The following is a 72,089-nucleotide window of genomic DNA, read 5'->3' on the forward strand; positions in this document are numbered from 1 at the left end:
GAAAGAAAGAAAGAAAGAAAGAAAGAAAGGAAGGAAGGGCGGGCTATTGCAGCGTGAATAGAATTTCCCAGGCTTGAGTTGTTTTAGAACTAGCGGGAAAAAGACACAAACAGCAATGTAAACATGACTGTCAACAGTCCCATCCAAAATCGGTCCCATATGGCCAACGTGTGTCAACAAAGCAATCTCTGTTTAAGCAACACAACATAAAATGACAGAGAAATGCTGCCAAAATCTTGCAGAATGCAATTGGCCTCCACACGTTAGGAAAGAGGGAGACTGGGAGCCTCCCCTGAACACATGAGAGGAAGGATGGGAGCTCTGCCCTGGCGATCTGCCTGGGAGCCAGACCACACCTGAGACAACATGAAACTACTGGGTGGCACTGTATGCGTTTCAGAGGTGTGCCTCAGCCAGGAGGCAGAGACAAGAGTATCAGGAAAGACAGGTGACAAGAGTCATTACAGCAATAATGACCATATATGAGCAGATATTAATCATATTCTAGGCACTTTATAGGTAGCAATTCAGGCAAATAAATAGCATTATAAAATTAAAGGATCAGCAAACTAAGGCTAGAAATATTAACTAACATGCCCACGATCACTTGGATAGTAAATAACTAAGTTGAGATTCAACTCATAGCATCCCTTCTTTCAAACCAGTTACCACTTGTGAATGTTTATTATCCACCAACATGGTAGAAGGCATTTTGTATATATTCAACCACTTGCTGCTCACAATAGTAGATGTTATTATCATTGTTCTGCACAGACCAAGTGGAAGCTTGGAGAAGCGAAATGATGTTTGGCAAATGGCAGAACAAGGGTTTAAACCCAGGTCTACCAGGCAACAAAGCCCAGGTTTGTTCAGAAAGGTATGTTGTCTGCCATGCGGCTTATGATGCCCTTTATCTGAAGAAAATGGGAATTTGTTATCACGTAGGAAGCATGTCCACTCTTAAAATGGAAGATGAATGATAATCCAATCATCATCTGCATTGTACTATAAATTTATAGACAAATTTACTCTGAAAATGTGTGACTACATGATTTATGGCTACAAAGAAAGTAAAATGAGAGACAATTGTTGAGGAACTTCTCTAACCTGGGCTACAAACATCTGTTACCATGTATAAAAAAAGGAAGTAGATGTAATGATATTTCTCTAAGGAATTGTTCTTACACAACAGAAGACACTCTCCAATTATGAACACAGTTAAGAAAATAAAGTTTAGCTTTTCCTAAATAAAGGCTTTGAATTCAAAATCTTTGAGACTTTCAAAGGAAAAACAGGAGAAAGGGATTCTCATTAGTGGACACGATGATTATTCTTAAACCTGAGTACAGATTATTTTGCTAATGTGAAACTTCTATAAAAACAATAAACAATAACCACATTATGAAAGGCTGAACTGGATTCAGAAAATATTGTAATTATATGTAGAATTTCAGAGGCCCTTAACTAATAAGAAAAATAACTCTAGAAGTAGAATTTGAGGCTAATACTATAAACCCAAGTCCCTTAATGGCATTGCTTTCACCAAAATAAAATGTTAAATATACATACAACTTCCTTAATAATATCCACTCTGAAGTGGGCGATGGAAAGAACACAATTGGCTGTGCTAAGAATTTGCACTTGTACTGCATTTCTCTGTATATATTCAGAATCGCAGTCCTGAGCAGGGTCCATGCTCCCGTGTGATTTTCTACAAGCCACCTTAGCTCAAGTTATCAGAAACAGATGACAAATGGCTAAAAATATTCCTAAATAATGCTAAACTAGCAACAGCCCAGCAGAAGACCAGCTGACTCATCAAGTTTGGTCAATCCTGCCGAGAAATGCTAAAATAGTCTAACCTTTGAATCAACTGTCTTCTAATGCTGTTTCATCAGAAGCCAATTGTCCAAATAGGACAGAAAGACAACTCTTGGTACTGGAGAAGCTCAAGGACACAATGTTCACATGGACAGAGCTCAGTCTCTTTTCTGTCTCCCCAGCAGTGTAAAGGATGCTGGAATAACCATCTATGCATAAAAGATGCCTTTTTAGTTTAGAATCTTATTTTTTACACCGCTACTTGCTAAATTATTTTCAAGTCTTTTCATGAGAACTAAAGAAGAGAGGGGGAAAAAAAAGGTCACGGACTCATGTGTATCTCTTCTGAAACTTTTGGCCTTGTTATAAAAAGGAATGTCCCTGTCATGAGCTCATGCCATTACTCCATAGAACAGTGCTCTAATCGAAGATTAAAATAGGTTCTTTTTTCGTTGCTAATCAGGTACCGAAAGATGGGATGACAGAGCTGATCACAAATCAAAAAGGGACAGCAAGATTTCGGACCAGATTCATGGTTGAACCAACAAAAAGACTGTGTCCAAAGAAGCAAAGTGAAGGGATAAGGCCACTGAAAACTGGGAGAGGGGAAAGGGAAAGAAGGCAACTCCACTTCTTCAGAGTTTTCTCTAGCAACAGGATTCCATGCTATGTGCTAGCATTTTGTAGAATGAGGTCCCCACTTGCTGCTACTAATACTGATACCTGCAAAAAAGAAGCACAGAATCTCTCACCTTATCAAACCACAAATCTGAAACAGTCATAAAAAGTGCTAAGTTAATAATATTTATTCTGGGTATTTCCAACAGTAGTTGCTTATGAGTGTAGTTACAACTTTACAAGACAAGAACTGCTTGTATTAAATTTTTAAACCATCTGCAAATACTTGATTTTTAAAATAAGCTTTTAAACTTGTCTAAACAAATCTTTGGCCCTTCTGAGATCTGCACATTATTAATTTAATTTGGGTCACATCTAATGTTCTGTGAGAGATTCTCTTTCTGACCTTATGCAAAGGACAATATTGTTTTAATTTTTAATGATTAAATAATTCATTTTTATGTATCGATTTTACTCTTGATACTGTTTTCTTTGTAAAATTCATCAGATTTTACTTAGTCCCACACAGTTATTGCCAAATTTAAGTATGTTTTTTCCATTCTGCAACTAAAATATTCAATTTGAATTAAATTAGGTCTTGTGGATTCTCTCCATGTAAGACTGATCTCCCATGAGAACAGCGTTCCTCTATAAAACCTAACCTGAAAGATTCTTCTCATATCCAGATCACTCTGGTTCTATCAAGGCTTGAGCAATGATTTCCCTTTAGATGATAAACCCAAACTCATTTTTCTTTAAAAACAGAGATCCTTAAATTAAGAAATAGCAGTTACTCTTGATTCTGTCTTATGTTGCAGTGTACATTAAAGGCTATAGACTATAGGCTGAAACTTTTTTTAATCTTCACCCCAGGATATATTTTCCATTGACTTGAGAGGGAGAGAAGGAAACATCGATGTGAGAGAGAAACATCAACTGGTTGCCTCCTACACATGCCTGACCAGGGCCTGGGATCAAACCTGCAACCCAGGTACGTGCCTTTGACTGGGAATCAAACCCACAACCCTTCGGTGTGCATTCTGACCACTCAGACACACCAACCAGGGCAGGCTAAAATGTTTAGCATATTTGCCAATAAAAAGATTCTCCTGTTTTGAATGAGTTAGCAATTGGGAAACAAAATCACACATTTACGCATTTGAACATCTCAGGTTCAGTAGATACTTGAAAATAAGTAGAAAGTAATTTATAAAGCTGTATCAGTATTCTTCAATATTTCATTATCAGTTTCAATACCTAAGCGAGACTAAAGAAACAAAGCACCCTGGTGCTTGATCTGCACGACACAGGGTAGCAGCCCGGCAAGGTGGGCAGTATGGATGGGTCATGTGTCTACACTGAGAAATAATGTCCGAATCTTGGCTTTGCTATGTGGCCTTGGCTTCACTGTGAGCAAGCTACTTAATATCTCAAAGCACCAACTTCTTTACCTATAAACTGGGAGTAGTTATTCCCACTTTCTGAGTTTATTGTGAGGGACATGGAAGGCGCCTGGTAAATTTTCTTCCTCTTTTTCCCCACAAGAGCCTCATGTATTTACCATAAGCTAAAATGAAGTGAGCAGAAGGTAATCACCATGGACTGGAAACCTCACCTTCTGCCACTTCCCCTTTCCTCCCCCAGTCACTGTTCCTTCCCGGCTTCAGGCTGGCTCTTCCTTTCCCAGGAATGTCTCCCCCAGATATCCCACACACAGCATCTCCGACAGGCCTTGTCTAAAGCGCCATCATCTCAGGAACCTAAAATCATGTAAGATCGCAGCCCACACACTGATCCTCCCCTGCCACATGCTGGTGATCGCTATCACCTAACTCTCTCTCGCTCGCTCTTTTTTTTTCCATATCGCTCACCACATTCTAACTTTTCTTTTTTCTTGCTCTCTACTGTTGGAACACTAATCTAAGTGCTACCAGGGCATGGATACTGGTCTGTTTTGTTTACTGACCTATCTCATGTTCCTAAAACAGCACGTTGTAGATGTTCAATAAATAAATACTTCTTCCAGTTTTGTACTTTATATGATGACATAAAGCTATACAAAACAAGGTTAAAGCTAGATATCTCACTTTAACTGCTATACCTGTGAATATTTTTAATGTTTTCTTCAACTTTTTTAAGTTTCTGAAATAATTTTAGATTCACAAAAGAGTTACACAAATAATAGAGTTCCCGTATACCCTTCACTTGGCTTCCCCTAATGACAGTATCTTAAGTAACCATGGCACATCTGTCAAAACTAAGAAGCGATGTTTCTGTCGATAATTTTGTTAAATGGTTACAAAGCACCAATAATTTATGAAGTTGATGGCCTTGTGTTCATGTTATTAAGCCAGAATAGACAATAGTAAGAACAGAATGTCCTAAATTTATTTCACTTCCTCTCTATTTTCTTTCATGTTTTGTCACCTTGGAACACTTTTCTGTGTGATTAACATGTATATTTAAGGGCTTGGGTTAGTAGATTTGCAAAAGACTTTACCACCAGAAAAATCTAGAAGACCCCTGAAGATCTCTGGTAGGAAGGCCTTTAAAACTCTGGTAAAAATATCCTGTGACTCTCTACTAAATCAACAGCTGAAAAGAAAAGCTCCCTCATTTCTAAAATAGCAGAATAAAGCACAAGGAGAACTATAACATTATTCTTAATGAGAAGCTTGTTTTGTCTCTAACATGTAAATGTTTACTCAGTGCCCTGGGAAATGGTTCTAGAATGCCAAGGTGTTGACAAATTGCTAAGGACTGCGCTAAACATCCTCATTAGCTTAAGCTTAGATAAAATAACTCACAAGGCACTCCCCATGTTTCACAGTTTGTCGGCAGGGGATCTGTACACAGCAGCCATCACTTCTCCCAGTCCCCAGCAAAAGCAGCTGAGAGGAAGCAAATGCATGATGGCGCTTGATCTGTGACTAAATTAAACTTGATGGTACAGCTGGGGCTTCTGCAATTGCAAGAGATTCAGCATTTGCAGCTGCTGAGATTCCTCTTCTGAGCCTCTAAGAACGCTTCTAATGGTGCGTGCTTCTGGTCTACCACTGTCCCTCTTCCTAATCTCCATCTTATCTTGTATCGCTTCTAATCGTGTTTCAGTTTGGTTCATTTTGTTCACTAGTTCAACAAACATTTAGACACCATTTGCCAAACAGATTTACACGTTAGTCCACCTAATTCTTGCCATGACACTACAACACATTACAACTTCTTGACTAAATGAAAAAACTGAAGTTCAGAGACTGTGGGAAAGTTGCCCACATAAATAACCGCCAACGAGTGGCACAGTCAATCATTGAACTCGTGCAATTCCTAGATCATCACCCTTTCTTTCTGGGATGCTTTCCTGCATTTCAAGAGAAGCAAAAATTGTAAAGGAGTGTCTTTCTTTTAAAATGACTTTATAAAATCAAACAAATGTGATAAACTGATGTTTATTGGGCAAGGGTATCTTATCAGAGGTTAAGCCAAATTAATGGATTCTTGACATCATGAATTTGTCATTATGCCATAACAAGATGTGGAGGTGGGAAGGGGAAGAGCAAAAGAGAGACATTGGCATTTTCTCCAGTGGAAGATGGATTAAATGACATGAGAAATGAATTTTTAGGTCACAGAGATGTTCTCTGTAACCCAACTGAATAAGAAACCTCATGCCCCAAACCCACTCTGGGATCTCGCATCTCAAAGCATTTGTTCCCTCCTGTTGCATCCTCTCCACATCCTGGCCTTCGGCTTGTGCTTCTCTGCTCTATCAGACTGTATTCTTCCTGATGGCATCTACCATGATACCTGCATTTACTGTAAATGTTTAATTAAAAGAACAAGCTTCTAAATGTCCCAAGACAGATTACAAAAACAGTGGTTCCCATTTGTAAGTTATATAAATGTCTGACCACTACACTGTACTCCTGAAATGAATATAATATTAGGTGTCAACTATAATTGAAAAATAAAAATTAAAAAACAACAACAGTGGTACCCATTAGATGAAGCAGTGATGGTCAATGTGGGGTGGGGGAGGACAGGTTGGGAGAGAAGGCAGGGCTGTTTGAAAACAAAGAAACATGTACCTACTTTATTGAATTAATTATAGCAATTATTTATTCTGAATTTCAAATATCATAAAAGGAGGTCATGATATTTATACTTGCTTTATCTAACTGGGGCATGGAAATTACCTCTCTGAACCTAGCCTCAATTTTTTTATCTGTAAAGCAGAAAAAAATAATCTTACCTGTAAGACTGAATAAGTTCATCTATTAACACAGTTGGGACATTATCTAGCTCATAATGATCACTCAAAAGAAATAGTTATCATTGTTATTAATATTGTAATTATTGCTACTTTCTAAATTTTGACTACTCTGCGCATATTTCCAGGTAAGGAACAAGCATAAGCTTTAATATGCCTTACGGATATTAAATTCTAATTTTTTAAGCTCTCAATATCTATATATTTCAAATTAACCCAGCATTATATAAGAACCTCAGGCCCCTAAAATTATCTTCCACTACAGCTTATATATTTACATGATAATTTTCTGTGTATATTTCTATGTATGTGTGTGCAGTGCATAATAAAAAAATTTGAGCCAATTAAACTTATTTTTACAACATTATTAAGCAACAACAAACTTTGGAGTATTAAAATTATTTTTGTATGGTTTTAAACTGATGGTGCATTAGTTTAAGAGAAGTTAAAGTTGTTTCAGAGAAATTTAAGTAAGATGTGTTCTCACAAACATTTATTGCCTTTCTGAGATATTTTGAAGTCCTAAGTAAACAACACTAAATTTAACCCCAAATTCAATATGTTGATATGAAAAAGTAATTTTTGAAAACCCATCACTTTTCCCTTATTCTTAAAATAAAGTACTTTCAACTTATCTATTTTCAAATAATGCCTAAATAATAGTTTGCTTTGGATGATTGACTATAGAATTTTGCTTATACAATACCTCTGAAGCATGACACTTTAAATCACATCTTTCACTGGTGATGCTTAATGTGAATTTCACATCACTACACAATTTGTCATTTGGAGATGGAACAAGATATTTACATGGATTCCATCTGTATCTCCACAACTGAAAAAGTATGGCCAAGTCTTATTAAAACAATGCATGTTTGGTTATCACAGCTGAATAGCTATAGGAAGTAATGGCCTTAAATGTACATATTCAAGGGCAAATACATGGAAATCAAAGCCCAGTTACACAGGGCGACATAGAGCACTGACCCTCCTTCCATACGATTTTTCAGAGACCTCTGAGAACACACACTATGAACTCCCCACTGCAATATGGCACCACTTCCTCCTGCATCTATTTCCCTGTGCACCTGCCTTCTCAGTCACCTTTACTGGCCGCTTTTCCTCCAACTTCCTTAGAAATCTGTCAGTGATCCCCAAGATACAGTCATTGCCCTCTCTTAATTCTAAATATTCTTTGGGGCTTCTCAACTGATTGCCTGGCATCTACTCACAATTCTGCACGATGACTCCAAAACAGCAACTCTTGTCTACACATCTCTCATGAGCTTCAGATCTATACAGCCAATGACCTGCTAGACATCTCAACTTAGGTGGCCCAACACTGAGCCAAGGCAAGTTCAATATCTTTCCTTCAAAGTCTCGTATATGCCTCCTTCCCCAGTCCACACTGCAGCCACACTGGCCTTCTAACAGCTTCTCAGAACACCATGTTCTCTTCCATCAGTGATTTTGCACATGCTTTAGTATCTTCCAGAAGCACTATTTCCATTCCTTCCTTCACCTTTGTAACTACTCCTCCTTTGCTAGATAGATAGAAGCTCAATCATTATTTCTTTATGGAATCCTTCTCTGATATCCTAGAAAAAGTCAAATCTCCTAACATTCATTTAGCATAGCTTTGATTTTACCTGTGTGTTGTGAGTATTAATATCCATGGCCCTTACAGGCTATATAGGGTATCTGTTGTGGATATATCTCAGGTAGCTAGAAAGGGTAAAACAAACAAACAAACAAAAAGCAGAAAAGGGTAGAAAAACTTCCCCTTCCCCCCCAAAAAAATGGTGAATAAAAACACAAAAAATGGCAAAAAGCCCAAATATATTAATAAAAAATAAGTATAAAAGGGTTAAATTCAGCTATCTAAATACAAACTTTGTTTATTAGAGTTCCACAAAAATAAAATTACACAGATTTTATTTACACAGAAAATAACACCCAAAATTAAAGTCCAGGTTGACAAAATAGAAGTTAAGCTAAAAGCAATAAAAGGGACAAAGAGGGACAGTTTATGTTGAGAAAAGGAAAATCCACCAAAAATATATAACAACCATGAACTATGTTTTGTTTACAAGATACTTGAGTATATAATAATCCGGATGCTGAGATAGTACATATTGAATATTATATAATATGAAGAAAGAAACATTTAGAAGCAATTTTATACTTTTAAGTTTCCATATTAGAATAATGGAAAATAAATAGCCAAGCATTCAATTCAAAAAGTAGAAATTAACCATGAGCAAACTCAAAGAAACAAAGATTAAAGCAAAATTTTATTAAATAGAAAACACAAACATACACATATGTGCATACAAAACAGAGGCTATAAGCAACATAAGAAAAAATGGGATATTTAAAAACATAAAAGAAACAAACTACTGGCAAGACTAATTGTTTAAAAAATAATATTGGGGATGGAAAAAGAAGATAACGATAGACAAATTTAATATTTTTTTCAAAGTAGAAAACAGTGAATAACATGTCAGTAAATATGAAAACAATTAAACTTGGCAATTTCTTAGAAATTAAGAAAGTCAAAAAATAAAACCCCCAAATAACTAAATAAGCATTAAAGAAAAATCTCCCTACAAGAAAATCACCATTCCTAGGTGAGTTCAAAATGTACTTATATCTTAGAGTAACCCCAAATTCCTAACTATACAAAATATTTTAGAGAATAGAACAGAATAAAGGAATAGAAGGAAAAAGAATTTTGTGAATCCCATCCATCAATGTATCAAAATACAACAAAGTAGCATATATCCCAAGAATTCAAAAATAGCTTAACATCTGGTAATTTATTTCTGTTAATTGCCACTTTACCAAATTAAAAGAGAAAAAAAAAACCCAAAAATGTCATTCAATAAAGCTTAATATCCATTTGTGATTTAAAAAACAACAACTTTTAAGAAACAAGTTTTAGAAGGGAATTTCAAAAACCCAATAAAGAGGGTTCACCTTACATCTAGCATCATGCTTAATGGTAAAATTATAGAAGCCAAAACATTAAAGTCAGGAATAGGACCGAGATGCCCCCTAGCATTCCTAATATTCAACATTATACCATAGATACTAGCCATTTTAATAAGACAAGTTAAAAAATAGAAAATTTGAAAAAGAAAGACCAAACTGTCATTACTTGCATACAATATGTTTGCACAAAAACCTAAAGGAATCAATAGGCAACTCTTAAAACTAAGTTAAGAGTCTATTAAGAATGCAGGAAACATGCATAGATGCACAACCCAAGGACACAGACAATGGTGAGGAGAGAAACTGGAGAGGGGGATGGGACAGGGTGGAATGGGTCATTGGGGAGAAAAAGGGACATCTGTAATATTTTAAACAAAAATTAAAAATAAAGAAATAATAAAGAAAAAAGAAAGGAAAAAAATAAAATGGCATTTGTGGTTGGTAAAAAAAAAAAAAAAAGAATGCTAGACACAAGTCAATGTACAAAAGTTAATAACATTTTTATATGCCAGCTATATTCAAATAAAAATATAATTAAAATATATTATTTAAAATAGCAATAAAGTCTATAGAGCACCAAGGAAGACAGAAATTGTTTTTACATAATGATTAAAATCGTTGAAGTCAGATTGATTTGGTTTCAATTCGACTCCAACTAGTATTCTCAAGACACTGGTCAAATTACTCAACCTTCCTAGACTTTCTCTTATTTGAAAAATTGGAATAATAGTTGGCACTTTTGGCCCTGGCTGGGTGACTCAGTTGGTTGGAGCATCACTCTGTGCACCAAAAGGTTGCAGGTTCAGTTCCCAGTCACGGCAAACGCCTGGGTTGGGGAGTTCCATTCCCAGTTGGGGTACATATGGGAGGCAGGCAATCAATGTTTCTCTTTCACATCAATGTTTCTCTCTCTCTCTCTTTTTCTCTCTCTCAAAACCAATGAAAAACATATCCTCAGGTGAGGATTAAAAAAATAAACAATAATTGTCACTTTTCTCAGAGGGTTAATGAGATTATATGAAATAATATATGCAAATTACCTATAATTATAGCTGGTTCAATTTGTGTAATTGTAGTAGCATTTGTAATATACATATAGGCAAAACCTACATGGGAAAAATTATAAAATTGTATTCATGGACATAAAAGAATTGACTAAATACAAAAATATTTGGGTAGACAAGGCCATTATCTTGAAGATGTTGAATTTCCCCATTTTAGTCTACCAACTCAATTCATTTTCAATCAAAATGCCAATAAGATTTTATGAAACTTGAAGTACTAAATCTAAAATTTCTAAGAGAGAAAAAAGGCATGAAAATAACTAATATAATTTTGAAATATAACAAGAATAATCCTAGGAATTAAAATGTATTACAGAACTATGTTATTAACATACTGAGTACTACTTAAGGGAATGGACTATAAACATCAAATATATATGTGACTTGGAATATGATAGCATTAAATAAGTGGGGATTTATTCCTTCAATAAATGGGACAATGGATTTTCCTATGAAACATTACAAAGGTAGATTTTTATTTCACACCAATCACACTTAAAACCTCAAGAACAAATTAAAGATGTAAACATTCAAATAATTTAAATGAAAATATCTCTGTATATCATCAATGGTGAAGTTTAAAAATATTTTGAATGAACTGATCTATGGAAGATAAAATTTACAGAAAAAATTATGATTTTGGAAATGCACAAAAGTCAGTACTACTACTTTATTTATATATGTCTATATAAATATATTAAAATAAATACTAAGAGTACACATCAAACTCATAATTATGGGTTCCAAACAAAACATAGAGAGATACCAGTTAAAGGGAAATTTTGTTTTATATTTAATGTCATTTTTAAAAATAATACCATCAGAAAAGAATGATCATCAAAACATTTTAAATGCTCACAAAATTCAACAACAGAATCTCCAATGGTTACAATTTGCCAAACACACGTCAGATGGGAAGGGGCAGGCAGACCATGAAGCCCAGCTCTGTATTTTTCTTCTAAAGTTCACTTCAACCACCACCCTGCTAGGCTCAGTGGAGGAGGGGAGGATGTTATTTCTCCTTTACACTGGTCTCCATCAAGCTCACAATGTTATTTTCTTGACACCTGCATCATGACTAATTTTTTTAAATATTGGAGAAAACTTTGTCCTGGGAGCTAGCCAAGTCAAGTCTCAGATGTCCTCACATTCCCATCTACCAAACTGCTTACTCACTCTTTCTGCCTTCCCTCTGATACACTGGGAAAAGTGTCATTGTCACAAAACAACTCATCCACCCGTGTTTAAATCCTATCTCCTTTCTCTTTTTTGGGGACTTTCTTCTATAGAAGAGTTAACCTTACTGTGTGGTTTGCGGTAGGGGGGAAGTGGAGGAGTAGACTGCTCTGTCTCTCGTAAGAGGACAACACATTAACTCCCCCAACACGCACCACATATACACAAGTAAATCTGGGGAACTAGGACCAGACTTTGGTTGCTACTTCGCTTTCACTAAAAAATGGAGTGAAATCGTGTTTGTTTGTTTTTTAACTTACATGATGAAAATTATTTTTCAAATCATCCCCTTTAGTTAGGGTCATTCTAGAAAGTCTAGTTATTTCAAACTGATCTGTAAATACTGCTAACATGAACATATCCACTTGTTGGTAGTAACTGCATCTTCTTGTGGGCCAGATGCTGCAAATAAAACAGTATGGACAAGCAGCATGCCCATTCTGTCCTAGCAAAGCTCGTAGATGCTTTCATCAACAAATCACTGTACTTTAAAAAAAGCCTTTTTCTTTTTCTTCTGAAAGAAAAAACTGGTAGCATTTCTTCCAGTTAATTATCCTCTCTTTAATTGGAAAGAGGATTTCAAATGATTCATAACAAAAATTCAACCTCAGTAAAAACAGAAAGCTTGGGCAATTGTTAAGCAGTGTGGTTTTTTGAACAGTTAATACTATTTTCATCCTCATAAAATTCCAATTCTGTCAAACAAGGGAGGTGGCATAAGCCAAGAAATACATATCCTACCACTTTCGCTTTTATGATTTTGGAAACCATTAAATAACTGGGAAAAAAATTGAAATGCAGCCAAGTAGAAGAGAAAATGAAACTCTGTGTCTTTAAGCTAGGGCGAAAAATAAAACCCAATCATTCCAAATGTATTGCTTTAGTCATCTGGTTTCATTCTATTAATGACCTTTAACATCTGCAAAAATATTGTGAAAAGCTAATTTTGTTTGTACTGAGGTGGTGCAGAACAGTTTCTGGCTGTCACTCTAGGATGTGCTATAAAATAAAATTGTCTTTCTGGGAGTCTGACAAAAACCTACTGTACAGATCCAGTTTATTTACAACATCTAGGAATGAAAAGAAAATAGAATTTTACAACATGCCAACAAGCGAGAAATGAATAGTACTTACACATTTGTGCGTGTGTTAGCAATCCCACATACAGATATCTCCCAAGATTAAAAATTTTTTAATAATATTTTATGGCATCCAACAAAATCTCTCACCAGCAAAACTTTCTCGATAAATGTTATGCTGCTAAAATATGAGAAAGTGTTATTCAAAGTAGTATGTTTTGATTTACTGCAGGCTCTCTTTAGCAAGGTAAAATGGCCTTGTTTCCTCATTTTGACAAGCCTATGTTTCTGTTAATTAAATAAGAATCTTTGGAAAAGAAGTAGTATCATCGGGGTCAATGTATTGGCTTTTCATCCATAGAGGCCAAGGTTAAAAATATACCAAATAGCCGTCAAAAAGAATAACTCTAGTCATGCTGGCTTTGTCCTTATATTCACTCATTCTCAACTGCACTACCCAGTTTTGTGAATGATTTGTGAACCCAGCCATAGAAGTGCCCAGGCCTGAAGACTGTAGGCATTTCATGGTCCAGGAGTCTGGTGAGTACCAGAGGCCCAACTCAGAGACCATTAAACAGTGGATATCAAAGCTGGAAGAGACCTTGCACCCACACAGTCTAGGTTCCTATCTGAAACTTAGATCCTCCTGACAAGGTACTTGCCATGACACCAAATGCTGATGCTTGATAGCTTCTAATGGAAGAGAATTCACAATTAACCTAAGACAGCATGCTATTCTGAGAAAGCTTGGCTTCCAGAAAGTTTTCAAAATATTGAGATGAGACATTTCTTCTGAAAGGTGCCCCCGGGACCTCAGAGAATTCTCTTCTGCATCGTCATCTTTCATATGTTTGAAAACAGGTAAAATTTGTCTAGTGCCATTAATGCATGGCTTGTGGCATGACTTAAGATCTACTCATTATCAGGGGTTTTCAGTTATTTATATATAGACAGCAAAGATGAGGGTGGGCACATAGATAATGTGTAGATAGAGAGGTACATTTCTGCAAATATCCTGAAATATGACCACTGGATCGCAAAAGTTATTGCTTCTCTGGACTGGATATCAAGATTTTGGCAACAGGCAGTATAATTTGGCAGATACATTACAATGTTTACCCATGCTGAGCTCACCAGCTTAGCCAAAATTGCTAAGCCTTTCACAATAGTTCCTCCTACACTTATTTCCTGAATCTTCAATGAGGGTTTTAAAGACCCAGCTCAGAACTTTACATCACTTGTTTGAAGTTCGATATATTCAATTTGAACAATAACTCCAATATGTCATATCTTGGATAGACCTACAAGGAAAAATACCCAGTCTTTGTAGTCATTCAGTCATCTACTTCCTCCAGCCCACTGTCAAAACCACCCAAAAGATGGGTAAGAAAACCAGATCTTCCCATTTGTACTTACATAGGAGTTTCACCCTCTTGTCTTTAGCCAGTTTTATCTCGGCACTATAGTCATAATGGAAGAAATTTCAAACTTGCACTAAGTGATGCCAAATAAATATTTGATAGGATAGACCTCTGTGATGGGTGGAGAGAGACAGAGATCTCTCAGCAGTCTTCAAATCAGCTGACATGGTTTCAAGATGCATAAAATTTTATTTTAACCTTTCCTTTCCGGCTGCCTAGTCTCACCCCACTGAGTTATCCTATTCCAGTTCTTTTGCAAGAGCACAATGGATGGACTGGAGTGTGATGTATTTTCTTTTCATCTCCAAATATGTACAGTTTCATAATGGGCCATCTGTCATTTTGTGATTCCATGTAGACAACAATGCCCTAAAGTTTTGTTGTCATAGCAACCACGCCAGAGTCTCCAAAGCAAATTCTGTAGTCCTCTCAGATTCAATCCAGCATGGGCTGGAGGTGAAATCTACAATTCCAGAGAATTCAAGTTCCTAATAGTTGTCATCTGTTCACAATTAGCGCTTAACCTAGTCCGCCTCAAGTTTGAGTGAACTAGATTGTATTTATAATATTCTTTAAAAAAAAGGAAGAGCAATAAATGTCTCCTGTAAGCTGTGGTTTATTTTATTTTAGGTTAGTTTTGTTATAAGGAAGTTAAATCTTGGTTTAAATTCTGGAGAGGTACTCCAATGTAGCAATCAAACTTTCCTTTTCACTTTGCTGCAGACCAATTTTAGAAGAGGCCAGAAAAAAACCCCAGCTCATTGTTCATAGTCTTACCTCCTCTCTCGGTGTATTCCGGAGCATCATGCGGCATTGTAGCAGAATAAAGGAACCAAAAGTGTATTCTTTGAGAAGGGGGAAAAAAGCACAGTTTTATATCTTGATTGACTTTATTTCTTTTCTTCAGAAACTATCCTTCATTTATCTGTAGCTTCTTTCCTTTTCCATAGGCATAGAAATGATTCCTTTTCTCTCCCTTTTATTTGTAACATTTAAACGCTTTCACAGAGGTATGTAAGCATGGTCTCAGCAACATTGCTTGGCAGGGAAGCAAATCGAATCTCTTTGCTCTCCCTTCTAATGCCTAATGACTTTCGAGCATTTTACAAATTTTCCATGTTTTTATTTTCTAAAAGATTAAGAAACTGATGGTCAATTAGTTTGAGTTACGCAGGAAACAATGAACATTGCCTGAGAAGGAGGAGATGCCATAGCAAAAATCTGGACAGGGAGCAGAAAGAAGTAGGGGCAGTAAAAATGAAGAGAGAGATTGTTTGTAGAAAACGTCTGAGGGTAGTCATTCATTCACTCACTCATTCAACAAAATGATGGGCACTGTCCAGTTGGTATTGGAGAAGAAATGCCAAAAATGAGTAAAATATGATCTCTGCTCTGAGGGTGTGGGAAATGGGCTCTCTCAATGTATCTGGCAAGGAGAAAATAGATACAACTAGCAGTATATATTTTTGAAATATCAATAATTTTGTTTAACTTTCATTATACTTGTAATATATGCTCATTATTTGCAATATTAAAAAATTAAGAAAATATATTTTAAAAAATACTCAGTCTTACCGCTTGAAGATAATCATTCCTAAATGTTGGCATACATTCTTCTAGCTATTCTCATGCTTTTACACAGCTGTGTTACATATATAATATACATATATACTTAAATATATATTTTTATATATGTAAAAGTATATATATTTATGTGTATATATTAATAGATAATTATATATTTTATATTTTTATATAATTATCTATTAATATAGAATTTACTTATATATTTATATAAACCTTACATATATAAAACCAAAAATATGTGATACATTGTACTATATTTAATTCTGGATTGCCTCCCTCAATATGATGACATATAAACACTTTGTACATTAACACAAATACTGTACTATCATCATTTTTCAAGATTGTGTAATTGTTTATAAGGTGGTTAAACTTTCATTTTGCTACACATTAAAGAAATGGTATCTACCAACTTTTCCACTTTTGAATTATTTTCTTAAAATATATTCACCGAATAGAAATAATATTTCTAAAATATAAAAATTGTATCAAAAGCAGTAGGTGCCAATTGACTTTCCAAACAAGCTTTTTATGAGACTTCAGCATTCTTTGTTTTTGTTGTCCCATGGCTAATGTGATTTACTGAGTATTAGAACCACATGCCCAACTAAATCCTTCTGGGATCTCCTGGGGTCTGCACTTTCTTGTACCATTTGTCATCAGTCATATATACCTTAATATGGTTCTTTCCTAACAATTTTCTCAATCAGCTCACTGAAAGAATAAAATACTCCAAGTATTTCATCTTCTAGGGGCTTTGTACACTCTGTGAAAGTTCCTTCAAACTTGGCTGAATAAAGTGGCTTTTCTGGTAGACTGATGGAATTCTAATATGGTGGGTCCTCCATTATTTTAGGCCATTTTAATCTTCATACTTTCAATGTTCATCCCAATCTATTTGCCCTGATGGTGTGCTATAACAATCCAGTCTTTTGGATAAACATGCATCCCTTGCAGTGAACCTGTGCTTAATAAAATTAAAAAATGATGTTACAAACTGAATATGTCCCCCCAAATCCATATTTGAAGCCCTGACTCCAAGGTAATTATATTTGGAGATAGGGTCTTTAAAGAGGTAATTCAGGCTCAGGGGTTGAGCATCAACCTAGGATCTAGGGAATAGCGGTAGGATTTCCGGTGGGGGGCGTGCAGGAGGCAGCCGATCAATGACAACTCTCTCATTGTGATGTTTCTGTTTCTCTCTCTCTCTCCCTTCCTCTCTCTGAAATCAATGAAGATATGTTTAGAAAAAAAAAAGAAGTAATTCAGGTTAAGTGAGGTCTTAAAGGGGCCCTGATCCAATAGGATTGGTGTTCTTATAAGAAGAGGAAGACATAGCGGCAGTGCACACACATGGAGGAATGGCTCCTGAGGACACAGTAAGAAGGCAAACCAGGAATTCTATCTGTAAACCAGGTTCCGCCTTACTGTTCATAGAAAAATGCAAAAAGAGAAAAATACATTGAAGAAATTGTTAAATAAAAGAGAACCAAAACTTGAAGATTTGGAAACTTCTCAGCCTATCCAGATTGCAAAAAAATTGAGAAAGTGTGTTCTGGAGAAAATACCAAGGGTATAGCTGGACAATCACTCCATAAAGAGATTACCCATGGATTTAATCAGCCATGGAAGCAGGAAGCAGGAATAGAGATGGGATTATAGGAATAGAGACACTGCCAGTTTGGACTAAAGGGCATAGAAAGGCTTTTAGATTTGGGGGATTCTACAGGATGGAATAATAGAGCTATATAGCTGCAAATGTGACTTATCCTTCAAAAAAGGAATATGCCCTGGTCAATGTGGCTCAGTTGGCTGGAGCATCATCCTGCACACCAAAAGGAGGCAGGTTCCATTCTGGGTCAGGGCATATACCTAGGTTGCAGTTAGATCACCAGTCGGGACGTTGTTGGGGCACCTGTGGGAGGCAACCAATCTATGTTTCTCTCTCATGTCAGTGTTTCTCTCTCTCTCTTCCTCTCTCTAAAATCAATTTTTTTTTTAATGTTTTAAGGGAATAATGACCCCAAGGCTGATTTGTTGATCAGCAGGGCCGCCACTGCCATCACAAACCCAGAGGACACAAGCCTAGGGGGAAAATGCCATCTTCTTCTCAGTTTCAGAGGGTGGGGTCACTACCTCAGTTTCTGTGAGCAAGACTATGTACATTCAGAGCCTCAGGGGCACAGATGCCATCCATGGCCAATGGGACAAAGCCACCACCCCAGTGGGTCTGGAAGGCGAGGCGACCACCCTGGTAGGCCAGATCCAATGGAATTTGCCTTGCTAGAATTTGGACTTGCTTTAGACCCATCACCACTTTCTTCTTTCCAATTTCTGCCTTTTGGAATAGAAATGTCTATCCCATGCCTGTCCCACCATTGTATATTGGAAGCACATAACTTGTCTTATTTCACACGTTCCAGATGAAGAGAAATTTTGCCTCAGGATGAATATACCTCAAGTCTCATTCATACTCAATTTAGATGACTTTGAACTTGAAAGTCAATGCTGGAATGTATTAAGATTTTGGGGTTGTTGGGATAGGGTGAAAGCATTATTCATGTGAGAGAGACATGAATTAAGGTGGAATGCTATGAATTAAACTGTTACCTGCCAAATATATGTTGGAGCCCTAACTCCAATGTGTCTGTATTTGGAGGTATAGCCTTCAAGGAGGTGATTAAGATTAAACAAGGTCACAAGGGTGGAGTTCTAATCCAATAGGACTGCTGTCCTTATAAGAAGAGAGACAGCAGGAGTGCATGTGCACAGAGCAAAGGCCATGTGAGGACACAATGAGAAGGTGGTCACCTACAAGACAAGAAGAAAAGACTCACCAGAAACCCAACCCTACTAGCACCTTGATCTCAGACTTCCAGCCTCCAGAAATGTGAGAAAACAAATTTGTTTTTAAGCCATCCAACCTATCATATCCTCTAACAGCAGGCTGAGCTAACACAGGTGGGTAAGGCTCACCTCTCAAGGGATTTTACTACCTAGTTGTGAGGAAAATGTTTAATCTACTTTGTTTCGAGCCTCATAAACTCAGGCCATACAATAGCATCACAATAGCAATCCTTCCAGATAAATCTTCTTCTGCAGAACACGGCAATCCCATCCTACCTTATACTCATCCACCTAACTAGGGAAATCCTCAGGTTCTTCTATGGTATCCAAAATGTGCTGTAAAACCTAGTTCTTCTGGATGCTATGTGGAATGCTTTCTCATTAGTGCCCTATTGTGGCCATGTGAGTTCCCTTCAGTTCTCTAATGTTTCCTGCTTGCACAGCATAGGAAGTGTGGGCCAGCACAAAGGTCCCTGGGCCCCAGAGATGACTGTGGCCTTCCCTTCTTCTTACGGCTGACTATATGTCATGGCATAGTATATCACTCTCTGCTCTACTTCTGCCATGAATGTCTCAATAGTCACTTCATTAATATAGATGGGTTTGTAAACAGGAAGTTGAGACAATCATGTTTTAATGATCTTTCATGAAGGGGGTTTCCCCAAAGGATTAGAAACAACGAAAGTGTTAAAGTAACACATTACAGATTTCAAGCTTTCATAATGATGAAATAGAGTGTTGAAGTAACAGAATGTTCCACCAATGAAGATTACTGCATTGCCTTCCAAAGGCTTAAGGGGAACAAGCATTCTCTAATCCCTGTGGGACCCGGAAAAGTTCCTCAGGGTGGGCTTCTTCAAGCCCATTTTCATGAATGAAGTGCAAGTCTTTTGTTCATGTAGCCCACGCTTCCTCTTTAGAGGTGGAGATGTACAGCAGGAGAGCCTGTTTGAAGTTTCATGCACCTGCAGCCTCAAGTGATATAAATAATGTGTGTTTGTGTGTATATAAGTGTGTCTATATGTTTCATACCTTTGTATATATGTATTTCTGTATATGTGCATGTAATTGAAAAATCATAAATTACGCATTTACATTCTTTTACATTGATAGCATGGTTTCAAGATGATAAAAATTATGTAAGAGTTAATCAGTCATTGGAAAAAGTATCTCTTTCTTTGGAAATCTATGACTGAGTTAAGGAATGATGAGCATTATAAGATACCAGTTAACCTTTATACCTAGCCCTGCATTCTACAGGAGAAAAATAAAGGCTGCTGAACACATTCATCTGTCCTACTGCCTCAATTACTTGAAGTGGGTAATCAGCTTACCACTAAGAACTACGCTGAATACATGTTGATTTTTCTTCCATGTGGATTGCTGTGCTTTGGCATACTCTTCTCACTATTATGTACCAAGGAACCACCTGGCATCATTGTCTGTCTTAACTGCTCACACATCAGGTGAGCCTCAATTTTGCAGCTTTTTTTCCCATTGAATATAGTTGCCAATGCATGAGCTTAGAATTTAAAACATGGCCTATTAGTTTAAGTAACATAGTTTATATTTTAAAATACTGTTTGATGAAAACTACCGGTTTTAGACAGAAATCTCTGAAATTCAATGGCAGATTTTTCTAGGACACGTTTTCCTCAAGAAAGGTGCTGTTTTTTAATTTAGGTAACACTTCAGTTCCTTAATAGGTAAAGGTCCAAATGTAAGTTGTAAGTGCACCATGGCAGGCACACATTCTTGGCATAAATGTCCTTATGTGAAAACCAAAATATGTGCATATGCTTATTGAATAACATTGATAGTGACAATTATTATTGTCGGCTTCCACAAAGAAGCATATGTTTAAATAAGACACTGTTTCTGTGCACCCACCTGTCTACCTGGCAACAGGCAGGCAGTATGTGGCCCCCACATAATTGGCAAAGCTTGTTCCATGCAATTAGGGCACCTGAGGTTGAGGCATCCCTTTTGTACCTCTACCACCTGAATTGCTTATGAAGAGAGCTCTCTACAAACTTTTTAGTTATCCTTGTGAACAGCGCCCATCAAGTCAAAATCCTGCCAATAATCTGTCCCAACCAATTCCCTCCCTTCAATGTGTAAGAGTGAAAGCATGTCCACCTTCTGTGTTTCCATGTTTCACATTTTATAAAACGATCAAATTGTGTTGACTGCTCATGGCCTATTAGTCTGAAAAAGTCCAACAGTCCAACTCCATCCAGGGGCCTGAAGCTTATAAGGTATTTTCCTGAACTTGAGCCATTAAGAGCCAAGCCCCTCAGTCTCCTGAAAGCCCCTAACTCCAACCCATACTAAGTGTGAGGGTCTGGAGTTAGTCTGTGTCTCTTCACTTGCTATCTAACGGACACTCTGCTTCAGAACTGAGCTTCTGAAGACCACCAGGAGCACAAATCTTCCATCTCCCTCCCAACATAACCATGCTAAAGTGAAGTTCATGACTCTCCCAATCATTCATAATTTGCCATGTTGGCCCTCCCTGGGCAGCACTACTAACCTGCCCTGACTTAAAGCCAAGACCCCATGATGCCGCTGTGGCAAAGCTCCTATCCAACAAGCTAATGATGAGTCCCCAACTTGCCCAAGAGCACCAGTTCTTGCCTATGGCAGATGCTCTTACATGGACATTGTTCTTAAGATATTCCTCAAGCAGTAAAGGTGGCAATTTGCTTCTTCTCTGAGAAACCAGAGCCTGCCTTCTCTAGATGTAAACTGAACTTCAGGGCTGAAGGAACATCCAACTTAAAAAGAGAACCTGTAGAATGGAGTTACAGCTCTAGAAATAATGCTGTGCCTTCTAAACGAGGAGAAATAGACTAGTTGCTGATATATTTAATCTAAATGGAGATATTTAAGAAAGAAATCTCACTGATTGATGTATACTGAGTGTACTAATGCTTACTGTTTACACTCCCTTCCACCATGAGGTGGCCTGATGACTGCTCGAAAAGAATAAGTTGTCCATGCTAAGGGAAAAGTAATTTTAAAGAAAAATCTCACATTATACATCCCTTACCCCCAAACATACACAAACACAATTGTTTCAGTGCTCTTAGGAACTGGCCAGGACAAAAAGGTTAGAAATTTCAAGAAAACTAATACTATTACTTCACTGCTTTGTGTTTAAGACTCAGACAATCAATGAGCTAACTTTTATATCTATGTTTAAAAAATTGGCACCTTGGGTGTTTGTAGGCATGTATCATTTTTCTTTTCTCGGATAATACAGAAATTGATTTTTTAGTATCAGGCCTCTTGTTTTCCTCTACATATCTCGTAGGCTTCCAACTAATCCATAACTGCTGCACAGCAATGAGGAGGATGAATTTTCACAGAAGGCCCCATCTTGAACAACAGGACCAAGAAACACTCTGAACTGTTGGTGTGCAAGTGGTACTTGCAGTGAACCAAGAACTAGAAACGTGGTTGCAAGCTGCATTGCAAGAAAAAGCACAGAAGTTAGTGAAATGGATGTTGCAATGGGCTTTCTCTCCTTTGCCTTCTCTCCTCAAAGCATATCATCATTTTCTCTTTTACAGAGGTAGGCCTTTGGGTTTCCCTATAGCACTGACCTAAATTCTCTCTGGCCCTTTTTCATCAAATTACTAAGGCACCAGAGCAGGGATGCGCTGAGGTCAGCTTTGGGCTTTTGCCCACTGCGGGCAGTGTGTTATCACATCAGTGCACTTAGCTGCAGGGTAGGTGCCAGGGATACAGGAAGCCAGACCTTGATATTTTTTTCTGCTAGAATCTACCATCAGATATCAAGTCACCTATTATCTGGTTAATTTGCACTGTTCATGTAGTTAAAAACAAAAACATCTTTAGGTTTTATCATTGTGATCTTTTTCACCAACCTTGCTTCCACCCTCGAATCAGTATCACCAAACAGTTAAAACCCACTAGCCTCTCACACTTGGTCTAGTAGCATTGATTGATTTCCCCTTTGGCTCCCCACCCCTACATTTTCCTCAAACAGATTCACCGGCAAGTTAATTTCCTGGTTATGTCTCTTATTAGCTGTGTGAACCTGCACAAACCCCTATTCTCTCTGAGTTACAGTTTTCACATGAGAAAAAATGAAGGAAAGAGTGTTTGCTTCACAGAGGTGTTATGGGAATCAAATAAGATATTTCTATTCAAGGTATTTTAATGAAGAACCTAGCATGTGTATACACCTCCTACGTTTGGGGCCACTTCCTCAGATGTGTACATATTCTCCTTCCTGTCCTATTCTCAAAATACTCGTAATAAACCACATCTTTAATAGAATCCACAAGACCTATATTTGTTCCCCCAATAAATGAGTTGCCTATTAGTATGCACAATGGCAGCCGAGTAGCTATTTTTCCTATGTTTAGATTTTTTTTAGACTATCTACTTATTTTCATAAAGCACATCTCTCTCCCAGAATCAAAATTAACATATTCAAAAGCAGTAATTATGCTTTACACTTCGCTCCTGTCGTAAATGGAGATCTGGCTCCATCTTAACTAGCATAAGCCTTCACTTGGATTAGGAAGGATTCAGTCAGAAGATTTAAAAAATTAGAACCCAGGAATTTAAAGAGGAATCGTGTTCTTGTGCTGTAGAAAATGAAAGAATGCGTTTCGGAGAGTAAAGAGTCAAGCCCCTGCCCTGCCTGCGCTATCACGCCAGCCCATCGCTCCCTCTTGCTGCTATCGGACTCTCATAATGTAAAACATTTCTTCATTTCCAGCAGATAATACTTTCAGTGAAAAGGTAATTTTTGAAGTCTATTACTTGCATTCTTAGTGAGGAGCACAATGTAGCATTTTGTTCTAATATGCCATTGAAATTGTTTGAGTAGGTACACCATGGAATCAAATACAAAATGTCAAAATGGTTTCCATTAACTATGCACATTTGCACTGCTCCCCTTAATGGCCATGTTTTTGTTCTTTCCTTCATCTTTGCATCAATAAGATGAAATGATTCAGTTGATGTAACTGCAAAGTACATTTAAAAGGTAGGGAGCAAATGACAAAAGCATCGAGCCACAATTCCACCCACATGCTTTATTTTATAATGAAGTTTAATAATGATAGAAACTGTTGCTAGATTTAAACATCCGTCATTTCAGCAATTGTAGTTAATGTGAATATCTCATACCGAGTAATGTTTTATAAAAACATGGCAGGGATTGTGTATTATATCGAACTGAAATGTCATATTGAAATCTTAACTAGATGCTATTATTGTAATATATATCATGTTAAGAGAAATTTACTTCAGCTTGAAAAGCTAACATAAGTACTGTGTTTTTTCAACATCGTAAGTTCAGATAAAATCATTTTACTTGTAAGAAAGTTTGTTTTTTGTAGACTTAGCATGAGCACAAATTAATACCCACTACTTATTATAATAGGTGTTGTGCTGATGTATTTTGGTAAATATACAACAAAAATATAATTATTTTTCTTTGATTAAAAAATTAATTTGAAAGAAATTCATGGTTCTATACAGTAAACATTTACTAGTCCCTGTTAGATGGGCCAGGTACAGAAACTCAGGTATGGAGACTCACCAGGGCAACAAGCCCCAGATGCCAGCAAGGGGCAAAGCTGGGAAAACAAGAACCTTTTCCCCAGGGTAACCTATCCTCCCCCATGCGGTTTAGACCCTCTGAGCCTTCCTCCCTAAAGATAACATCTAGACATCTGTTGTATTTCAGCTCCAGGCCCAGATAGGCAGCGAAACCAGACAAGTGGCTGCCTCAGGACCAGCTACATTGACTAATGACCCTCTGCCCTGGCACTGGCCAATCAGTGGAGACCACGACCCTGAAAGAGCACCCCTGGAAAGCTAATGAATATTCTATTGAGACCCGCCCCTGAGACCTCCCTTAAGATTTCCGCCTGCGAGAAAGAGATAAATATGCTCAGGTCAAAGGACCCAGGACAAAGGACCCAACACATGCTCCCCACCAGGGTAGCATGCCAGCGCCATCTCCACCCCCCTTCTTCCCTCCAAGGGGACCCCACAAGACTTGCAACCAGGGGAGCAATGGGCAGTGGCAGCTCGTCCCGGGCTTACCTCCTGAACCTGCCTCCAAGGCCCCTTCTCTCTCTCTGACCTCTCAGGGAGCCAGAACAGCTCAGCCTAGGTTCTCCAGTTGTTTCTTCTATGCCCTTCGTGTTTCACTGTCCCAAGTATATTTTTGCTGCCATCACGGACCCAATACCCTTTGACTCAGTGCTGTGTAGCCCTTCCCTTTGCATAGCCCCATCCCCTTTTAATAAATTTATTTTTCCTTTATTCACCCATCTGAGACACCCATTTAGCCTGCCTGCACACCAGCCTCTGTTAACCTTTCAGTCCCCAAAGTATTTGAGTTACCACTTTAATCAATCATGAAAAGGAAAAGATATTTCCAATGGCAAAACCCTAGACCCAAACCTAAACAAACTCAATTACAAGAGGCAGATCCCGTGGCTGCGCGAGGAAGCGGGACCGGGTGCCGTGCTGCTGAGTCATTCGGAGCAGCCTTCTTCGCTTTGCTTCCCGATAGTGAGGTTCTGCTGATGACAGCAGAGCAGGCCTGGTGGTATCAAGCGAAATCAGCACCTGCCAAATCCCTCATTTTCCACTGCCTGCCCACTTCCCCCCACTCACAGCCGTCTCTGCCCACATCAAAAAGGGTTAGCAAATCTCTGAGAGCGCTGAGGAACATTTCACAACTTCACAGTCACGTGATGAAGGAAAAAGCGTGAAAGAAATTCTCGTGTCTGAGTATCATGTCTTCTCCTCCTCAGCCTAGTAGATATGATGAGAAGGCAGCTGACTTTCCATAGCCCGGGTTTCCCTTGAGTCCAGAGCCGTTCAAGATTGATTAGGAAGCTAACAGCAGCGAGCCACAGCATTCTTGCTCTGTGCATGCATTTGGGGGAGTTTCATCACTTCTACCTCACAAAATATTTTTCCTCATTAGTTTTGGTTCCCTGGAGTTCTCTGTAGTTTGGGTTCCCTCGAGTTCCTTGTGCTCCTGTGTGCCTTTTCATATTTTAACAGTTTCACAAAAACTACTGCATAGACTCACCAGATTCCATGAAATAGCCAGAACAGCTAATCTTTGCCACCAGATGGCAGTATAATACCATTCATTCATGCAATAAGAAAAAATGGGCTTATGGGACTTTGGATATGTACTACTCACTAAACTAGCTCCTGGAATTAGATATAATCTCCTTTAAATATTCAATACTGATACTTGAAGATAAGCAAACTATAGCTATGGAAAAAGAACCCTGTTCCATTTATGTATTGCTGACCAACAAACCACCCAACAAAATCTACCGGTGCAAGGGATAAAGATTTAAATGATTTATTATTTATCACAAGCCTGTGGGTTGAGTGCACTCAGCTGGGCCATTCTTCTGAGTTTACCTTCTGCTTCCCAGGATGGAGCCACTTTCAGCTGAGACCGCGGTTGGGGCTGAAAATTCCAAGATGGCCTCAATTCTCCAGGGCCTCTCCCTGATTGGCTTATCACCATTTAAATCTAGCACAAATTTCCCTAGAGCGTGTCAATCAGCTTCCAAACAATAGCTTTCCAAATGCACACAATCCATATTTAAGTGTCTATAAAGCCTCTGCTGCTCTTATCACACTTGCTAGGATTCTACTGGCCAAAACAAGTCAAGTGGCCAAGCCCATGGTCAATGTGAAAGGGACTACACGTGGGCATAAATACAAGAGGACAGTCTACCACAGGTCCATGAAAGGATCCACAGCTCAGCAAGCACAAAGAACCAGAAAACTCTCCAATTCTGATTTACATTAGAAATGTCATATATTGCTATCTTCTCTTTTTTTCTTCTTCAGTAAATCTTAGATAAGACAAATGGTGCTGAAAAGCTTTTCAAATGTCAGAGAGATAGACCACCTGGCTGCTCCCCACTGCACTTTACTGTGCAGCAGGAGAGCACAATTCCAGGCTGTGGCCTTAAGATTTCAGGGCCCAAAACTCCACTTTTTTAAGACACCTATTTTCGATCAAACTAAATGACAAAACAGTCTAGTAAACTTAAAAACAGTTTTATCAACCAGATGTAAATTTGATAGTTTACAAAGACAGATCCCTTCAGGAAAACAAATTATAAAAGTGAAGGTTGTTTTATGAACACAAATTTGGAACAAGGGAAGCTGGATGGATATTCTCCAGGGATATTTTCATTAAGGCTGATGAACTGTCCTTCCTCATTCTACAAACATCTCTGTTTTAGGAACTGACTCAGCTCCATTGAATTACAGCAACACTGCCTCTTAACAAGACTAGAAAAACACTGATATAACATTTTTTTTCACTAGCAAAGATTATTTACAGGATAAAGAATAAAAGTCAAAACTTTTTCTCAACATTATGTGTTGCATGAAGCCAGTATTTTTTTTATCCAAGATAATATTCATGCTATTTATGCATGACCCAGAAAGCATTGTTGATACATGATGTTGATTCAGTAATGAGTGCACTTCCATTTTTAATCTGATAATCCCCATGGCTAACAGGTTGCCATAGCTAAATGATGCTTTTGTAGCTGAGTTAACATCTGCCGATGATTGAACCTAAGGACGGTATCCATCAACAGTTCCAAATTTGCTTTCCAGCATCAAGATGAACTATACAGCAAGGCCTTGCATCCTTTAAGACAGCCTATTAGATTCATTTACATCTAAAATTCATATGCTCTGCAACAGTAACTGATACATGCTGTTTTTATTCCAGAACTTTCAGTGAACAACAAAATGGGGGCAGGGGCAGTTACGGAGACTCTTTGGTAAGAGTTAGTGGTTTTGTTTGGGAATCAAGATAACAAATATGTTGTCTGATAAGTAGAAATATGCAAATTATATAGATAGCATTTCTTTATATGAATCCTGACGGCCAAACTCTCAAAATTCAGTTTTCATGAGGGAAATGCAACTTTCTTATGATGATTGTTCTTTCCATGGCAAAATATTCAAAATATTCTTCATGATATTACCATCTGGGATTAAGTGATTCATTAGATGAGAATGGAGAAATATTCAACCCATTACCAATATCATTTGTAAAAGAACTTTGTCTCTTTAAATATTAACTATCTCATGTGTCAGTATCAAAAGTGTCAGTTTTAAAAAACATTGCTACACAGAGCTCTCTTAAGAAATGTATTTATTTGAGCATTTATTGAATATCATGTTCAGTACATGAAGAGCCAGTAAGAGGTGTCTGAAATCACGTTAACTATTTTAGGCACCCAGTTCTTGAATTTACAACTTATAATAAAACAGCTCACATTTGAACAGTCTACCATCACCCAAAACTCAATATGTGGGGTTGGAATTGGTCAATAACATTCATGATGTGCTCTGAGAACCGCTGGGGGATTCTCACAGCCAATCAAGGAGCCACGGAGTCAAGAAGGAACCGTGTAGAATTCGAGACCCTGCCAACTCCTCTCGAACAGAGAAATTCTTCTTTCATTATCAATTTTGATAAAAGGGAGTAAATTTTGAGCATGTGGTAAATGCTCAATAAGTATTTACTTGTCATTCTCTTCTCTCCCCACCCTACCCTAGAATCTGATATAACTTGTCAAACTCTCCTATTTCTATCAACATTAATATTTTCCCCTAGTTTTACCGTCTTGAGACCCAGAATTACTTCTACGACCTTCTCTTTCCTACACTCCCAGTAGTCCATCTTTACTATGTCCCATAGATGCACATTCGTATTTCTCAAGTTCATCTCTCCATTCCCTCTAATGACATGTGCTATATTCTTGAGCTGGAAGTCTAGCAACAGCTTCATATCTGAATTGCCTGTCCTAATGTCTTATTTTCATCTGGACAATGCTGCCACCTTCTGCAGCTCTCCTGCTCTAAAACACTTCCAGTGCTGTCTACAGTATGGGTTTGATAGGCTGCTTAGATGCACTCTTTTATGTAAAGTAAATTTTGTTTTTTGTTTTGTTTTGCTTTGTTTGTTTTATCCCTCACCTGAGGATATTTTTTCCATTGCTTTTCAGAGAGAGTGGAAGGGAGAGGGGGAGAGAGAGAGAGAGAGAGACATGGATGTGAGACAGGCACATCAATTGGTTGCTTCCCACACACATCCCGACCAGGGTGGGGGATCGAGCCTGCAACTGAGGTACATGCCCTTGGCCAGAATCAAATCCGGGACCCTTCGGTCCGCAGGATGATGCTCTAACCACTGAGCCAAACTGGCTAGGGCTGTAAAGTAAATTTTTAAAACTTTAAAGCCACAGCTACTTCAGTGGTCTTGCAAAACTAACCTTTGCAGGGTCCTAATGGGGGGTACATAACTTAGGTAGGGGGGCCAGAGTTCTGGTTGATATTATGTATTCAAATGGTCAGTGCTATCTTAGTAGGCCATCCCCTAAAGAATTTCTAAGCTACTTCCCTCAGGAGATCCACCTTTAAAAAGGAAGGAAGAGAAATGTAGAGAGAGGAACCTTTACCTAGTAGTTTGAGAACGTACCTAATATGTTATGCTCTTGACTATAAAAATGGATTACATGCTCTGATAAGTACTGCATGAAGAAACCTGCTTAACTTTTTTTTAACCTGCTATTCTAGAAATCCATTAAAGATTAAATCTCTTCTTTTTTGTTTTTATTCTTACCTTTAGCAAAATGATTAAGATACTTGAGAATTTTTTTCTAAAAATGTTTGGTAAATACTGCAGTGAACAAATATTCAGTATAGTAAAGAAGAGTTGTTACTTTATTGGTACCATTCATAAGTGTCTGGTAGATTAAATCCAGAGTACTTATTCTATAATTCAAGATCTTTTACTATTTATTACTATTTTATCCCCCCCAACCCCCCCCACCCCCACACACACACACACACTTTATATGTGTGATAGTGTAAGCTACTGATTAAGTTCTGAAGTTCATATTCCAGGTCTGCCATTTACTAGCAATGGTACCCTGGGCAAATTGTTCACTTTTCCTACCTCGGTTTCCTCACTTGTAAAACATGAATAACAGTGTCTATATTTCCTGGGTGGGTAGATTTCTGAACTCTACACGTTTACTAAATCTAATACTCTGGAAACACTGCCCGCATTTTAATCTCTCCCAATAAATCCCACTTAAGTGAAGTTAGAGAGAAACACTGATCTAGAGGGATTGAAGTACATTTAATAGTATATAAAAGAGGAACCTCACTGCTATTATTGGTGGGGTTATTATGCAAAATAAGAAGATACCTGTTTTGTTTGTGTCCAAAAAACAGAACTAGGATCTTGGTAAAAGTGAGAAGTGTCATGTTTTAGCTCAGTATGAAGCAAGACTTGACACAACAGTGGCTATGCAAAGCAAAGATTGTGTAGGCTTCTGTGAGAAACAGATGTATATCCCTTGTGCCTGGAATTTATTTAATTAGAGACACTTCCAGGATATCTTAAAGGGCATTCAGGCATCTCTTGAGGTTCTTAGACTCCATGAGTTCTAAGTCTACCTTCCAATTTTAGTGTTACAGTTGTGGATGTAACATCACACATGGGAATAGACATTTACTAAGTAACATTTATGCCCAGATGTATTTGGTTCTTCCTCACCTTCACTCTTAATACAATTGTTCAACGAAGAGTCTTTTTCAAAGATTTGGGTATTTGGAATGTTCTTTGGATATTCTTTAAATATGCTCAGCTCAGGACACTAAATCGCATGTATTAAAAGTGCTCTAAGAACATTGGTACGTGTCTTGGAAAAACACAGGGGACAGAACCTACTGGGATACGATGGAAGACAACTCAGGGGCTTCCACTGGGGGGTCCAGGTCCACCAGCAACCATTTCTTAAGCAGCTAGACCAAGCTCACAGAGCTCTCTTGTAATTAATCTTTGAATCCTGAAGGAACCATTATGCTCCTTCTCACAGCTGCTGCTATGAGTCACATAAAACATCACCTTGGTTATGAGACCAGAACTTTAATCATATATTAGGGCTGAAAACACAGCCTAAGAAGGTATAAAATCCAAATTGTTTTCATGCCACTGTAGCAAGTATTAAAAAAAAATACCTACACACTTTTATTATATAGATTTGTGAAATGATGAAAATGCTGCTATCATTTATACTTTCCTTTCAGAATGGACACTTACTTATAAATGAATGGTTCTGTAATAACCCAATGGCACCTTCATAAATCTCTCCAATGTATGGTACTCTGTAACACATCTGATGAGAAATGTGTTTACTCTTTCAGGATTAAAAATAGAAAAACACAATAGAACAAGTTCATTGGCAGGTTCAGGTGGCCACTTAGTTTATAATAGAATCAGGAAATGAAAGTGCCCTGTGGTGCAGTAAAAAACTCCACTAGAACCCATTTTTAGCTAACACAAGCAAAGCATGTTAGTGAGTTTCCTCAGTTGTCAGCATTAAAAAAAAAAAAAAATTAACTGTATACCTCCTTTCAATCAGCTAAATATTTATTCAAATCTTCAGCTTGTTATTTCTTCATTAACAAGGTTTCCCCTGCTGCTCAGCAGAATATGGGAGGAACTTTGCAAATGTCAGAAGCACTCAAGATAATCAACCAAGGGAAGTGAGAAAAAAGCTTGTAATCAAGTGGAACTACAATAGTGGCACATTTCAAGCTGGGGAATGATAGATAGATCAATACGCAAGGCTCCTTCCCACGGGATAATACTGCTATTTGTTCTTATTTTGAGATTTGTTTTTACTCATCAAATCACAAGCACAATGTATTTCCATGTTAACCTTCAATTTGTAAATGATCGTTTGTATTCTAATCCGCAGAACACTGCAACAGAGAAAAGAGGGTGCAATTTTGAAAGAAAAGCTGAGTCTTGTGAACAAAGGGGAGCAAAATAAAGTAAGCAAAGCATTTTAAGGAAAGATTGGAGCTTAAAAGCTCCTGGTTAGTGTGTGAATATCTCCTTCTAACAGGTAAATCAAGCCTAATGATGCAGAGTTTGTGAAATATGGACAAAGGTCTTCACAGAAAAAAGGCCAACAGCTTCACTTTCGTCTGGCATTAGGAAAGTCTACCTAATCTGCTTGTTTTCATCTGCTTGTTTTGAAAAACACTGTTTATCATTTTTGAAGTTGCACGTTTTACATTTAATTTTGTGACTTGGTAAAGATCTTGGTTGTATGAAAGCTCTCTTGCTATTATGGGTCTAATATAGAACCTTATCAAGTAATTTTTTTATATAATTCCCTATTAGTTTCAACACTGTTGTCAAATACTAAAACATGCCCTCGTCGATGTATTTTTAACCAGTTTCCTTACATCATTTCAGATGTATTTCATAATCCAAGAGCTCCCAATTATAAAAAGTTTGGTTCATAAACATAAACCATAGATATAAATCATAGATATATTTATGAAGATTATTTCTTCATAAAAGATAGTGATATGATATCAAAACAGACCTTCAAAATATGTTTCCAAAATCACAAAGAAGAAAAAGTTTCCATGTGTAGGTAAATAAATGAACGCACAAAAATGTTACAGTGATAGTGCACATCTTCTTTAGATACAAAAATTCTGTACATGTATTTTTTTCTTTCCAAATATGAAAAAACTTTTCTCTACTAGAAAGGTATCAGTTAAAAAATATGTATGTGACCCACCATGAAAGGAGCAAGTGGCCGGCCACCCAACTGCTCTCCATGGCAAACTGATGACAGTGATTATTATGTGAGAACTTTAAGGACCTTCTAATGGATCCCCAGGCTGGAGTGAGAGCTGAGGCTTAGACATGTTTAGCAGTGAAGTGCCTGGAAAATTCCAAACTCACCACATCAATGTTTTAGCAGGTTTTTCAAGTCTTTAAACACAGGAGGAAGAAAGAAGAGGGCACAGGGAAAGGCTGTATTTTAATCCCCAGTGCCCGTGTTCATTCACAGCCACTACAGGAGCTACCCATGCTGGTCTGCTTACCTTGCTTTCCTTGGGAAGGGTTAGCACTCTTCAAAGGGACAAATTTTATAAAGATGGATATGCAAGGAGCAGAGTTTGGTTACTCCTCCATAGTATAGGGACAGATTTTACATAATAAACGAATGAAATGTTAACACTACTTATGAACTAAATGATTGCAAAGTCCTCTTAGGACAAGGTCTGTGTGTAAGCCACTCCGGGGCTGTAGGGAAAACGAGGGAGTGCTTAACTTACAGTCAGTTTTTCCTTGGCTTTCAAACTTCGCTCGGGACATGCCATAGGAAAAATCAAAACATGTATCGTTTTTGCCCAGTGTTTCCTAAGGAAAGCAAAGATGCTTTACTGGACTCCTACATGTAAGGAGATGTGCCTTCACTGGATGCTGCGAGTGGCTCTGTCGTGGTTTCTTTTGTCAAAGGAGTTCTCTTTCAAGCTGGCCGAGAGTTTATTTTTTACTTTGTTATGAAAATTCTACCGAGAGCGTAATAACACAGAATGGAGTCCAGAAATCATTTGTAACACTCAACCGCAACATGGATTTTATTTTATGCCTCCTTCTAAATAAGTCTTTTCTAAATATATTTTTGAGGACTAACGGAACATAAAAGGGAGCTATTAGGGAGAACCACAGGGTGTCCGTGATGGGAAGGGCTGATTGTCCTTGACAGCCTCCAACTTTGGGATTCATGGAAAGGCAAACCACAGACATTTCAGGGAGACTAGCATGCAGGTAATATTTTCTGCCACATTGCCCTTCCCCCCCTTTTCTCCTCTTTGTTCCTCCCCTGCCTTCCCAGTTTCTTCTAAAATGTCACGACCGTTACACGGTGTTCTGGGAAGCTTTCCTGTGTCGTGTGAATCTGCACAGTATCAGACGCATAGACATCTTTTTAAAAATAAGCCCGCTTGGCCCTATGGCAGCCTCGGAATTAAGGTGCATTGTATCTTATGCACCCCCTTGCATGGCATTATGAAGTACTGCCCGCTAGGAAGATACTCTGGGAAAGGCCCTGTGCTTTCCAAACACGGGGTCTCAGGGAGGTCCTCGGCAAAACCCTGAAACAAATTTGAATCTTAGCCTCCCTTCAGGTTTCGGTCTGTGACCTTGCACCCAGATCCCATGAATAGAACACTGTCCTCGCAGGGCAGAGGCTCAATAACTGGACATTTTCTGGGTCCCTGAATTTGTACAATGAGATATCAGCTCCAATCTGTGAGCACAATGCTCTAGTGACTGTCGGGACCGGCTGCAATATTGATGCCTTTCAATGGAGATCACATCATTCACCCACAGAGCTCAATAAAATGATACTGTAGTTAACAAGTTTTATAACACAAAGTTACTTTAAAACATGGAACTAATCAGAGGGAAGCCTGTTTATGCATGTCACCCCCGCATTTAATTGTCAATAAATAAACAAAGATTTGCTTCACCTATTGTCATGTATATCGAGCCATTAATCTAAACTAATGAAGCTTAAGATATATGACAGACAGTTTTTATGGGGCGCCTTCTTAATGATATGTTTGCTTTTCATTTCCATGCCAAGAGCCCATTATCAAGAAAGCAGCACATTATAGTCCGAACGCATTGAAATCTACAGCACTACTCTTTGTTCTGAGTTTACAATAAGCAGCACTTGCACTTACATATTCATGCACTCTCGAGATGAAAAGCACTGGTTAGAAATGAGTAAAGGGAGAGGGGACAATGCATCCAATGCTCCTGTTCTGTTGGGGGCTCCCCCCTTCGGATTTTTCAGCTCACCTGGAAAGAAAAAGGAAACTAAATCCAGCCCAATTCATGCACACATCCATTTTTAAAAATGTGAGTGAATATCATAAACACAATGAGTCCTAATCACTAAGGAACATTCTGAATCTCCCAAGAACACAAGTCCAGGGTGCCAAGAGGAAAACAAATCACTACTAGGTGATAAAAGCGAGGATTCTGCAATTATTTCAATGTTCACATTAGTCCTAAAGCTTTGATGGTTTCCAGAGATGAAGTAATTATTTCTCATTCTGCTTCTAGTTCGAGAAATAATGTGGACAAATTAACGTCTATCAAACCATAATGATTCCTATACCTGGTGACATCACAAATTCAAAAGAATTGACCCTCTGGGCCAGCACCACCAACAGACTGTTGCAGGCTCCAAAAACTAAATGAAAGATTCAGTCATGTCACAGTTTGGTTTACTTAAATCTGGAGAAATATGCCACAAATGGGACCAGCGTACAAGAGGACACAATATGTCTGTGGGGGTCAGGTCAGAGGGCCATGATTATGTGTGGCCAAGAATCTTGACTGTCTCACTACTCAGTGTATTTACTGCATCTTCTGAAGTCCCTGGCCCATGGCAGGTACTTGTTGGATTTCTAAGTCCAAAAAGCAACTATGATATAAGGAGCAGAAGGATTTTTTTTTTAAACTTTCCTGGAAATTCTTTCTCCTCTCCAGCCCATTCTACCACTTCACTCACTACAGTAAAAACAGGAAGACTTCCACTGTCAAGTGCTGCTTCTCTGTCTTCGGGGTCATGCAAGAGGGACCTCTGTGAAGTCCTAAGTCCATTCCTCCTTGAATTTTCTACTTGCTCAAATCAAAGCAAAATTCAGCTCACTCCTTCAAGAGATACTCATGGAGCTCACAGTTAACCAGGTTGGTATGCGGGCCCTCGTGAGCTCAGAGACACGTGCCTACAGACTTAGAAAACTTGGTAAGCAGCATTTTAGAACTAAGTGTCACAGGAGCACAGAGGAGGCAGATTGTGAGTGGTTAAGGGGTGGCTTCCCTGGACACACGTCATATGAACAAGGCCCTGGAGGGTGACTTAGTGCCTAAGAGGCAGACAAGTGAGTGTTCCATGAGGAAAGGTGGAGTGAGCAAATTAAGAGAGCATGATAAAGCACTGAGTGTTCGGGGCTCAGCAAGTGGTCCAGTGTTCTAAACTCTGGGTGTCATGAAAGAAACTGAACAGGTCATTTAGGACAGGTTCTAATTAATGACCATAATCATAACTATTGTTAGCATTTCTTTAGCATTTATTAGTCTAGGTACACAGGCATTTACTTTTCACTATAAACCTCATCTTCTGAGAGAGGGAACTGAGGCTTCCAGGGATAAGTGACTTGTCCAAGGTAACATGGCTGTACGTATGCACCTGGACTCAAGCCCACATCCAAGTTCAAAGCCAAGGCACTAAATCATCATTTTTTCCACAAATGCCTGGAGAGAGTAGCCTGAGTGATTACAAGCTCTACGGCCTTTTAAGAAAACTTCCATCCATTTCTACAGACCTTTTCAGGCCTGTGGGCAGACGGAGAAGGGAATACTGAGAAGGGAGGGAAGAACGAAGGCAGAGCTCGTTTTTACTCTCATTTTCGGGTTTTTACGAGGAAGGCTGAAACAGCATGGGCAGCCTGGACAGGGGGAAGCTGCCTCGTTGCTTGGAGCTCTGGAAGCAGTGCTATTGCTCTCTGAGCCACTTACGCCAGGACTCCTCAAACTCCGTGATCAAGAAGATATTCCTAACGCGTAAGCCTCAATGATATATCTAAAATATATTTTCCAGCAAGCTGAAGAAAGGGGTTTCCAGTTCATAAAGCACTGTGTTTGGTAAACAGTTTCTGGGTATAAAGCACACTAGTCATAATTACCAAAGAAAACATTATAATATATTTAATATATATTAAATACATTAAAATACTTTGTGAAAAGTCTCTTTGCCGCCCTCACCCACTGGCTTCCATAGCCTTAGGGCACCCCGCCTTACTGTGTGAGCATAGCCCAGCCTGTCAGCCTCAAGATTTCACAGGATTAGAGAATATCATCCACATTATAGCCAAGAATAAAAACGCAGTGTTGTCTTCCAGGATATAAACACCGTCTACCCCAACACCGTTGTCCTACATTCAGCTACTAATTCTTCTGCAGCAAGTGTCTCCCAACCGTGACAAAATTCAGGTAAGAAAAATTATGTCACCTTGTTTAACACTTTAGCAGTTCACTAGAAAATGGAAACGGGTCCAAATAGAGCTGATTCAAGTGGACTTTGTGAAAACCCTGAGTGCTGATGCTGCCCCATTTGACATTATAAGGGTTCTTTCTTCAAAATCAAAGTAATAGGGTTTTCATTCTGTCCTTAACAACAGAATAGCACCTAAACACAAAATGAGACTGGGACCGTTTCAGGTATATTTCAGCTGTATGAATATCTCTATTCAGAAGTATTCTATCCTTCAGTCCTTTATGGAAATGTCAAACAAACTCATGATCCTATGCACATGTATGTGTATATACACACATATATATTCACATATATAAATATATATCTATATGTGTGTGTGTGTGTATATATATATAAATGTTACTACTTGTATCTCAATTCTGTTTTTGATTTGTAGAATTTAAACTATTTTTTACAATCATCTCTGGTTTCTCTGGCAATTTTCTTCCTTCACCTTTATTTCCCAACTTCCATAAGATAATAAAAAGAAACCTCCCTATTTTTATAGAAACATTTACATACAATTTTGAACAAGAAGGCCACAAAGTCTATTTCTATTAGTGCAAGAAACAAAGAAGGGCTTTCAACCCAGAAATGTCAGGCACCATTACTTTCTGTATGGTATGAAAATGCTACATCTGTTGATGTCAGAGATAGCAATATGTCTGTCTACACGTGAACCTGGCTGATTGCGGTATGCTCCAGCAGACTCCTGCAGCCACAGACAGTAATTGTTTTCATAAATGGCCAGCACAAAAACCACTGCAAGATGGACTTTTTGCAACAGAAATCATCTAAACTGACTTTTAAAAATTTACAACTGAGCTTTCATTTATCATTGGAACATTTTCCAAAAAGCCAGTGATAAGTAGAAATGATCTTAATTTTAGTAATGGCAAATGGCATCATTATGGGTTTCATTGCAGGTGTGTGTGTGTCTGTGTGTGTGTGTGTAAGAGATAAAATATGTTTTATGTTTCTTCATGACAACAGATATATGTAGCACAATAAAAAATGTCCAGATACAAGTCTAAATCCTCATTGGTTATCAAAACAGGAATTCTCTTTATAAAGATAAAACTATATAAAATGAAAACCGACAAAAATGCACACTAAAAAATATGTCGTATTTTAAGCTCCCTCCCATACAGCTTGTTTGTAATTTCAGTTTCTGCCTGAAATGTCTACTGCATATGCAGCATATTAGTTGCATCTGAATGAAAGAAAAACATAAATAAGGTGTTTTAAAGCACCATTAATAAAAACAAATAAGCAACTTAAGTACTGAACTCCACCTAAGAAGAGAAATTTACCTTTGGGTTTTCCAAGACTTCTAAATGAGTAAGAAAAAATATTGTCCGGTCTCTGCCCAGAAATAAAATGTAATCTTATCTCACAGACCCAGATCTTAGGCCTCGGTCATTTCTAATCTCAGCCAACAAGACAGGGCCAACTCCAACTACCTGAGAAAATATGGATAGGATTGGGTCTCAAGGACACCTGGAACCAGGAGCCGATTCAAGTTCAGAGCCTTGACTCTGCTTTTTATCTCTGCTGATAATTCATTATCTCTTATGCAGTCCTACCTGTTCCACAGAGGACACATGGTTTTCTACAACTCCTGGCCTCCAAGAGGGACGACTATTCTTTTATTAGCTCCAATTTTAAAAATGGGGAAAGATTCTGATTTGGGTCAGTTTGGGTCATATATGCCTATTTTGAAACTGATGCCTGCTCCAACTTGGAAGAGTTGCCTACTCCTCACCTGGTCACTGGTTGGGAAGAAAAAGTTCTATAAAAAAGGTGGTAGCATCAGCCAAATCTCAGTAAAGAACTGAGGAAAGGGCACTTTCCTATGAGAGGGTAAGTGAGGTGTCGGTAAACCTAGTATTTCAACAGACAAATACATTCCTGCCAACTTCAGCTCATCAAAATAAATGTCCGTACAATATGCTGAATTATATTTCCTTCCAATTAGTCAAGTCTTTACAAAAGTAAGGAAACTGAAAAATATCTAAAATTCATTGAACACCAATTAGCCTTGCCTGGGCAACTTACGAGACCAGTTTTCACAGAACCCAATTTACACTGGGTCGGATCATAATTATCTGGTCTAGAAAAATAGAAATTTCATATCTTCCCTGCTCCTTAATCTTATTTATTTCAATTTTCTTCTTCATCAATCTATTTCAACAAATCTCATTCTCACAGTTACCTTGAAAATGTAAAAATCATAGATGCATTAGATACTCTATATGATGTTTCACAGGCATTGCTAATAAATGTTTATTCTGAGAAAAGTAAACTGTCTGTGATTTCAGGGATGTTTACTCCCATTTGTTGCAAACACATTTGATGAATGTAATTGCCACCAGGACCATAAGTCATATCATAAAATGATTGTTTATAGCTGTCAAACTCATCCTCTTCAACTGAATTGTAGATTCTTCATTTTAAATATATTCTAGACTAAAAATTCTTGCAACACAGATGTGACCAAAAAGTCAATAGGTCTTGTTATTTTGCAGGTGAAAAAGATGGTGTGAGGAAAAATACATGTGCTTAAAAAAAAATGAAATATGGGATTGAGGGACACACTGCTAAATAAAAGGGTTAAATTCAGTTTTTGTTTAGGAGCTTGAACAGTCTTCAACCAGCAAGACTCAGAACTAGCAAGTGTTGGTTAAATGCTTTCCTAAAACAAATAAAAGGGGAAAACAAGAAAGCCACATTTTACCGCGCAGCTGGTTTTTTGTTTGCTTACTGTAACAAGGGAGTTATTTAAATTATTGTTTTGAATAGCAAATGCTCATTTGCACACATCTCTAACCTTAATTTTCCGATTTCTCAGAGATGAGTAGAGCTAGTTAGGAACATCTGTGAACACAGGGAGCACTAACCTCACTTTCAACAACAAGGGCCAACTTTCCTCCTGTTACAATTCTATCTCAGAATCAAGGTCATACAGGACACCCAGCAGGTGTGACTCTTCCTCTGTGATCAATTCACTTTGTTTTTCTGTTTTTATGCTCTCCTGAACACTGTATAATTAACTTCCCTAATGATTCTAAAACTGCTACGTAAATATATTTAATGAGCTCCTACCCAGGTTGATCGAGAGGAAATATGATGACTAAAAGGTTTGCTCCTAGGAAATGCACCAATACTCACAGGTCATTGGTAAAAATATCAACCTACTGCATTGCAGATTCTAAGCCAGTTTTGACCATCTCCTCCCATGATGAAGTAGCAGCAAGCTGTGGCAGGCATTCCTGAGAAGTTCAGAGGCATTTCTCACACTGTGTAAAGACCATGACACAGTGCGACCATGGCCCTAACCCTTCATGCTCCTGCTGAAAGTGGAAACAGATGGGTAAGATCAAACCAAACCTATGGTTCAACCAGCAAGCATTTATTGAACACCTGCCAGAACTGGTCTAGGTACTTTCTAGGAAATTGTTGTGAAACCCTCCAACAGTCTTCCACCTAATTCAAAGTGAAGGCCAAAATCCTTCCAGGGACTTAGAAGGGCCCCCAAGATCTTTCCTCCACTTCACTCTACTCCAGCTACAATGATGTCCTTTCCATTTGTCTGGCACGCCTTGCATGCTTCCTACTTAGAATCCTGGCACACAGGGTTCTTTCCATTTGAAAAGCTTTTCCTCCAGATATCGAATGACTGAGCCCTTCCTTCCTTCCTTCTGGTCTTAGCCCAAGTAGAACCTCAAAGAGGTTTTCTCTGGCCATATTTTTAAAGTTGCAGCACCTGTATGCATTTCCAAATCCTTTCCTGCACTTTATTTCCTTCCATAGCACTTCTAAGTCTTACATAGTGTATTTTTACCCATTGTGGCCTGTCTCTATCATTAGACAATAAGCTTTAGGCAGCTGAAGATTTCGGTTTGCTTTGTGCACTGCCAGCTTCCAAAAGAGTGTCTTGCAGATAACAGTCACTCAATAAATATGTTTGAGTAAATCAACTAATAAAGTTTTGTTGTATAACAACTCTATAAGGTATTATTTCTTCATACCAATGAATAAAAGAGTCTCAGAGGTTAATCTACCTAAAGTTCCAGATATAAATGGCAAAACCCCCACCCCTGGATTCCCAGTCTGGGACTCGTTCCTCTTGGCCACAGCTACCTGGGAAGTATAGTCCAAAGTCAAGGTAGGGTGGGGTGAAGACAAATGTTGGAAATGTGTACTGGAAGCAGCATCCATGTCCTAAGAAGGAGGTGGCACCTGGGGTTGGGGGGCGCACACATCATATGATAAAACGATAAAATGAATGAGACCCCTGCGCTCAGATTCAGATCCCATGCTTATTAGCAAGTGGCTAAAAAAATGTTTCAGGTTGCTTTCTTAAAAATTAAAAATATTTTTTTTAATTATAAATATCCTCTTCAACCCATTAGTAACTATTTGTGTACAATCTAGGGCTGATCCCATGGAAAAGAAAGTGCTTTGCCTCTCATCTACTTTGTGTGGTATGAGCTCCACTGTGGTATGAAATGAATGCTTTTTAAGTGACATGCTGGTTGTTTTAACATTCTTATAATGGCTGGCACATAACTCCTCTTTGAGTTTTATACCAGTTGAATAGTTCCATGTGGAAGGATGGGGAAGAGAGAAATCTGAAATGAATAAAATATTAATCTCACACATATGGCAAGTTTTTAAATCTAATATTGTATTCTTGATTCTACAAAACAGATTCATGTAGATACAAATCAGGTTTTAATCACACTCGTATTGTGTATCTAATGCACTCCACTCAAACAAGTAGATCAAATGTTTTTTAGTAAAGCATCTTCTTTGGTTTAACAGAACCAACTTGCTTTTTCTAGTTACTAAATTTTTCTCCCTGGTTTATACTTTTCAGGCTTTATGAGCCAAGACTCTTTTGCTTGAAAATGGCAAGAAATCTAATCAAACTAGCTCAAGCAAAAGAGGGATTTATTAGCAGACAAGCAGTAATAAAGAGACGGAAGTGTAGCTGGGCCTTAGGGTACAACTGAAAAGAGAAATGTGTGCTTCCTGAGGTTCTCTGTCTCCCGTCTGTGCTTCTTTCTATCTGAATGTGTCATTCTCTCTGACCAGCTCCTTCCATATGTTGAAAATATAGCCACCAGCTGCTTCTATACCTGATATGCCACAGCTTTGCCAACAACTGGGGACTCTATCACTTCCCAGGTTTCTGTTTTCAAAACATCCAGGGAAGCATTCTGATTGGGCTGGTTTGGAAGCCCAGACCTGGATCTCAGTCATCTGTGGCCAGGTTGGAGTCAGTAATAAAAGGACCACGTCATTCAGACTCCATGACCAAGGAGTGTGAGGGAGCATTTCCTACAAGAAGGGGTGGTGCTCAGGAGATGGGGGAGAGGCAGGGAAGCTTGCTGGGTGACAAAGCAATTGCTGTGGCCCACTCAGGCCTGCCTTTCCAGGCGCCACCATGTACTAAGCGCTCTCTCTTGTTAAACTTTCCCTCCAAATTTCCTAGGGTCCACTAAATTACTTTTCCATGCAAGTACCAGAAAAGGGTTTGTTCGGAGCCTAAGATGTAGCCCATTGCCATCAATAAGTTGAGTTATTGTAAAGATTTTCAACAGCTGGTAATTAAATATGTCCATTTTCCTTGAGCCTTTTAAGTCCATTTTGCAAACCCGTGGCACAAGTTAACTAGAACTTAGCACACATGACTGAATCTAAACTTCTTACTGAAACTAGCTTTTTACATAATTATTTCACTGGCATGTTTATATACGTATACTCGTTTATGTTCTGTGCTGCTCCACACACTAGAAACAGGCCCAGCAGGTTTCCCAGTGTCTCACAGTGCAAGATGCCAGCACCTCTGGGTCAGACATTCACTTGTCTGGTACACCTGCTGTAGGCTGTCAGTCACCAAGGTTGAGTTTAATAATCATCCCATCTCTGGAACATCATAAACCCATAAAGACTGGTCCTTGCCTTAGCATCATCTTCCTTTATGACTTACGTGAATAATATTTGACATAAAAACATTAAAAAACGTGCAAAGTTGTATTTATTTTTCACCAGAAATAAGTCCCAAAGTAAACTACATTCACATATACTTACACACACACACACACACACACACACACACACATACACACACATATCTACCTCTCTCTATGCTTCACAATAACTATATTAAAGAATTTCAAATTAGCTTGGAAGAAAATCGCTATTTCTAAACAGAAGGTTTAAGAACTTTTCTCAGATTAAAAAAAAAAAGTCTCTGAACATTCTCAGCTTCTGATAAAGCGAGTGCTGATTCTATTCAATAACATGATTCACCTTATCCCAGTACATATGAGAAAAATCAGAGTCCGACAATAGCCACAGATTTATAGAAGATGGTGTAACGCACCAGCTGAAAAATTGCACTCGCTGTGCTACAAATGACTACTCTTCAGAATTCAGTAACTTTCCAAATAATAGCTGCAGAACAAAGCAAAGAAAATTCCATCTGTTAATCAATACCCAAAGAATTCATTCCATTTCCATCTCATCCAGAGAAATCCCTCCATGAAAAACACAGCCACAGTCATTGGCAAGCCCATCCTTATGTATCAGTCCTCATTATTTGTCACTCATTAACCTCCGGATGTGACACATTTGCTAGGAATTGTACAAAAGAAAGTCTGACACAGTCCCCACACCATGGGCTCACAATCAAACAGAAATGGTGAGGAGATATTCTGTGAGCAGGAGAAAAAAAGTAAAAAAAATGGCACAGGGAGAAGAAAAATTCACAAAGGAAATCTAAGCCCTGGAAAAAAAGGGGAATTGAAATTTGAATTCCTGTTTGGGGTTAAATTCACCATCAAATATTCAAAAACAGCTAAAATGCTTCAGAAAATATAATATTCTAGTGAACCAGAGGAAAGGGGGAACAACAAAAGGAACTATAAATCCCTGCATGTCACAGTTAATGGTTTATTCTTCTCATTATTCTTCACAGTCCCGATCAAAAGAGCAGGAACACAAAACACATAGTAGGCCCACAATAATTATTAATAAAAGAATTAATGAAATAATTCTTTAAAGCACTGTGGCTTAAAGATTTTTGTGAAGCACACTCTGCCAGCTAGGTGGTCTGTACACAAAGGATTTTGTGTCAAGTATAATATCAAGTATCGTGCACCAAGGCTGTATAATATCATTTACAAGATGCAAGTGGCCCATGGGTAAAACTCCTTGAAGAAAACATAGGGAACCATATTCTTGACATTGGTCTTAGCAATGATTTCCTGAATAAAACACAAAAAGCACAGACAACAAAAGCCAAAATAAGCAAGTAAGACTACCTCAAACTAAAGAGCTTCTGCACAGCCAAGGAAACAATAAATTGAAAACGCAACCTATAGAATGGGGAAAAAATATTTTCAATCTATATATCAAATAAGTAGTTGATATTCAAAATATATTTTAAAAACTGATACATATCAATCATTTGTAAAAAATAAAATTTAAAAAAAATCAAAAATCCAGTTTTAAAATGAACAAAGGAACCGAATAAACATTTGTCAAAGGCGACATACAAATGGCCAACAGGTACATGAAAAGAAGCTCAGCATCAGTAATCATCAGGGAAATGCAAATAAAAGCCACAATGAGATATCACTTCGCACTTGTTAGGATGGCTATTATCATAAGGATAAAATATAATTGCTGGTGAGGATGTGGAGAAAAGGTAACCCTTATACATTTGATGGAAATGTAAATTGGCACAGCCGTTGTGGCAATTCCTCAGAAATTAAAAATTAAACTATCATAAAACCCAGCAATCCCACTTCTGGGTATATATCCAAAGGAACTGTAATCCATCTCTCTCTATATTCTCATGTTCAGTGCAGCATTACATTGCAGCAATATATATATATACATATATATGAAACAAGTTTATTCTTGTATTATTATTTATTAATTATTGTATTATTTTTCATATAAACAACTGTAAATTTACTTTTGCCCCATCCTGTGTGTATATATACGATATAATATTATTCAGCCATAAATAAAGAAGAAAACCCTGCCAGTTGCAACAACATGGACAGACCTTGAGGACATTGTGCTAAGTGCAATAAGCTCGACAGAGAAGGACAAATACTGCATGGTATTACTTATACATGAAACCTTTTTTTAAAAGCCTATTTCATAGAAATGGAGACTAGATCGGTGCTTGTCAAGGGCTGGGGTAGTGACAAATGGGTGATGTGGATTAAAAAATACAAATAATCAGTTATAAGAAGAAACAAGTTCTGAGGACCTAATACAGCATGATAACCATACAAAAACAAAAGTCAACCATGTGCGGTGATGGATGTGCTCATGATCTTGCTCTTGGTGATCATTCCGCCACGGGTACATATATCAAATCATCACATTGTACACTTTAAATATATACAATTATATTTGTCAATTATGCCTCAATAAAATATTAAAATTGAAGTAAACGTTCAGAGAAATCCAGCAATAAAGAGATTTAAATATCAGTAATCCTATTTTTCTCAATTCATATAACCACAGAATTTTTCTGGTTTGTTGTTATTGTTCTTTTTGATTTTTAAATTTAACACTTATTGACAGCCCAAGACTATTCCTCTATTCTAAGGCACGCAATTTGGGAAATCCTGCCCTAAAACGTTAGGGAAGAGAAGTATAAGAAATTGTTGAAAACAAACTATTAGTTCCAAGAGTTCAGGGATTGTGTCTTTTTGACTTAATGGTTGTTTTTCCTCCAGAGCCCAAGAGAATAACCAGACACTGAGAGTGCTCAGTAAATATTTGATAAATGAGTGAATGGGGAGAAAAGGAAAAAAGACTGGGATCATCTGTTTAACCCCATGAATCCTGGTTCTGTAGCCAGGATAAGGGAGATAATAAGTCCAGTATTTGACAGGTTGAGGTGGAGGTAGATCTGGAAAAATCTAGATGGAAATGTCCAGTTGGATAGATGAGATTCAGTTAAACCCAAGATTTTGGATGGAGCTAAAGTTTTAGGAATTATAAACGTAGAATTGATGTCTAAAGCTTTAGGATAGATGAGATCACCAAGAAGAAAAGAAAAGAAAAATATATATACCAAATAGACATGCCTAAAGAAAACTTTTAGTTCAATGCTAAGGAGTGCTTAATGCATAGGAAGAGATCTGTCCATTGTCTTCCCACTTTTTGTCCCGCCCCCTAGCTTCCATCTCCCCTTCTCTCATTGTACTGTTTCCTCTAGTTCAGAAAATGGCACATAACCCTCCTGTCCCATAGTGCAGAAACCTGAGAATCATTCTCACTTACAAGGTCTTCCTCATCAACACTTCCAGATCCCAGCCAGAAACCTGTTTGACGCCGAATGAATGGCCCCACCCGATACAATAAGTAATAACAATGACAAGATTTTTCTGCCTTTGCATTAAACTCTACAGCACATTTTCAAAGATACTACCTATTTAATTCTCCCAACGATCCTCTAATTTACATCATCATCTCCCATGGAAGAAAACCGAAGATAAGTAACTTCACTCAGATCACACACCAATAAGAAGGTCTAGGAATGGAAACGAAAAGACAATTCATCGTCTCTTTCAGAATTAATCAACCGATATCTATTTAGTACTTCCGTCACAGAAACCAAAGAAATGAAAGAAGCATAACCGAATCAAGGAAATGTAAGTCCTAACAAACTCCAAATGCTGGACTCTTGAAAATAACAAGTCAACCTGAAGATAGACAAATAGAGATGATATGACAGACGACCACCTTGACAAAGTTTTAATAGTGTCTTGGAGAGGACAGGCAAAGTCAGCATATTTATGAGGTTTTGGAGTCTAGTTTAAGACAGATTTTCAATGTGGGAGCTTGGCGGGGATTATGTGAAGATCGTGATACAATAGTTTAGGATTGGTGGACAAAGCAAGAGGAGTATGTTGATGCACAAGTGGAAGAGTCTTGGGGAGTAAACAGTCAACTATCTAGTCAATAGTTGAACAATGTGATTTTCATTTGAATGGAGTTTTCCACAAAGTTCTAGGTGTGAACAATAAACTTATTTTTACCTTCCTGGACAAGAGTTTCCTAGGATATAAAATCATGTTGATGAAAATAGTAAAATAATAAAGTTCAGTGAGTAAAGAGCCAAATCGTGGAGTTATGTCAATATTAATGGCAAGCTGTAAAGGTATAGATGGCTTTGGCTCTCACTGCCAAAGCTGCATTGCATAGTGTGGCAAAAAAAATACTGTGGACTGATCCAGACTTAGGTTTGGCCACATATTAGTTTTCTGGGCTCAGCCAAGTTACCTCTTTGAATACTACCATACAATAAAATGTTATTTAAGATTTTTTTTAAAAAAATGCAATCCATCAGAGCTCAAGAAAGAAGGAAAATAATAAAAACCTGGAGTATTTTGAGACAAAGACAAAATACTGAAGTAGATCTAATTGTACACTTTAATGAAGAAAGTATGATAAATTATCTTTATCAATAAGCTACAAATCTCCTAGATATCCATGCTTTAATTTTTGTTCCATTTGAGTACCATTTTTGATGAAACGGGGTGAGAAATAATCCTTTATCATCAAAAGGGAAGAGGGAAAGGGTGAAGCAATCCATCACAATTTATTGATAAATCATTTTTACCTCCGTTATTAAGAATATTTTAAATCAAACATTGAAGTTAATTATAATCATAATAAGCACCACTTAAGTTCTGTTAGTGTACTGACCCTCTAACTGCTGAAATGTCAGCTAGTCCCAGGCATTAAAAAATATGTACTAACTCCATCTCCTTTAAAATGTTAATTGAGTTAAAACAAAATGTCCTTATTCATAAGTACAGATTTTCTTATTGCTTTAATTGTACAACATACATGGCAGATCAAATATAAATACCATGATCACCAACTAAAGCATGAGACACTTAGAAATATAAAGTGACCAACTTAATGAAAATCATGCAAAAAATAAATGTGAAGACATTTCCTTCTAAAGTGACAAAAACAGCACAAAAACTATATAAGGTGGCTAGTTGTTTGATCATTGAAAAGGTACAACTTGTCACACAGACACACACAAAAAAAATTGAACGAAAAAATCCTGTCATATTTGGAAAGAAAAGAAAAAGCAATAAATAAAGCAGTTTTGTACTGGGTGGCAGCCTGTCACCAGATCTGAATCAGAGAGCAATAAGGAATAGGAGTTTAGAAAATAAAGCTCTAGTACCATTGAGAAAACCAAAAGATTAGACACAGAGACTCAGTGAACTGACTTTGGCAAAACTCACATACTCTGTCACAGAAATAAAGTTATTAAAATTGAAACTGAAATTGGAATTGAAACAGTGCAGATACCAAAAAGGAGAAAAACATTGCAGAACTAAGGAGCCAAACATTTCCCTAAAGGAAATAAAATTGAAAATCACTGCTTTAATGAAACGTGAAGAGATAATGTTTGGAAACATGCCAAAGAGCCATTTTTATTTTTTAAAAAAATTAAGACTGCTTAGTAAAATAAAAATATCATTGTACTGGAAAGAGATACTCCCTGGGTATCGAAATCGTGTTTTTCATGGCAATCATGTGTTCATTAGGCTTAAGGAGGAATAGGTGAGCGTAGGAAATACCAATCTGGATAAAGCATTTTAAAAATTAAGTTTCAAGGGACCTGCGAGTGTTAACTCTCTTCACACACTGGGCTGCTTAAAAGAAAATACAACCGGCCTCTCCCAGCCTTGGGCTTCCCTGGCAGCTGCCCCTGAGGAGGAAGGTGTGAGGATGGCAGGGCTGCAGGCCCTGCTGGAGGCTGGGGGGCCCAGGGGCCCAGCTCCACAGTTACACGAACCTGGAACGGGTGCCTGATTACTGTGGAAACAACTACATCCAGTCAGCAGAGAGGCAGCGAGCCCTGGAAGAAACCAAGGCCTGCAGCGGCCCGCGCTTAGCAAGTGTGGCCTATCTAATAAGTACCTGGGCCGACAAGGTGCAGCGGGCGCTGGATGTCAGGCGTCCCAGCCACGAAGGGTGGACTCCTCAGTCAGTCATCCTGCACAAGCTGCTGTTCGTAAAGAGAAAGATGCAAGAGAAACTGGCGTTCTGGCTACCGATAAAAACACTTCAAGGACACATGAGATTGCTGCTCCAGCCAACCTTGAGCGAGCAGTTCGTCACATTAGAAAACCTACAGACTCCACAGTGCTGGATGACACGGGGCAGGGAGTAAAGGGGGGTGCCCAGAAACGGAGAGAGGTGGGCGGCCGCCTGTAACACTTCCAACTCAGGAACGCCCCGGTGCCCCGTGTCAGGGAAAGAGGCACTTCGGGGGCACTCCCCCTGCCGCACGCTGGAGCCAGCGCACCTCCAGGGGTACCGAATGATCAGGGACAGCCCCCTGGCAGCAGGGCCCTGCGCAGACAGCTTCTGCGAACCAGAGATCAAACCTCCAGCAGTGGGAGCAATGGGGGAAGGTGCCCCGGGCCCAGCAGCCGTCCAGGGAACAGTGGAAGCGCAGTGCAGGGTCCCCACGGCCGTCCTACCCCCTCCTCCCGGTGTCTTTCACCCTGTTCGGTTCCACAGCATGAACAGACCTGCCTCTCGCCACCTCCCCAGACAGCAGGGGGCCCCTTAGCCTACATTCAGACACCCTCCTTCCAGAACTTCACAAACAAGCCTTCAGAATCAGATGGGGGACCTTTTCACAGCCAGAACCCAGGATCTCTTGCTACTCCCCCCCTCCATCCTGCGGGCAGCTTCTCAGTTACCTTTCGTGGGGTTTGTGGCCAGAGTCCACAAATGGACGAGCCAGCGCGCGGTGAGTGGCACCTGCGGCCTCCCGCGGATCAGGGCCAGGGCCTGGGCCAGCGGCGCCTGTGCTGACCAGGGCCCGCTGTGCGCGCCGAGGTCTTCTTTGGGGCAATGTATGATTATAAAAAAGAAAAGGACGATGAGCTGCCTTTCCAGGAGGGAGCCATTATTTATATCATCAAGAAGAACACGATATTGGTACGAGGGAGCTATGAATGGAGTGACAGGGCTTTTTCCTGGAAACGACGCTGAGTCTCTCAGCATTATTCTGAGTAAAGCCCAGCAGGGCTGTATCCCTCACAGGAAAAGTTAGGACTTCCCAGGTTATCACAAGACCCTCGGCCTCCCCTCCAGGGTAGTGAATGAAGGATACAAATGACTAAAACTACTTAGGTTTTGTTTGTTTTTTCTGGCTTATCCCCCAATATTAAAACAAAAAACGCCATCTGACTGTGAACAAATGAATCCTTCTGTCATCATTTGCACTATGCTGAGCTGTCTGGATTGAAATAAAGTGACCACTTCTGATGGGGGGGAAATTAAATAAATAAATGAAAGACAATACAATTATTTTTTCCCCCATTGAATTGGTCTTGTCCAGGGCCAGCCCTATAATAGCAGAATTGCTGCCCATCCATATGATCTGATCCAAAGAAATAACAAAATCCACCTGGCAAAATACGGCCCTACTCATCTGCCATCACCTTACTCTCCCATTCTCTTTGGTCCACAATTTTTTTCCTGACGTTCATTGCATAAATTCATTGACTTTATGATTTTGGGGGTACATCTGTATATTCTTATGTATGTAATGTCAGCAAAATCGTTGAAGACAGGAACTGAAGAATGTTGAACGCAAGGCCAATTATCCCAGTATGTAGTTGCTCTCATCTACATGGTTAAAAATCTGAGTATTCTGTCTTGGGATAAAAGACAGAATATCGTTCTCTGTCCTTACCATGTAGCTAGTCTCCTATACTCTGGCAATCTCTCCTCTCCCAGGTGACCATGTCCCACTCTCTCCTCTTCCTAAGTCCCCAACAGAGAACATGCTTCAGAGCATTTCTAGATTTTTTTTAATGGGAGTGTTCAGGTTCTAATGAGATGAAAATATGATTCCAGGCAGATTTATGCAATTCTATTTGACTGCCACCATTCTGTCATCAATAATGGCAATGTTTTACAGTCCCCCTGGACAAGGGGATTTGCAAGAACCCTATTGCTGTTATTTAGGAGGTACAGTCTCCCCAGTGGTTTTTACAGATGCACCACTCTACTTGGCCTACCTAGAAATGGTTTGAAGGTTCAGCTCATCACAGGCTGACTGCAGGGAACACAATTATAGACAGATAGAGATCTCAGACATCTCTGTAAACACACTTGAAAGCTCGGGTCACTTCTTAGGATATAATCATAAGATATTTACTTCAACATAAGAATCATCTGAGAATGGGTTGTAGCAAATCAAATCTGTAGCATCAAATTGTAGGGACTCCTAATATTAGATAAATCTCCAGATCTTTAATTAGAGCAAAGTAAGGATTACTTAAAATCTCCATTTCTCTGGCAAGCTATTTAAATTAAAGACAGGTGCAAGAATACAATATATACACACACATATATACATTTATACATATATACATACATATACATGAAATCATAGCTCTGCCAAGAGAAACTATTTTCTTGGCAACTGAACATAAAGAATTCATTCTGAAAATTATATCTGTAGAAAGTAAAGTTGTGTCTGATGTATATAGCATAAGTGAAATCTTGTGAATTGCTTTCTAAATTGTAACACAGAAAAATGAAGGGGACAGGCACAGGATTATTTCCTAGCAAGCTAAATGTACAAACATTAGGAATAAATGAGGATAGGAATGGAAATATAGTACATAAGTACATGCAATAAAGCCATACCAAAAAAATAGCTTTAGGAAAATCAAATTACGTGGTTATAAAATAGAATTGTACTGTTGAGAAAAAGTTCTCTCCTAAATTGGCAGCAATAAATTCAAGAAGCAGAAGGAAGTCCAAGTGAAAGTACCTAAAGCCAGATATCTGGGAAATGTAGGTGATTTTCTTTTCAATTAAAAGTATTTAATATTTAATTACCAGTCCCAAATTTAGGCACTTTGAAATAAAAAAAGGACATACCATTTTAAAGTACAGGTTCCCAATCTTCAAGGACTTTATCCACAGAAAAGACTTAAAATCTCTGCATCAGGAGATGGAATTGGCTTTACTTATTTTCGCCTTTACTCCTAATTTACTCTCAGTCTGTTCTTTTCTCCCATATCGAGAAATTTCTAGGGGGGGGGAACAACCCTGCTGACTATGTTAGTGGGTCAAGCATTCCAAATATCTCATCTTTATGGCACCATTTGAGAAACTGCAGTGTAAGTCTCCAGGAGCTGCCTTGGTATCACCGTCATCACCATGTGCACGTTATGACAACAGAGTCAAAGGTAATGAACTTCGCATTCCACAAAGCCTATCACATACCTCCTCTGTAGAAATGCCAGCAACTAACACGCACTAAGTGGTTTATTTACCCTGAGACAAAGCAAAATTCTCTTTTGTAACTGCAAGTTTTGTGATTTTACTTAGCCTTTGAGATTCTCTTCATTAGGTTGCAAGTCAGTGAAAAGTGTAAAGCTTAAAGGCAAGAACAGCAAGGCTGGCACTGTGAAACCATTGGCCAATTACTCAGATACTTGATGGAAGCAGAATATTAATATGGAGCCGTCAGTGTGGTTGCTGTGAAAGCAACCAATCAGAAGGGGGAAAATAAACTAAGAGAAAACTTTCAATTGCTGTTCTTACTGACATCCACTAGGGTGAAGGTCAATTAGGTAAATGGACCACTGTTTCTCTCTGCCTCTGGAAACAGCCTCCTAGGGCCCAAAAGAGATAAAGAGACCCATGGAGCAGCTGATGATTCTTACAGCTCAAGACAAGTGCCATCTCAGCCTGGACCGTGAGACATCTCAGACTTTTTGGATGAATTTCACTGAGCAGGGAACCAATAACAACAAATGAGAGCAACTTTAGCAAATGAGTGGGACCTGGGGACTGAAATACTGAGCCTTAGGCCTTCACTGAAGGGATGCTGGAACAACAGTCCATTCAGATGGGGAGCAATTCACCCAACCAAGATGCAAACAAATGAGAAAGCAACACACATTAAGATCATTTTTGTAACAGCCCGATAAGCACCCATGAGAGAATGTATACCTTTGTGAGAAGCAGCAAAGGAATTCTTTCCATAAGGGAATAAGAGATATTAAAAGAGATACTACCCACAGCATTAACAAGAGAAAGATAACATGTGACAAGATCAGACACAATAATGTATGAAAGCACTTATTGATGTCATCTGAAACCTAGTAGATCATTAGCATATGTTGTTAACGCTCTCCACACCAAGATAAAAGATACACAGAAATCCCCTCAGTTCTTATCCATGGTGGATACTTTCCAAGACCCAAGGGGATGGGATGCCTGAAACCACAGGTAGTACCAAACCCTATATATACTGTTTCTTTCTGTACATACATACCTATGATAAAGTTTACACTTATAATTAGGCACAATAAGAGATTAACAATAACTAGTAATAAAATAGAAAAATTATAACAATATACTATAATAAAAGTTATGTGAATTCTCTATCTCTCCAGTGATTTTCATATTTTTCAGTCTGAACCTATTCCTGAATCTGTGGAACCATCCCTTACATGCAAGGAATGGCTTGGTGTTGCTCATTTCAGTAGGGTCCTTGTCGAAGTCTTCTATAGGCTCCATGCTTTCTGATGCAACACTACTGTCAATTGAAACATGTTTTCTGTTCATGTCTTCCACACACAGATTTAATGCCTTTCCCACCTTAACTAAGTTCTTACTACACACTGTGGCCATAACTTTTTCAGTCTGAGGCTCAACAGCAAAACTAGCAGGGATTTCCTTTTCCTTCTTCACAATTTCATGGATAGATTCTTTCTTACCATAGATCTTAACAACCTCAGCATATGATTTTTTTCTTTCCTTATTAAGTTGAGAACTTTCACATTTTCACTTAAAGAAAGCACTTTACAGCTTCTCTTTGGTATATCCGAGTTGCCAGCATCACTACTCTTGACCTTTGGGGCCATTATTAAGTAAAATAAGGGTCACTTGAACGCTAACACTGAGATACCACCATAGTCCATCTTATCACTGAGAGGGCTCCTGCAAGACTAACATGGGGAAGTGTCCACGGCACAGCATGGAAACACTGGAAAAGGGATGATTCACACCCCAGGGTGGGAGGAAGCAAGATAACTCGAGATTTCATTATGCTACTTGGAAGGGCACTCAACTTAAAACTTATAATTGTTTATTTCTGGAATTATCTGTGTAGTATTTTGGACCATGACTGACCCCAGGTAACTGAAACCATGATAAGTGAAACCACAAATAAGGCGAGACTACTGTAATTAAAAGGTGACATGAGCTAAAGGACAGTTTTTCAACCCTTACCCATTTGTTATTACTGTTCATCCATCTAAACCTTGCATTTTAAACAAAATCCTGGAAGAACTGTATGCTTCCCTCATAACTCTCACATTTCTATTTGCATCAGATTAAAAATCCATTGCCAAGTATGGTGAAGTTCTAGACAGCTACTGCTGAAGCCAACTGAGACTCTGGATTATTGTGGATGCCACCTTATGATGATTATTCATTTGCTCACTCATTCATTTATTCAATAGCATACATTTATTGCATACTCCTGGCTGGCTAATAAAAATTGAAAAGTAGGGACATGGAGATAATATATGTAAAAATTCTTTGAAAAGCATAAAGTGTCATAGAAATAACAAAGATGTTGATGATGATACTGATGATGCAATCATAGTCTATTGGGGAAAAGGCAACATAGTCTCTTTAAATAAAGGAAAATCATATCTGTCTACTAAGTATAAAAGAGGGATCATTTATTCTCATTACTTATTTAGATTTTCAAATAGCTAGTGAAAAGATTCTCCAGAAAGTTCATTTTTCTGGTTCAAAGCAGTTAACATAGGATTACTGGGAATGCTTTGGGAGAGAAACAGGTAAAAAGAACATTTTCTGGTACATATGGCATTAATTAAAATCATCGTATGTAATAGTTTAATAGATCACTCAGAAGATTTCAGAGTGAACTTTTCCTGTTTGTAAACAACTCTCAACTTCTAAGCAACTAAATAACAAGCTAGCTGGTATCAATTCAATCTCTTGAGGCTGTGGCATGAAAATTGACAAATCAGCTTAATTATCAGGAATGAAAGGGAATGTGTAAGATGAAAATCATGGAACAATAGTTTTGAGAGGATGAGTTGGGGGGGGCACACAGAAAAGAAACTGTAGTGACATTATTGTCATTGCCCAATTGTGCATGAACTTGGTCAGAGCTGTTCAGACTGTCCTTTCTTCCACTGAGTTATGTACATTGTTGTTTTGACAGGTGTTGTCAACATGCTTTAAAATGTTTTTGGTTTGCCATCCAAAGGAAAGGTTATTGTGACTCAGAAAGATATGGAAACAAAGGAGGGGTGCTGGGTTTGATATTAGTGAAGCAAATATTTCTTGTTGGAGGAATGACTAAAATGTTTTCTTTGAAAAGCAACAACTAAATGCATTCTGCAACAAGGAGAGGCTCACAAGTGGTGGAAGCTGGGATATGTTTTGTTCCTGAGCAACATGCAAAAGCTGGCTTATCACACACATACTGGGGAATGCTAGTACGGGCGGCAAATATTACACAACCCCTCCAAACACAAGAAAAAAATTGAATGCAAAAACAGGCTGACGAGACCTAATTTTGCATTCTCCAGAGTTATTAATAAGACATTGACTCATCTTTTAATTGCCAGCTCTTTTCCTCTCTTGGGAAAATAATGATGTGTCTTAAAATCATAATGTATTAGATCCAATAAATACAGCTGGTGAATATTTGGGGGGACAGCATGTGAAAAGTGTTGCAAATGTGCAGAGAAAAGGCCAAAGCAGGTGGGGTGGAGGCTGCAGTGATGAACCAGCAAAGGTGGGGGCATATATCTAGCCATGCAGAGCCACACGGGAGTTTTGTTCCAAGAGCAATGGGAAGCCATGAAATGTTTCTGGAGGTGGAGAGAATAGACCGACATTTTTGAAGCTCACTCTGGCTTCAGCAAGGAGAAATGGTCCCAAGTGGGCCCAAAGACAACGGCTCACACGCTGGACAGAAGTCAGTTATGGAGTCCAACCCAGAGAGAGAGTAGCTATGACACGGAAGGTGACAGTGAGAAGAGAAATAGATATTGCCAGGAGATATTTACAAGTATTTTAATAAGTGTATGTAATTGAATCTTTTAAACTTCTGCCTTGACTCAGTTTTGAGGTCCGGACTGGTGAGTTCTACTTACTGAGCCGCTAAGTCCAACTTCCCCTCTCTCTTATCTCTGGGACATTAACACACCTGCCCTAGTCACCCCAAGGCAGGTCCAGGCAATCAGGGACAGCCCTAAGCCCCAGAGCTGGCTGGCATGAATCAAGCTAGCCCATCCTCAGCAGCTTCCCTGCCTGGCCCGCTCAGGCCCTTGCCCAGGGCCCTCCTCGCTTCCTCTGCCCATGACCGGCCTCAGTGCGCCCCCTGGTGGCCCTGCCTGGTATGCTGGGCTCTCCCCAGGGAACTGGGAGCCTAACAGTAAAACTCTAGTTTCTCTCCCTCTGTCTGGCCTCACCATACCTCACTCAACGTAATATGGTTAAAACAGTAAAACCCTGTTAAAGTCTAAAGGTAAATTTGAATTTAGGTAAGTCTCAATCAGTCAAAATATTAGATGATGGGGTTGGGGGACGATAGTAGAAATCTATATGTTGCTCAAACATTTAGCGCCTCAGAGACCAAATTTATAGAAAACGCGTAAGGAGGGACCTTGTCCCCACAAAAAAACAATGTCCTTTCCTACCAAATTTTCATACAAAGAGCAGAATTACTTGATCTGATTTTTATTTCCTTGTTTTTCTCCTGTCCATCGTCTGGCAGAGATGCTAAAGAACAATGAATAATTATGGGTTCAAAAAACAAGCAGAGGGGCAAGGAGGAAGAATAAAAAGCCTGTGTAACCTTAAATGTAGATAAGTAATATGTGAGTAATTGTGCTTCACTAGAACAGCAGCTTAGCTCCTGCAAATAACACATTGATCAATGTTTGCTTGAGTGAATAAAAGAACTGACAGGGTTATTTACTTGCAGAGAACCACTAAATTAATATTGATTATAGAATGAAACATTCATATAAAATATATAACTCAAAAATATATTACATTGAAGAAAATAAGACCTGTCCCTTTGACATGTGTTCATCTGTTGAGAATCCTAGAGTTGTGTTCACAGTTTAATCCAACTACATATATACATATTCATATGTGTGAATAATTTTGCACTTACTCAGTTAGGGATGTATTTATTCAGCCTGATCATAGTACAAAGTCTGAGTTGTTTGATGACTATAAACCCAACAACAGCACATGGAGCATAAAGGCCATATTTCTAAATCTGTGCAATTCTAAGAAATTCTGGTTAGTTCAAAAGAGTTACTCCTGTTGACAGGGATCCAACTGGGGATTCAGATATTATGACATATACACTCTTAACAGATAAATGCAGGAAGAAAGACACCAGAGCTAAATAAGAATGTCAGGATGAATTGCACACCATTCTTTAGGATAGAATTTTGTCCTGCCTGTGGGGAATCATCTCTAATGTACAAGGCGAGAGAGATATAATTCAAGATTTTAAACTAGAGTTTCTGCACATAGAGAAAATAAAGTTAAATATGAAGTTTCTCCTGTTTTAAAAGGAACTCAAAAATGGCACAATTAGCCAAATTTCTTTTTATAAATTTTGGTATCGATTGGTACCTAGAGTGCTTGCCCAGGAGGCACTCATGACCCTAGCCACATGTGATTTTAAAGCCTACTTTTTATTTCATTATAAAAGTTGAGATTATGCACTCCTGGTGGCTGATAGTCTAAGTGTCCATCTCTGGTTAGCCCAGTTGAATAGATTACATATGCTGCTAACAATGGCCACATGCCCTAGCCGGTTTTGCAGTGGTTAGAGCATCTGCCCGAGGACCCAAGGCTCGCAGCTTTGATTCCCAGTCAAGGGCAGGTACCTGAGCTGCAGGTTCTCCTCAACCCATTGGGGCACGTGTGGGAGGCAACCAATCAATGTGTCTCTCTCATATTGATGTTCCTCTCTCTCTCCCTTCCTCTCTCTCTCTCTGTCCACCCTTCCCTCCCTTCCACTCTGGAAAGCTATGAAAAAAAATCCTCAGGCAAGGATTAACAAAAATAATATAAATGGCCACATGGCAGAATCTATTCTTAAGTTATTTAGCCTTGCTTTGTCCTTGCCTCTGACTACAGGCATCCCATAAAGCCAGGTCTTTGGTCACCAGCTAGGCTGGCTAAAGAATATGAATGACAACTCTACCACCCAATTATGACAACAGCTCAGAATGTGTCCCTACTGATAACATGCATCATCTAACACGTGAAGGCTTAACCTCAGCATCCTCTCTTGCCATCCATTCCCCTACCCCCAGGAAACTTTTCAGAAGGTAAACCTGATCGATTTCTGCTTTAATGTGCCGAGAGTCCCCACTGCCCTTCAGATGAGGGAGACCACACTTCTTCTCACCCCCACGCACCCTTGCACATGGTGCCCCTCAGACTTGTTTTCTGCCCTATCTTCCCGATTCCATTCGACTCCACCCTCCTGCCCCTCTCCCCACTCCTGTGATCCCACCTCAGCCATACTGGGGTCCCTCTATGTTCCTTAAACACACAAACAAAGCCCCACTCTTTGTCTCCAATGTCCCTCCTTCACCTACTTACAGGTTAAAGCTCTGTATGATTTGGGGTTTAATGTTGTTTCCCAGAGTAGCCTGTGACTCCATGAGAGCAGGGACAGTGTCAATATCTGTCCCTGCTGATGTAATACTATAACAATACTCAAAAGAATTATTAATAAAGAGAATTACAGTTATCTTGGGAGATATTGGGGAAAGCTTTCATCTTGAGAGTCTCCTGGGTTACTTGGGTTAAAGTCTTTAGCATAAAAGGCCTCAACATTGACAGGAAAAGGAAGAATGTGACAGGGAGTGCAAAGGACAGCTCAGGCCCCGGCTTTGGGAAAATCAGCCTACTTCTCTTGTTTAAAATTGTTCCTATCCTAGATGTTCCTATTATTTCCATCCTTCCTGACATTTACTAAACTGGGAAATAGAAAGTTCATAACAAGTGAAAAAAGATCGCAGCAATAATAATGTCTATATTAACCTAAAGGTGATAAGTGTTAACTAAACTCATTGTGGTAATCATTTTACAAGATATACATATATTGAATCTAGGTTGTATACCATAAACATATAATGTTATATGTCAATTATATCTCAGTAAACTGGAGAAAAAAAGAGAGTACTGATAACAGCAGTAAATTAGTTAAAATGGTAAAATAGGTAGAATACAATAAAAATAGTTCTTAAAATAATATTGAAAAGTGAAACAAAATTTGAAGTATGTATAAGTTTAAATAAAGATTAATTTAAAAATAAGTAGCATAAAATAAGAAAATAAGTGGCAGATACTATTAGCCTCCTAGACCAGCAATCTCCCTTTTCTACTTAGTCATGGAGCCCTGATTGTCACTGGATACATTTTGTCCCTCAAGAATATATGACTACACTTACCAGCCAACCTTGCAGCTAGGGGTAACCCAGTAACCATGTTCTGACCAATGAGGGTAAACATAAGAGCTCTGTGGGATTTCTGGAAGGCTGCTTCAAAGGGTTAATCTAGTTAATCAAAAGGGAGGGTCTCTGCTCTTATTTTAGCCAGACGGCTGCCACTGGACTCTTTAATTACATACCTGAGTCCACATCCCTAGTTCTAAGGGTGATTCTTCACTTGATATGAAAGAAAGAACAAGGTGATTTTGACAGATTTTTCTCACTGTTGTTCAGCTCTCTCTCTTACCTCTGGGATCACTGTTGTGCTCAAGAGACTTAGAGCTAATGAAATTCCTAATGCTCCAGATAAGTTGGTCTGTAAGCTGTGGTAGTTCTGCTTTGCAAAGCCACTAATAATTTGGTTTTAATTTAGGATAATAAAAGCAGCTTTTTGCCTAAAAATATTCTTCTAGAAACCTAAAAATTCCATCCTTAGGGACACTCATTTGGGTTAACACATTTTCTCAGTTCAGGTTGTTAGTTCAGAGGACTTCCCACCACCAGGGAACAGAGTTCTGAAGGAGAGAAAATAGGACAGCTGAGTTTTGGTGGAAGGGCCAGCAATATTTGGGAAGAAAGAGAACTGACTGAGAGGAGAATCTGAATGGGAGCCTTTAGGGGGTCAAAGGTGAGGGAGGAAGCACTGAGCATGTTGGAGAAAGCTCATCAAGGTGACAGGCAACAAAGAATCACTGGGGTTACCTCTCCTAGTCTCCATGCACCCATGTGGGGTTAGTCCTAGTTAAGGGCAGACACGGGGAGGGGGTGTTAAAGAGGAAGCCAGACCATACCTCCCACAGAGGCCCCAACATATGCACAGAGATATTCTGTTGTGAAATCAGGCAAACATACTAAAAATGGGTTAAAACAATGAAGTTGCATAAGCCAATGCCTGTGTTACCCCTGATGGACCAGCCACAGGTGCAATAAGAACTTAATAGCTGAAAACATCACTATTTAATAGTTCTCTTTAGAAGGAATTATTGTTTAATTTCAACCACAGTTTATTACAAAAAAATCCAATTCACTCACAATATATAAAGTCATAATTTTGGCCTTGTAAACAGCCAGACTGGTAAATGTTGGGGGAGTGCTGGCAGCAAGAACCTACCTTCAGTATTTTGATTTGTTCCACTTGGCTTGTGCAAAATTGCCCACATTAAGTAGAGCAATGCCTTCACAGTGACTTGCAATTATTCTGCCACTATACTGGGCCCCTAAACCCGCAGATTTTACCAAATAAATGTTTTAAAGAGATCATCATTAGATCTTAACTATTTTATTCCCAGTAAATTCTGTGAATGCACTGCTGTAAATATACCCCTAAAAACATCACATAGCTAGAATCCATAAGCAGTATAATAGTTCTTGGGCTCTCTGAGTAGAAATTTTTCCCTGAAGATCACACGGGGGAATTCAAGTAGGCATGAAACAAAATCATTCTACACTGAAAATTGAGGATTTATATATTTTAAAATAAGCACAGATATGGGAATAAGCCAGTTAGAAGCAGAATAATACAAAAATCTAATAGATAAATAAGTAGAATAAAGATAGCATTAGGGAATATGAGAGAAAGCCTGTCCTCATAAAATTCTACACATAGTTTCTTACCTTTTCACAGTCTCTAAATGAAAAATGTACAAACTACCTGAGTGTTTCAGTTATCAATTGCTGTGTAACAAACCACCCTAAAATGTAGCAGCTTAAAACAGCGAGTGATAATTGAACTTGATTTTGTGGATGTCCTGTGTTTCTTCTGCTCCATGTGGTATAGGTTGGCATCAATCTTGGACTGGAAGGTCCAAAAAGACTGGGGTCACCTCTACATGGTATTTCTCCCTTCATAGCCTCTTCGAGTGGACTCTCCATCCAGCAGAATAGTCTGAGCTTCCTTACAGTAAGGCAGCTGTGTTCCTGAAAAACAGACCTTTAAAAGGCCAGGTCTGGAACTGTACAGCATCATTTCTGCCACAATATGGAAATTCTGGATTAAAATGCAGACTAATTGAGAAATAAATAAATAAATGCTTTTTAAAAAAAGCTTCCTTTTAGTATCTTAGAAAGCATATAGAAATTAAGAATCAACAATAACAAAATAATGATAAGGGGAAATGAGATCTATTAATGCCAACCCCTAATGTGGGGACAAGAAAGCTTCACTAACCTAGAAACAATAATTACAATAACAAAAGAGATAGAGACAGAGACACACAGGGAGAGAGAATGATCTAGTAAAGTGGCACATTTTTTGAAAATTAAAGACTATGTTTTTGTTTTCTACTGTCTTTCTCTGTGCCAAATTTTTATGATTAATTGCTCCTTGCGAAGGTGGTATTTTCAAACTCTCTAGTAACAATTCTCATAAAATGTAAATTTTTCTTGTATGTGTTTTTTAAAAAGCAAAAAGTTGTGGCAGATATCTTATTTAAAGAGATAATTACTGAAAAATTCCCAAACTTGGGGAAGGAAACAGACATCCGTATCCAGAAAGTTCAGAAATTTTCAAATAAGATGAAACCAGAGACCCACACCAAGACACATTATAATTAAAATCTCAAAAGCTAAAGACAAGGAGAGAATATTAAACACATCAAGAGAAAAATAACTTATTATATACCAGTACCCCATAAGGCTATCAGCAGATTTTCCAGCACAAACCTTACAGGCTGCCAGAAGAGAATGGCACAATATATTCAAAACGTTAAAAGAGAAAAAACCCTTCCAACCAAGAATACTCTACCTAGCAAAGATGTCATTCAGAATTGAAGGAGATAAGAGTTTTCCAGACAAGCAAAAACTAATGGAGTTCACCTCACTACCTGGACTTACAAGAAATGGTAAAGGAACTTCTATAAGCTGAAAAGAAAGGGTTTCTCTCCCCCCACTCTTTCTCTCTCCCCTTTTCTCTCTTTCTAAAAATCAATAAACATATCCCCAGGTGAGGATTAAAAAAATAATAAATAACTCAATTTAAAAAATTACAATGTCATTTTCAATACAGTGTTTTAATAAAATGTCCCCAAAATACAATTTCTGACCCTAAAATTCATGTTTTCGTATACTGTATGGGTTTTGTAAACTGCACCTATTTAAATTAAACACAAAGCAAGAACATGTTTATGTAGAAAAGCTAAGTGTTCTGCACTCTCCAGTTACGCTGAGAGGGCATTGGTTCACCTTGGAAGCCAATGGTCTTTTGCAGTACTTATACATACAAGGAAAGCCCTGAGGGGTGGTAGAACTACCTGTACAGTGGGCAAAGCTGCCGGTCTATCTTGTCTAACTTAACTCCTTCACCTACTGCCCCCTCTCCACACTCCCTTTTTATTGCTTTCGCATCTATTATTCAGCAAAAAGGCTGTGACTAAGTGTCTAGCATATGGTGCCTACATACAGGAGGTACTCAATGTGTGACAAATTCATGTTTAATAAATGAAACTGGGTATAGATCACTAGCAAATTCCAACTCTTAGAAAAGCAGAGCTCTCAAAATTAGGGATCTACTAAGACTGACTAACATGCCTACACTGAAATCCTTAAAAGATTAACTTCAAGTACGTTATTATACATTTGTCTGAGACGTTGCACATATTTTTTAGAAGGTACACAATTCTAAATAAACTCTTTGGTCAAAAATCTTTGATCTACTTCCTTTTTTTTGGCATGTTCAGTGAAATGAAAAGGATTCTACAAATACTCAGGAGCCCCAGGAAAACCTCCCTCTGTAAGTTGGTCAGAGTAAGAGCCTCTACTTCTCTAACAGAGCCACACTGTGTGGGGGTAAAGGCTCTGATGCAGTGTCACATCGAATCCAGTTCTCCCAACACAATCGGTCCATCAGCCTAGTCCACATTCAGGATTTTCAAAAATGGCAGTTTTCAGTTTCTCAGGGATCTAAGTGTCTATTATGTACTTTGGACAATGAAATAAAACAAATTTTTAATATTTAGCCGATACTTAAATCCTCAAGAACCAAGATTCAGCAAATTTTTCCACATTAATTGAAACTTTTATTGTCAAGTATATTTCATGGTTTATTCATGCAGAGTAGTGCTTCTTGGTTTCTACCATCCATTCCAATGATTTCAAAGAGAAGCCAGAGCCTACTTTCAAAATTGGGGGGGACATTTAAAATCAGGGTGACAATGCTTTTCACACAAGCAAAAATAATTTCTTCCTTTATGCTAAATATCTTCTCCACTGGGTGATTTTGCTGATAATAATCTTTCTTGCTGAGCTCACAGGTTAGTTATGAGGATGAAAAGAGAGAGTACATTGGAATCTGCTACATAAACTGTAAGTGGTTTTATAAATACTGTAGATTATTATGATGATCATTATTAGTCATCCAAAGTAAGACTCAGGCATCAAGGACTCAAGGGGATATGGAACCCAGTTGAGGGAATTAATTTTGAAATGTACACAGAGAGGAGAAAAAGAGAGACAGCCTTCTGATTAAGGCCTTGTTCTGGGCTAAGGTCACCTGGGTGCAGATCTGCCTCCACACATTGCTAGCTGTGCAAGTCACTTACCTGATCTAAGACAGACACTTTTAATTTGTAAAATTAGGATAAGTAAGAGTATTTTATCAGATTTCCATATTATTAATTTGATTTACGTAAAATACCTACTATATTTTAAATGCTCATTTGCTATTATTATTTCACTAGAATATAAGCACCACAAAAGGAGGACTATATCTTTTCATGCATTTATTTATTCATTCTTTAAACACATGTTTATTACCAGGTTCTGTTCTAGGCACTGAGTATACAGCAGTAAAGACAGACAAGGTCCTTGCTTAAAGACAGTAAACAAGTAATTAAAGTCATTTCAGGGAGTGATAAATATTGTAAACAAGCAAATACAGATTAATCACCTGAGCTACAAGTGTGTGGAGCTGGAAACAGGTGCTCTAAATGGGTGTCAAGAAAGCCATCCAAGAGGATCACGCTTGACCTCACGCCTTCTCATCACTCAAGTGTCAAGTCACATGTGCCAGCTGTGCAAAGATCTAGGGAAGAGAACTTCAGCCTGAGGAAATAACACTTGCAACATGTCTGGGACAAATACTAGCTTGCTGTGTTCAGAAGTCATAAGGGCCCCAGTCTGCTGAGCTGACATGAATGAGAGGAGTTGATGAGGAGAGGGTAGAGAAGCAGAGTGGCCACATCACTTGGGACACCAGAGTCCATATATAAAAGCTGAATTGTGTTCTACTTGGAATCCCACAGCCCTTGCTTGTATTTTTTTAAATAATGTAACTAATATATACACAAGGTATTTTTTACAGTAATTATGCTAAGAAGACATTTAGGATGCTTAGAGATCTTGAGACCCTCAGGAGATGCCTTCTCTCAAGGAAAAATCAGAAATTAGCCAAGCTTTCCATCTTTAAAACAGTGGTATCTATCCAATTTGGCAGTGACACTTAATGTAACATCTCTCCTTTGTTTATCACATTCAATAAAAGTAACTATTCTTATTAGACTTCATTAGGCAAAGGTAAGACTGTTTTTAACCTGGAGTAAGATCATCATATTTGATATTATAATTCAGATGGCTTATATCTGTGATTATGTAAATGTTCTATGTTTGCACTATCCAAAATGTGACTATTGAACCCTTAATATGTGGCTAGAGTGAGGAACTAAATCTTTAATTTTAATTAATTCTAATTTAAAGAGCCCTATGTGGTTTGTGGATACTGTATTGAATAGCAGATTATTTTTCTTGCCTTTGCCATTTACCTTGAAGTGGCTGATCAGCCTCCCGTATCCCATCCCCACTGGTATTTCCTTCCTCTCACTCCCCACATGTGCTGTAGCCCATTGGCTGAGCTGTTTCAAACCCTAGTCATAGATAAGATTCCTGTGTGAGCCGGTTACACTCACTTTGCTCCTTGGTTTCGATTCTACCCCAACCCACAGCCATGTCTTGCATCTGTGGCGAGATTATGAGAAGAACCTCACACAACCACATAGATGCAGAAAGCATGTCCATGTCCATCTCTGCTGTGCAGTGAGAAACCCTAAACTGATGAGTAAGAGGCATTCCCCTTGTTTGCCAAGGGTGTCTTTACACATCTTAGGTGAGTTCCCCATGCAGTAGTTTTTCCAGCTGCAGAAGGCACATCAACAGATGAATGGATAAAGAAGATGAGGTCTATATACTCACAATGAAATATTATTCAAGCCATGAGAAAGAAGGAAATCCTGCCATTTGCAACAACATGGATAGACCTTAAGGGCATAATGCTAAGTAAGATAAGTCAGACAGAGAAAGAAAAATGCTATATAATATCACTTACTTGTGGAACCTAAGGAAGTCAAGCTTGTAAAAACAGAGAGTAGAATAGCGGTTACCAGGGGCTTTAGGGTGGGGGAATTGGAGAGATGTTGTTTAAGGGTACAAATGTAACTAGCAGGTAAATAAGTGCTGGAGATCTAATGCGCAATAGTGACCACAGACAATAATACTGTGTTATATACTTGAAAGTTGCTAAGATACTAGCTCTTAATTGTTCCCACTACAAAAAAGAAATGATAATTATGTGACACCATAGAGGAGTTAACACTGGGATGGCAGTCATATTGTGACACATAAATGTATTAAATCAACACCTTAAACTTACCCAGTGTTGTATGTCAATTATATTTCAATTTTTTAAAATGCCCCTAGCCCAGCTGGTGTTGCCCAGTGGTTGAGCATCGCCCCATGAACCAGGAGGTCACGATTCTATTCCAGGTCAGGGCACATACCAGGGTTATGGGCTTGATCCCCAGTAGGGGTGTGCAGGAGGCAGCCAATCGATGATGTTTCTCTCTCATGGATGTTTCTATCTATCCCTCTCCCTTCTTCTCTCTCTAAAAATCAATTAAAAATTTTTTTTAATGCCCATAAATTTGAAAAACATTTTTGTGCTCTTCACTGTATGTACACACACAGACACATACACACACAGAGATGATTTACATTTAACACCATATTACATTTACTCATTTTATTTATTTTTTTACTCATTTTAACAAATACCACATTCTCAAGTGTTGTTGCACCATGCAGAAAGGATATAATTTATATTAATGAGGTAAACTGATGGGAGCTGGTTGCTTTTTAGCTTAACTATACATCCTTTTGAGCTGACACGAGATTCAACCTCTAAGTAGTTTTTGACATTTGACGGCAGACCTTGATATGATAGCAGTTTTTAAAGCCTTATCTACAACAAGCACTTTTGATAGTATTTTATAGCTTATTTTTCAAGTGAATGTAAGGCATATTTCCCTGTCCTTCCCCTTCCCTATCTAAGGAGCACGGCACTAAAATTCCCCCAAAAACGTTTCCTTTTCTCTTCCCCTTGTCTCTTCCGACTCTAGTCTCACCACAAGAATCACAGTAATTTAAAGAAATCTAATAACCAAAGTGGCTGCTTTCCCAAACCTCAGAAAAGAATTATAACGTGGGTAGCTTAGCTCTTTCTTCTATTTACCATGCAGTCAAGGACTAAACCTGACAGATTTTTCAGACATAACTTTGCTTGTCAGTATCATGGTAATGGCTCAAGAACAGTCGGGTTAAACGCCTCAGACTCTTCTAAACACATCGCCAACACCATGTTCTTTTCCATTTTATGAACTGCTGTTGACATTGAGATTTTCCACATCCTCAGAGCAGATATGCTACTTCTGCTGGAAGGACTGGCTGTTTTAGTGGATGTGAGCTGCTCTGACGAAAAAACGTGCCTAGGACATCCTCTGGTGGCCACAGTGAGAATCATCACTTTCGATGCAACTCAAGGTTCCCTGCCCAGCCCCGTTCCTCACCGCAGGCACTTCCCAGGAAGAAAACACAACAGAAACCCGCTACTTTCAAGACATCTCAGCAACCCAGCCACGAGTTAGTCATTCCGCTGCCAATGTTCCTAACACGTGGTGGCATCGCCTCCCCCACAGGACTGGCCTTCCCCGGCTTTCTACCACAGGTGTGAAACTGGAAGTGAAAAGTGAAGAGACCTTACAGGCAAAGTCTCATATGAAACTTCTTTGCCAACTTCCACAAAGAGAAACAAATTGTTATTCCACACACAAAATTTTTTTTTAATTATTTCACTCACACACACACACACACACACATACAAAAGTGGGACCCATAGTAACAGAGAGTAGATTGGTGGTTGCCAGAGAATGGGGGAAATGGAGAGATGTTATAGAGTACAAACTTTCAGTTATAAGATGAATAAGTTCTTCTACACAGTATGGCAACTATAGTTAATAGTTAATAATACTGTATTGTCTCTTTGAAATTTGCTGTTTTTTTACATTCTCATCACATATACACACAAAAAGGTAACTATGAGGGATGTGTTAATGAACCTCATTGTGGAAATTATTTCACAACATATACCTATATATCAAGTGATCACACTGTACACTTTAAATACATATCATTTTATTTGTCAATTAAATCTCAATAAAGTTGGAAGAAAATGTATTTTAAAATTAAAAGTTATTTCACAAGCAAAAATAAGAAAAATGCATTGTTTGGATGTCTTTGTTATAAAGTTCAAGTGCAGTTGAAGCTTTCCAATATGACAGTCTGAGCTTCGGAAGCTTCAGTGACATTTCTCCAACTGATGACTGTGGTCTTCAGTGCTTCAAAACTGCAAATCCCACAGGGACTGCTTTTCTCCCAGCAGTAAATTATAGAAGTCAGTAAACAGCGACCGTCTTTCTGGGACTGGAAGGGCTAAGTTATCAATTATGAATTAATTAAGCTTATGTGGCAATCAAACCCTGGGTGGGAGTTGGGTGAGAAGCAGCATTCACTTAAAGCAGGGAGGAGAGCTATTGAGAGCTATTCAGGCTGATACAGGCCACATGTTCTTTGTATTTCATTACACATCATAGGATGAATTAAAACTAATGAGGCTGCCTTGTGTTGCTAATTTCATTAATGATTTTGATTAATGTAAAATTTAAAGGATGTGGCACATGACTGTATGTTGAATGTCATAGAACTGACAACATTTTATAGGTCACCTGGCTCCCAGAGATGCCCTTATCCACGGGAACTGCTACTCTGTAAATGTTTCCCTTGTCAATTCTTTAGGATGTAAAGAAGGTAAATATGAACACGTTTTCCTGGTTCATGGACTAGAACATTACACTTAAGGTGATCAGAGGTTGAGAATAACAATATGTAATTATTAAAGATAGGTTTGGAACAAAACAGATAACCAACAGCACTTCCCAGACAGCTCAACTCTCCGCACCACTTACTTACCCTCTTTACTGCTTAGGCATTCTTCAGTTTCAAGCAACAGAAGCTGAACTCTGGCTACACAAAACATAGGGATATTTAGGAGAAAAATCTGGAACAGTTCTCAAGTCAAGAGCAGGCTGAAAAAAACAGCTTTGGAAAATCAAGAAAAGGTAGCTGCGAAGAGTTCACATGGTTTCACCTCTGCCGTGTACAGCATGATGCTATCAAGAATTGGAGGAAGGAGATAGAGAGGTCCCCCTGGTTCCCTCACAGAAAGGCAGGCACCCGAATTTCACCATCCCACCCAGACTGGGCACAGTGGGGGAGAAGCATTTCTCCAAAGAGAAAATGGGCAGAGAAGGGGCAATGCATGCTGGGTAACCAGGAAAAGAAACGGCAACTACCCAGCACCCAAACCATAGTGATCTGCCCTAGCCAGTGCCTTTCCACCCATCAGCTGCTTTGGATTTGGATCCCTGTGGGCTGTGTGCCCTGTAACTCCATCCACTTAAAATCCTGTTGTTGTTTTTTGTCCACTTTAAATGTTTTCCCTTTTTCTGTTGTAGATTTTCAATTTCTTAATTTCATGTTTAATCCTAACATGGCACAAGTCTAAGAAACAGATGAGTAAAATGTTCAACCAAGGCCTGGTTCACAATTTAGGGAGTCAGGCAGAAGCGGGTAGAACAGAGATGATTTCTCTCTTGATTGACCAAAATAGTCCAATCTACAGCCTCTGTTGACCATGCCGTTGCTTAATCATTGGGATCACACACAATTCAAGTAAGGAGTTGAACCTGTAGAGTGGTAAGGCTTAGGGTCCCAGACAAGGAAGGTGGGGTTCATGGGAAGACTGACAGTCCATCAGAAAGCCAAAGCACACATCAGAAAGAACTCTAGGGACTGAGCACATGCAGAGATCCTGGGAGAAAGGATGCACCTTACACACTGGATTCTGAAACCAAAGACAAGCTGCTAAGCTAGAGCACCCTTGATGGCAAGGATTGGGTTGAACACACTTCCCAGTGCGACTGCCACGGCTATATTGGACTGCACAGAGTTGAGCTTTCAGAAAGCAATTCTTCAATGTTAGTAGCTGAGAAGTATTAAATTTATAAAGCAATAAATCTCATGTGTGATGACATCTCCAAAAGACAGGTGACCTATAAAATGGTGTTATCTTGCCATTCACTAGACAGTTGTGTGGTCCACATTGATGAAGTCAGAAAAAACACAATCACCGTATCCCTTCAGTCTTGTTCTACCCCTGCCCACTCTGTCCCCAAACCCAAGGAGCGGGAAAAGCAGTCTGAGGTCATTGGGAGGTATAGGGAAGGAGATGTCATAATTTTCTAGCAAGTAAGAGGTAGAAAGTGGAAATCAATACTCACCTGTTATTACTAAGTTAGAATATTACTGAGTTAGAAGCAGCTTTCATGTTTTTCTGTATTACCTTTATTAGTATTACCTAAATAACCATAAATAATATTTATGAGTCAGTATGTATTTATTTCAAATACTGGTTCCTCTGTGACTAATGAACATTACTACATGTGTCTCAGAAAAATGTCTCTCAAGACTAAGGTGCAACTGTTGTATAAATGTAAAGCGAAGTGATAAGAGGTTTGCCCTGGAATATGCTAGGAAAATGTTAGGAAATATCAGGAAAACTGTATTAATTTCTGGTGGGCAGACACTATGCCTGTTGTTTTCAGTGTCATTTATCATAATTTATCATTGGATCTAATAAAGCAAACAGGCAATGGTTATACTTTATCTCAGTCTATTTAGCTAATTGTTTTCCCAATTCAGATAATCAAATATTTATCTTCCTCCCACCAATTAGGTGCTATAAGGATATAGAAATGATGTCACATGACTCCTGCCCTCAAGGAGGGTGCAATCTAGTACTACAGAGGCACATAGTAACTACAAGGCCAAGTGTAACACAGTCAGTGACCACAAAGCATTAAAGGAACAAAGAGAAGACAAGCTATATGGCATATGAGATCCTCAGAAACCAAAAACAGCTTGTCAAGGATATTTTATTTGGTAGGAAGACTTTTTCAATTGAGAACATCATGTATTCATTCTCAGTGTCCCTCACATATTATAAATTTTTTTAATCGAAACTTTAAAAAAATATATTTATTTTTTTCAATCCTCATGCTGAGAGGGAAGATAGAAGAGAAAGAGAGAAACATCAATTGGTTGACTTCTGCACGTGCCCCAGCACAAACCCGCAACCCAGGCCTGCAACCTGACCGAGCCCCGAACCCAAAGCTTTTTGGAGCGCAGGACAATGCTCAACCAACTGAGCCACTCTAGCCAGGCTAAAACAGTGCTCTTTATACCAGTGGACCTTGAACTTCAGTTTACATAAAGATACCTGAAGAGATGGTAAGCGTGCAGATGCCTCCTCGATTCCTAAGCATCCGATTCAGTGGGTCTACATTCTAATGTGTGCTCAAGGTGATTTTGATATGGGGATTTGTTCTTAATAAACCCATGTGCCTATGTCTCAATTTGTTTGATCGTAGAATTCTGAATAGACTATAAAAACAAATTTCTAGAGTTAATGATCTAAAAAATTGCCATTAATTGAAGTACAAGCATTTATTTCAATTAAAGAATGTCACAATATTTAGTTTACATCTCAAAGCTACCACCGTAAATCTAATCAATGGCATAATTTATACTGTAGAGCAATTTGAATAATTTAATACACTGTATTTAATGTTGGTCATTAGATGTAATTGAAAATTTATGCCATTATAAATGCAGTATGCGCTGTACTATTCTTTATTCTGTTTATTTCCTGTCATATTACTTACTATTAATAAACAAAGCACATAAATCCATCTCTTTTTAACAAATAGCCTCAGAGGAAGTTTAACCAGTGTAAGCTCATGGGCAAAATCTATCTTTCATAAATAAATTCATAAAAACAACAGGCTTTATAAATATTCAATATGCAATTACTCGGGATTATTCAATAAACTCAATTATCTATATTCTGACTTCTTTTTTGTGCCAAATAGCTATTAAGGCAATATTCAATTTCTATAGAGTAAAAGCAAATAAAAGACATATGATTGCAAGTCTGTATTCACGTTCTGCTCCTTTCTCCTGGAGGTTAGGGTGCCATGATCAGGAACAAGTCATGAAAGGAGCACGTTCCCTTGAGATGATGTGAGATGACACGTCACCACTGTGATCTTCCCCAAGCCACAATCCCAGCCAAACCTGAGAAAACATCAGCAA

General features: G+C 38.5%; 1 pseudogene; it reads left to right on the top strand.

Moving 5' to 3' along the window:
* Nucleotides 1-36,334: 36,334 nt before the first annotated feature.
* Nucleotides 36,335-50,065, top strand: LOC107533114 (abl interactor 2 pseudogene; annotated as a pseudogene).
* The last annotated feature ends 22,024 nt before the right edge of the window (nt 50,066-72,089 follow it).

The sequence above is a fragment of the Miniopterus natalensis genome, chromosome 16, assembly GCF_054644295.1.
Source record: "Miniopterus natalensis isolate mMinNat1 chromosome 16, mMinNat1.hap1, whole genome shotgun sequence".
Classification (NCBI taxonomy): Eukaryota; Metazoa; Chordata; class Mammalia; order Chiroptera; family Miniopteridae; genus Miniopterus; species Miniopterus natalensis.